Source organism: Schistocerca cancellata, chromosome 5 (genome assembly GCF_023864275.1).
Source record: "Schistocerca cancellata isolate TAMUIC-IGC-003103 chromosome 5, iqSchCanc2.1, whole genome shotgun sequence".
NCBI lineage: Eukaryota > Metazoa > Arthropoda > Insecta > Orthoptera > Acrididae > Schistocerca > Schistocerca cancellata.
In genome coordinates, this window is record NC_064630.1 from 33,505,868 (window position 1) to 33,577,956 (window position 72,089).

Genomic DNA, 72,089 nt, shown 5'->3' on the forward strand with positions numbered 1-72,089 from the left:
AGTGCATCCCTTCCGCAAATTGCTGCAGATTTCAATGCTGGGCCATAAACAAGTGTCAGCGTGCGAACCATTGAACGAAACATCATTGATGTGGGCTTTCGGAGCCGAAGGCTCGCTCGTGTAGATTTGATGTGCACGACACAAAGCTTTACGCCTCGCCTAGGCCCATCTACACCGACATTGGACTGTTGATGACTGGAAACATGTTGCCTACTCGGACGAGTCTCCTTTCAAATGTATCGAGCGGATGGACGTGTACGGGTATGGGGACAAACTCATGAATCCATGGACCCTGCATGTCAGCAGAGGACTGTCCAATCTAGTGGAGGCTCTGTAATGGTGTGGGGCGTGTGCAGCTGGAGTGATATGGGACCCCTGATACGTCCAGATACGTATCTGACAGGTGATACATACGTAAGCATCCTGTCTGATAACTTGCTTCCTTTCATGTCCATTGTGCATTCCGACGGACTTGGGCAATCCCAGCAGGACAATGCGACACCCCACACGTCCACAATTGCTACAGAGTGGCTCCAGGAACACTCTTCTGAGTTAAAACACTTCCGCTGGCCATCAAACTCCCTAGACATGGACATTATTGAGGATACCTGGGATGCCTCGCAACGTGCTGTTCAGAAGAGGTCTCTACCCCCTCGTACTCTTACGGATTTATGGACAGCCCTGCTGGATTCATGGTGTCAGTTCCCTCCAGCACTACTTCAGACGTTAGTCGAGTCCATGCCACGTCGAGCTACGGCACTTGCTCGTGGAGGCCCTACACGGTATTAGGCAGTTGTACCAGTTTGTTGGGCTCTTCGGTGTAAATTGGGAAACCTCGTATTTTCCTTATTTTGGCCGCTTTATCACCGACGGAAATTAATCTACAACTGGCAGATGTTGATAAGCAGTATGCTTCTTCATTTTCAGTTGCTTAGAAATACGTGAATGAATTCAAATGGTGCCGTACTTCTGTTGAAGATGTCCTTCGTGAATGACATCTTTAAACTGCAACCACAGATGAGAACATCTAAAAACTGGACGACACTGGACGATCCGTATTTAAAGGTAAGGAAGAGCAAGGTACATTATACCTGAAAAATGAATTATGCGAAAGCTTTGTGTACAATGGAGGCTTCATTTGCTCGTAGTGACAACCCTGCTTGGCAGTGACAGTGAAGAAAGAGTAAAGTAATTTCATAAAAGGCTGAAAAAGATGTTGATGGTGCAGTACGTAAGCTCGCATTGTTCCTGCAGCGATATTAAAAAGAATTGCGTTTTTAGTCTGAATATCAACGTATACATGATTACACTGCAATTCACAGTTAGTGCCCGGCAGAGCGACCTACGTCACATACTCAAGAAGCGATAGCGGCAATGCATCAGTGTTACATTCTTAAGGAAAGGAAGGTGCAATTTGATGTCTCTTCGTCATCAAAGTGCAACCTTGATTTGACAAGGGTGGAGAAACAAATTCTTGCGACTGTAATACTGACATACAAGGTGAACATTAATAAAACCGACAAACTGCATGGACGGGTTCCTAACTAGAAATGGAGGAAAAAGGGACGCAAGAACATGTGTCTGGAAATGCATAGTTGCCACGGTAGCTGGTGCTGACGAATGAAAGTTCCTCTTACCACGTGGCGTGTGTTCCATCCGGTATACATGTCGGGAACAAGCCGGGATGGTGTCTCTGTATGCGTAAGCAGACAGAAATGGTCCAGAGGCCGAAACCGGTCCTCCAAATCCTGGTGTATGCACAGTACGCCACCTCCCTCCACGTTCGTCTGTCTGAAAGGACCCATGACCGAACAAACACCCAAATAGAGCTTGAAATGTTGTGTAATGTGGTTGGCGTCTGTGAGGATACTTGTTTTGGTATAACCTGTTGCCTTTCGACCATTTCCATCTGCTTGGCTGTACTCAAACACCATCCCGGCTTGTTCCCCACATGAATACCCGACCATTACGCTGCTTACAGTACGCTGCGTCAATCACGCAGCCTGTAATACATAAGGGACATACGGCACGTAGTCAGAGGAATTTTAATTCGTCAGCGCCATCTACCGTGGCAACGACGCATTTCCAGACAAATGTTCATAGGATCTTTTTTCCTCCATTTACAGTCAGGAAACCGTCCCTGCAGATTGTCGGTTTTATTACAGATCACCCTACATATCAAGGCGAGAATGTCCTCCTTAAAAAGTGAAAAATTGCTAAAAACAATTCGCATAATATGTCGGAATAAATAAGAGCTTATAGAGAGATGAAAGCACAGAGGGAAACTCAGAGTATATTTGATTGAGCTTGGCTTAAAGAAAGCAGATGAACGAAGGATGGACCAACTCTTGCACCTCACCCATTTCCTATCCCATCAACTGAACTCCCATAAATCCGCTATTTTTGTCTCCCTCGACCCAGAAAAGGCCTACCACAGTGTACGGCGTTCCGATCTCCTTTTCAGACTCCAAACATACGCACTTCCAATTAACTATGTCCGCCTTATTGCATCCTTCCTATCTAACTACTCATCCTTTGTCACTATTAACAATACCGATTTCCGAACCTCCTATTCCACTGCAGGAGTGCCCCAAGGCACACTCCTTTTATCTCCTCTACACTGCTGGTATGCCCAACCCACCCCTACCAGTCCACTTTCTTCAGGACGCTGATGAAAATACTTTCCTCGCCCTCTACCCTATATTTCAGAAATCACAACGATCCCTTCAAATCCACTTCAGTCAGCTTACCTCCTGGTATAACCAAGAGCTCCTCAAGATCAACGCCTCAAAAACTCTGGCAATAATTATAGGATGGGGCCACGCCTCCTGCCTCCAAGATTTCTACCTTACCATTTACAACCGTTCTACACGGCTAACTAACACACTAAAATATCTTGGACTAATCCTTGTCTGGCAATTAAAATAGAAACTACACCTACTAACCATCACAATTGATTAAAACTACTAACAGGCCAAACTTGGGGATTACACCCCTCTACTATTCTCCATACCTACAAAACCCTGATTCGACTCATCTGCTATGCACATGTTCCATGGATTTCCGCCCCACCAAAGTTCTATAAGTCCCTCAAAATCCTCTAACGCCATGCATTTCGTCTTACTTTCCACATCCGTTTACCTTCCCCACCAGGATCCTCTATCATCTCATCAAATTCCCACCCCTCCTAACCCACACTGAACACCTCCACATCTCCTATATTGTCCGCAAACTATATTCCAATCACCCCATCGTCTCCCCTTTGATCACCAACCGTGGTATGCCGCTGCACCTTCACAAACACATCCCTCCGTCCCTACACCTCCATATCCTAACCCAAAGCAACTTCAACCAACTCCCTCTCCCAGACAATGAGGTCCCTCCCAATATTTATCCTTCCTATCAACTATAATTCTTCCCCACGTATCTCACTCTACATCAGGGCTCCTCTCTCCTTTCCCTCTCCATCCATCCCCATCCCTTTCTTCTTGCAACCACTGCCCTGCCCACATGACACCCTATTCCTCAACGTCTGTCTTTCCCACCGACTGTATTTCCCACTATCCACCTCAGCCCCTAACTCTCATCTCCACAGTTTTTCATATCTAACAAACCCCTAATTTCTACCCACATCCTTCAACCCTGGGGAACATACTCTTTCCTCCAGCAATACTGCAGGTCCTTCTGTTTTTAAGTGAAAGAACAGTGCTTCAATGTTTTTGTTAGAATTTCATCCTCATGCAATGTGTTTTAATATGCATATATACATATACATACACACACACACACACACACACACACACACACACACACACACACACACACATATATATATATATATATATATATATATATATATATATATATATATATATATCCGTTTTTTGACTCTGCGTCTTTGATTTTTAATTTAAAATGAAAAAAAACAAGTTTTCTTCATATATTCTCATTGAGAAATTTTTTAATTCGCTTGATTGAAGAGCTGAGAATTGTACTGCTGACAGCCCTTCCCCACTCAAATGGGGCAAGGGGGATGAAATAACAATAAAGGAAAAAAAAATTAGGGTGGAGTAGGTTTACAGACGATGTAGAAGTGCGCTTTTACACGAAGAGAAAATATTTTATTATTCGCTAATAATTACTGACGGTACCATGCGTTTTGGTTTATGTAACTGCGGACGCTGAAGTTTATCTTCTTTTTTGATTTTCTAGGATGCATGAGCATGTATCGCTTTCACAGCCTTGTCTTCGGCTTCCCCACAAATCTGATAAAGTTTCAGTCTGTCAGTATTAGTAGAGGGATTTTGTGGTTTAGAATGGCTGAGAACGAGAGGGAATAAATATCATGAGCTGTCTACAGAGAACACATGAGTAACAATTTACGTACAATCTTCATCTTATCATTAGAGGTTCTGGTGTAATCTGGTGTAATGTTCTGGTGGTGGAAGGATCTGCCAGTGGAATTACTCCCAGCGTTGCCCAGGGAGGAGGTGGAAGAAAAACTCATAATAAGTCTTGAGGCATTATCTAACTTCTACGATAGCAACTACCTGAAGCCAAACCCCTCCAAAACACAAGTATGTGCATTCCACTTACGGGACAGAGAGGCACGGAGGAAACTGAGAATAATCTGGAGAGGTCAACAACTGAAACACTGTGACACCCCAAAGTACCTCGGAGTGAAGTTGGACCGGTCCCTCATCTTCAAGGACCACTGTAAAGACACAAAAGTAAAAGTCATTGCGAGAAACAACATTATTAGGAAACTGACCGGCAACAACTGGAGAGCACGCCCACAGGTCCTCCGCACATCTGCCCTCGCTTTGTGCTTCTTCGCTGCTGAATATGCAGCACCTGTATGGCACAACTCCAGCCATGCCAAACAGGTAAATATTGCCCTAAATGAAACAGGACGAATTGTAACCGGCTGCTTGCGGGCAACCCCTGGTGACAAAATCTACCACCTCATGGGCGTAGCACCTCCAGACATCCGAAGGAGAACAGCAGCTGAAGTGGAAAGAAAGAAGCAGGAGACGGATCAGAGACACCACCTGTCTGGATGTGAATATCAAACACCAAGACTCAAGTCGAGAAAAAGTTTTCTCTGGACAATGCAACCAATCCAGACATCACCTGCAGACCATAGGACACAACTCTGGCGTAGCTCATCATCAGAGAAATATTGGGACAACCCCAAGGAAGAACTTGCTACAGGTCATCATCTCCCATACACGACATGGAAGGTACTCAAGAGACTGAGAACTGGACTATCTCGGTGTAAGGAGAACATGAAGAAATGGGGATACATCTCAGGGGACGAACTATGTGAGTGTGGTGAACATCAAGGCCATCAGAACCTACTCAACTGCAGAAAACTGTCAGAGCCTGTGTCCATGGACGATCTGATTGTCGTCAATGATAAGGCAGTCTGTGCAGCGGAATTCTGGGCAGCACATGGAATATAAATATGCACATGTTCTCTGTAATACTTGTAATATATATGTATGATATGCTATGTATGATAAGTTATATTTAATATGTTAAGTTCTGGACGCGTATAAATAAATAAATAAATAAATTAGAAGTTTGGAATTGTCCACGCGTCTTTTAGTTTCAAACTTCCTCCTGCTAGTTGTTTGGGCAGGAGCTTATGAAAGTCCATCACCTGTCTATTTGTCATTCGTGTCGTTGCCAGTGTATCAGCAGCGATTACCTTGAGATTCTTCTGACGGTCAGCCAGCCACGGTTTTCTACGTCCTGTTTATAATTTTGAGGGTCTAAATGATCACTTTTTCTTAACACACTAATTGTCTCTCATTGCGATGCACAAGTTTGAAATTTGGCTCAAAGATGCCCACTAGCTTTCTCTGAAATGGTGCAAAAGCACGGCACCCTGCGACGTCACACTCGAGCTCAGTGACCCTTCAGACAGCAAGGTGTCAACACATGTGAAGAAAGGCCAGAGCTCAGAAGTTCATGTGGCAAGTAAGGTGGGTTAATGATATCACACTGGCACAAAATTTCACCACAATTCTGCTTAATGCCACCATATGCGTGGGAAGATCGTCACACGCCCTGCGATGGAGGTCAGAACCGTGACGCCCAGCACTGAAGTCACGCAGGTTTCTTATGGGTGGTCGAGGCACACCGCCGCTCAGAATAGGCACAAAAAGGCCTCAGAATGAAACCACTGCTTTCCTGAGGGTGTTGATTCTCACACATTTTGCGATCGAAAACGACAGTTCACAATCCAACGAGCAGCAGGGGGGCGTTCTTGTCACCCTCTCATACCCCTGGGCGTTTCAACCATTCTCTATGGGTTTCTTGATGCAACTGGTAAATTATTGCATCAAGAAATATATGCCAGCCGTTGTCCCATGGTCTATAATGGATCAACGAAGACTTCTCTATTGACGTTGTGGGGCTGCATCACTATTGATGGTGATCATGCACCTTTGGAGTGAAGCACGACCACAATTTTTGCTCTCGAGTACGGGTTGGAGCCACTATGGGCTGTTAACAAATGTCCAACGAAATACGAACATGATCTGAATCAGCCTCCTGTTTCATGTACTCCTGTGGCGTGATTACTAGGGATGTAACAGTGACGTATGCATCAATAAAATGGCAAAGGATCCCTCCAAGACCCCCAGTTCGGCAACACCCTCGGTGGCACAAACCCATCTTTAATGAGAATTTTAAAATGTACCTCTACTGAAACAACACCTGAAGCAGCCCTAGGTGCCTGCAGGCAAGCTACTCCTTGACGCCCCTCCAATCCCAGTTGCGCCCTAGGACTACTTCACAGGCTGTGTCAGTACAGGCACAATTTTAAAATTCTTAATAAAGGTGGGCAGGTGCCATTGAGGGTACTGTCGATCTGGAAGATCTTAGAGGGACCCCTTGTTTCTTTATTTACGCCACTGGAGGATGCCAAACAGGAGAGCGAAAATGCACAAATACCGTTGGCTGCTTCGGATCACGTTCGAATGTCGTCGAATGGTAGTGAACGATCCCTAGTGGTTCCATCCTGTATGACAGAGCAAAAACTGCGGTTGCGCTACACACCAAAGTGTGTATAGAAAAGCGCTGAAACGTCCACGGGTGTCAGCAGTGTCAAAGGCTGTCACGAATGTCGATCTGCTGCTCCCACAAATTGTGTGGGAGTCAACACCCCAATGAAAGGGATGGTTCATTGACACCATTTATGTCACCCCCAGAAGCCTTTTCGTGTCGATTCTCTGCAGTGGTGCGTCTGAAATGTTTCCGACAGCCACCCAAAAGAAGACTGCGTGATTTGAACGCTGGGTGTCGTGCTTCTGACCTCCATCGCAGTGACGTCAAGAGAAGGAGCGGAATGTAGATAAGAGGGGCTGTCACGACCTTCCCATTGTGTGACACGTACGCGTTGGCTTTGAACTGAACTGTGGTGAAATTTTGTGCCAGTTTGACACCATCAACCCACTTTGTACGTCACATGAACTTTTGATGTCTGCCATTTTGTTTCGCTTGTGTTTGAAGCTTCTTGGAGATCGACGGTGACGTCGCAGGGCGCCACGATTCTGCATCGTTACAGAGGAAGGTGTAGGCACCTTTGAGCCAAATTTCAAACATCTCTATCGCAATAGGAGATAACAGTGGAGTTTCGAAGAAGTGATCCTTTAATTGTGCTGTGCAGTATAAATCGTTCCGTCAGGAAATACAATTCTTCTAAAGTTCTGAGCATTCATATACCGTCTTGGCTGTTGGGTCAGAATATATTCCGCAATATCATGCGTTCCATGTTCTCTGTAACATTGACATTCACGATTAATGATGATGTCTCACCTCTGTTGAGTGCCTGTGGGAGGAAGGACTTCCCGATAGCGTCGTAGCTTGGCTTTGGTGGATAGGGATTTCTTGTTATGAATTTTCCAGATGATTATGTAGACATTACGTAGTTCTTCTGTACTAGTTCTATTGCTCACGTTGTCAATGCCAGTGTTCCCAGTAACTTTACCCAAGATGTTAGAAGTAGAACGTAAACACGCACGAAGTGCCTTTTACGCAGCCGAAGTTTCCGTGCGCCTTAGCATCCGAAGCTCGGTGGCAGCAGGTCCACGACCAACCAGTTCGACGACACCGCTCCCGCGAACCGGGGCTAAAACGGATCCTGCGAATATGCAAATTTTCGTTTCACTGGCCGCCAGACAGCCGCACTGCGCGGAACGCAAAAGAGAACGCGGAGAAAAAAAAAAGGCGAGAAAGGAGGTGAGGGCAAAGGAAGGGCGACGAAAACCACGCACACGGCAGGGTGCATGGTACGTACCGTCCCCTGGCGGACTGGTCGTTCCCATGTGACAACGCCAGCCACCGAGATAAAACACGTGAGCTAGCTGCGCTCTCTCCCTGGCTCCTCTTCCTCCCGTCCTTACGAGTCCGTCTGTTTGCCGTTGTCAGCGTCCGTGCCGCCGCTCACGTAAAATAAAAAGCAGAGGTGGTGGAGAAAGGAAGGGAAGTTGTTTACCTGGCGGCGCAGACTCGGCGGGCCGGACAGGCCTGTACTGCGGGGATTACGTCACGGTCGCGGCGGCGGCGGCGGCACGGTGCGCCCAGAAAAACGGAGCGCGACGGCGGCGGCTGCTGGCGGGAGAGGCGAGGCGACAGAGAGGAGACTTGGCGCACGCGGAATGCGTTACGTCACGCGGCCGCCACGCATGCCGAGCCGATCCGGCCGCAAGTTTTAAAGGGACTGCCGCCGTCCTTCTTGCGCCACGGCGGACGGCAGCAGTATACGCAAAACGAAGCCTACTGAACACGATTTAAATAGTACCTCAACACAGGATGCCCGTAATGAAGTGAAAAAAGCTGCTGAGCCCTTCTTCTACCTAGTGTAGGCAAATTTGCTGGTATTCAATGGAGACTCGTCTACCTAAAAGTTACACGGAGGTTGGTTTGGACGACACGGTGCGAGGCCTTTGTAGTTTGCCTCGCCTCCAACAACCAAGATGCAACTTAGATTCTCACAGGCACGGGGTACTGCTGCAAGCGAAAGTCAACATTGAGTGCTGGAAAAAATACCTGCGCGAATCTGGGTCGAATTTCAAACCTCTGAAATTGTATTCTGTCAGTTGTCCAATCAATCACAAGGCTATTCCTGACGCATTGAAGTTAATCGATGTGAACACTGCAGTAATATGCCCACATGAAGCTGAACAAAAGCAAAAAACGTTGGTATTAAGATCCCTGCCTATAGTCACATTAGTGGTTGCTTTATCAGACTTTGATTCTCGCAAAAACCATTCGTATAAGTTTCCGAGTAGCACTTGCAAAAGTTTCCAGAAAACGTACTTCTTCGTACACATTCATACGTGATGTAGCATGAGCCGCCCAGTGCGCAACAAATGGTGTACATCTCATACAGAAAGAATAAGTCAGTCTAGTTAGGACCCTACCAGAACCACAGATCTGGAAATAATGGATTTTTGTGGACCACTGTTGACATTGTGAAATTTAAAACTTCCCGCTGCACAGATGCTTCCATGATGTTTCGGACGACATGCCAGATGTCTGTGCCTCGTTGCGACGATAATTCGACGCAGAGCCATCGGACTGTCTTCAGATGTATACTTAATATCCGTCAGCAAGTTACAGACATCCGGCAGTACACCAAAATTTCACGGAAAGCAGCCGACGTTCAGCGTTTGTAGCATCCAGCTACTCCATCAAACGAAAGTTGATAGGATTCTACATACGAGATCAACTGATCCCTTGGAGTCCAGGCATCTTTCAAGAGGTCCGGCTCTTTCTGCCACATTGTTATGCCATTTGTGTTCCTACTGGTGCCATAAGAAGCATCCATCTTACTGGTTCTTCCTCACAGGTTCCGTACACGGCACACTTACTGTCCTCCATCGGTTCCCAGTTCGTGAAACACAAGGTATCTTGTTCATATTCATTAAACAACGTTTCCTCATTCCAGACAGTAGAATGGACTTCCGAAAATTTTGTATTGACTTATCGAGCATTCTCTACGCATTGTGATTTGTAAAATATGGGACTCAGATCTCTAGTAGATAGGACCCAAACGAACGCACACATACGCTCTCTCTCTCTCTCTCTCTCTCTCTCTCTCTCTCTCTCTCTCTCTCACACACACACACACACACACACACGCGCGCGCGCGCGTGGTCCCTCACGCGCGCGCGCGCACGCACACACACACAAACACAGAGAGAGACCTCTTTCCCTCTTTCCATTCCACTGGCCAGAAATGTCTTCAATAAATATTTCCTTCATAAGTGGATAGGACGTGCAGGAACATCCGGATTGCATGCGCATTGTACAGATTTAATCAGTTACGTTTTTATTTGTATGGCCAGTCTTCACTTTTTTAATTAGCATTTATTCCCATCAGTGAAACGCTTCGTCAGAGAATACAAAATGGCTGGTAAAGAACCAGACAAAAACTTCGTACTTTTGAAACGTGTTGTAAACGACAAGCAGCTTGATAAAAAATTAATGAGTGGAGGTACGAAGCGGCCTCCGCCAAATATTTGTTTGAAAAGAAGTACGAAAGGATTGATTTTTGCAATTCAAACTGTCGTAGCAGACGTAATTACTTAAAATTCGATCCAGTGGGGAACTGTTTAAAGAATATGAAACGAGAATAGAATATGAGATATAAATCATTCTCTTTTGGTTGTCCATGTACATTCCAGCAGAATACATACGATAAATCACAGATGAAGATTAGTGGTACTCATATTAGCCTGCACTTTCTTCACTGTTTTAGTGTCTCAGTAGCAGTAGTAGTAGAAGGGTTTGGTGGGCGCACGGCAGCAAGGTCTTCAGCGCCCTTAGTGTCTCATATCAGTTGATTACGCGTATGTGACATACTGATTAATGACTATGTATGTTTCTGTACCAGATTTGCGGTCAATATAAAACACGCTCGGTGCATGACATTGAGAAGTTGTGAACTATTGTTCACAAACTGTACTGCGACAGCCTCTACAACAATAAATCTTGAAATATTATCTTGTATCGTTTCGATTTCATTTTATACTGCGCACTCTTCACATTCTTGAACAGGCTAGGTGGATCAAGATGTCGCTAAACCGTAGTTAACTAGAGCCTTGCTGTCTATTCTGTGTAATGCGAGGCTGTGACTCCCAAAGTGCAACCCTGAATGACTAGTTCCGTGCAAGCCTCATTGCGAAACTTCACAAAACAAGGAAACGAACTCTGCTGAGTAGCTACAAAAATTGTTTAGTAGTCACTGCGATTCTCATTTCCTACTTTAGAGCCTAGAATATAATTAAGATGGAAATGTGACAAATGGTCCTATATGAAAAATATTCCGATACAAATTGATAATTTTGCTCCGCACTAAATTCTGTAAACCGATGACGACAGGTGAGTTTATTTTTGGGGAATGTACCGTCCATTCAAATATTCTCATAAAATTACTCTTTCATTCCAGGTAGCACCTAATTATATATACGTAACGATTATTTCAGGACAAAATAGAGACATTTTTGAATTACGGCTTGTCACGGTAAGAGACGTTCGACATGAAAGTGTCGTACTATGTGCGCAGTACTATGTGCGCAGTACGACGTATCGCATTATGTCTTCTTAAATGGCAAATAGTTATTCAGCGGGAAGAGGAGAGGGAGGGAGGGAGGGAGGAAGGGAGGGAGGGAGGGAGGGAGGGAGGGAGAGAGAGAGAGAGAGAGAGAGAGAGAGAGAGGTAAAAAGCTCTGTTGCGTCTGTAAATCGTGCCAACTTGTGTATTGAATATAACACTTTTCAGCTGGCTTCTGTGGCCGTGGTAATCAGACTTCATGACAAAGAAGTTATTCAAAGAATATGAGCTGACTGTCTACATAAGTACTGTAAACGTTACGAAATGCGCGTGGACAAACGAAAAGACCCTATACATCTACATACTCAACAAATCAATTTACCGTCGGTGGCGGGTGGTACGTGTACCACTGATTCTTCCCCCTCTTTCCTTTGAGTTACGAATGATGCACGAGAAGAACGACTGTGCGTAGGCCTCGGTGTGAGCTCGAATCTCTCCAAATTTACTTCACGCTATTCTCGAAAAATACGCGTAGCAGGAAGTAACACATCGGTTGACTCTTCCAGGAACGTAAGTCCTCCAGATTTTAACACTAAACCACACCGCGACATACAGACCCTCTCTTGTAGCGTCTGCCGCTGGAATTGGCTGAGCATCCCCGTGACGCTTTCGCGCTTACAAAACAAACCTGTGACGGCAAGGGCTGCTCTTCTTCGTATCTTATCTATTTTCTCCATCAAACCTGTCTAGTGAGGATCCCATACTGATGAGCAACACTAAACTAGAAGTCGTGTGCGGATTTTGTAAGTTACCTCGTTCGTGGGTAGCTAGCTGCTGCAGCCTCACAGAAATTTCCGCAAGAAGTCTTAAAAAAGGTGGGTAATGCGCTGTAGGAGGCAGTGACACATTCAAGACACATCATTCTATGCATCCGAGGCAAAGCGATCTACACCAGTACCCTGCAATTAACAGTTCTTGTAGCGGAAGTTCGACATGTGGCAAACACGAAGAAACACTAAGGACGAGTCTCATACGGCCCCTGACAAGATGGGTGTAAGTTTGTGCCGCCCCCTGTCCTCCAACTTCACCATTTCCACTAGAGTAGCTTACACGACGCAAGCAGTCTGACTTTTACAATTTTTGTGGTTAGAGTCATGAACTACATACAGTATAGTACCCTGAAGGAATAGTAAAACCTTTTCTGCTCGCTCGCGGCTATTCGGTAACATGTGAGATAAGCAGGCAAAGCACTTACGGATGCAATGCTACGGAATAGTAACACAAGTAATCACCAAACGAAAGAAAAAAACGATGCTAATATCCTTCTTTTCTAACTTTTGTATATACATTTCTGGAAAAATGCTGCCTCAATGGCGTCTACATTTGGGAAAAACTTTAAATGAAGAATTAATGTAACTAATACAGGAATAGTACGCATGACGGAAATTTCAGTTTATTTTCATATAAAGGATATAAAACTTCATCTTAATGGTCGTTAATTTCGTACTGCCAGAATTAATCCAAAAGAGACTTCAACGTTTATTAGGGCAACGAAAAATTTGTATACAAGTTGGTAAGGTTCGCGACTCATCTTTGATTCATCCGACATCTGCTTTCCGATTCGAGACACTGTTCTCTCACTAGGAAGCCAAAGCAAGGAAATTACAAAATGTCGTTTTGTGTGCTCTTCTGGGTCTGTGTTCTAAATCAGTACAAGAGACTATAATCATTTCCTTTCCCCTTGAAAGGGGCTCAACTTGAATTCTAATTCTGTTGAGCATGTTGTGGAAAAGATGCTGAATTCTAACAATAGTTTTGCTGTTTATCTACTACTCGTTCTCGGTCTTTTAGGCACTGAAATGTGGAAAGTGGCTTATCACAAGATAGTAAGATGCAAAAGCCATTTACACGAAAATCTGACACAGCAGGAGGAGCAGTCGATTCCTCGTCAGCTCATCCCGGTTATAGTTTCATTTCTTTGAATAAGGTAGTGACATCGATATCGAAGTGACGCTAACTCCAAATTTACTTCTAGTTGACTGAGATATTACACCACTAGTATTACTGCTCCTAAAACGGTGTGCTGAGCCGTAGCATGAGTACTTCATTTTGTCTTTAATAACTACAAATGACAACCCGTTCACTGATTGGGAGGAAACTGAGCTCTTGGAAAAAGGGGATTCCGTAAAATAAAGACCATACATGCACTTCACAGCATCATTCAAATCGCTCTAACGTCAAAAAATAATTGTAAGACAGTGGTGAGCTGAAGAAGGAGGAGGAGGAGATTACTGTTTAACGTCCCGCCGACAACGAGGTTATTAGAGACGGAGCACAAGCTCGGATTAGGGAAGGATGGGGAAGGAAATCAGCCGTGCCCTTTCAAAGGAACCATCCCGGCATTTGCCTGGAGTGATCTAGGGAAATCACGGAAAACCTAAAGAAGAATGGTCGGACGCGGGATTGAACCGTCGTCCTCCCGAATGCGAGTCCAGTGTGCTAACCACTGCGCCACCTCGCTCGGTGTGAGCTGAAGAAGTCTGGCGGAAGAGGAGCAGAGGAGTAAATCAAGCTACAGAACTTAGCTGCGCGAAGTGAATACGTTCGAGATAGTGAAAGACATCAAGTGTTCAAATGTGTGTGAATTCCTAAGGGACCAAACTGCTTAGGTCATCGGTCCCTAGACTTACACACTACTTAAACTAACTTATGCTAACAACAACACACACACCCATTCCCGAGGGAGGACTCGAACCTCCGGCGGGAGCGGCCGCGCTATCCGTGACATGGCGCCTCAAACCGCGCGGATTACTTGCGCGGCCACTCCACGCGGCGTGAAAGACATCGGCTGGGATAATAGTGACTATTCGGCGGAAGCGTAAGTCATGGCGTATTTTATGAAAACTGTTGTTGGATACTTGCGAAACAGAAAGGTATCTGTCCAACTGATACAGATCAAGCAAGAAACTTTACTACTGGATGAACCCTGCCCTCAACGCCCGAAAATTTCTTTTCCGCCAGCCACGCTTTTCAAGGTTGTGTGTCTACAGGGCATTTAAGATGGGTATGTTCTGTGTGACAGAGCGAAGGATTAAATTGCTGAAACAAATGTGCGGAAGGTCGAGGTCATGAGAGACGGGATGATAGCCGTACGACTAGACAAAGCCTTTTTCTTTTTTTCTTCCCCCCCCCCCCCCCTTTTTTTTTTTTTTTTTTTTGGAATCTGCCCAATAGTCACTTTGAGTGATATAGGAAACAAACTCATGATGGCTGTGTTGAGGTTTGAAAACCACTATTTCTGAATACTACTTCGGTGTGTCTTACTGTTAGTCATTACAGCACCTTACTTGGCATGTGTGACTTGGATACTTAGTTTACCACACGCGAGTATTGTTATTAGTTTGGCAAAAAGAAGTGCATCATAGACGGCACAAATAACAGCATACGCTTTACATGGTGATTTGCCCCTCACTGGACATTTGGCCTATCTCTTGATGCCCAATTTCAACGTCTACATTTACACTGGTATTTTCTACAAAATGCAATTATAACGACATACATAATTTTAGCGTCCTTTTAACAGATTGCGAAACGCCCGAAATGGAATCTACTTCTGGTATTTGATTTTGTCGCATTATGAATTATCGGTTCTCTTCAAAACGGCAATGCAGTGTTAGCAGACGCTTTCCGAACAGTTCATAGCACCGCCCGTGCGTTCCTGGCAAACTAGCCGTCACGCGACTTTGAGCACGGCTGCCGCCTGACCGAGCGGCTAGGTAAAGGCCAGCGGGAGGAAGGCGGCGCCGCCTGCCAGCCGGGAGGATAAATCGCGGGACGTGCTAAATTTGAAGCGGCCCTCGCCCCTGCGCGGCCCAAGACCGCAAGGGACGGCGTCCGAACTGCGCGCGGCTCGCGCGCCCCCGCCGTCGCTGCCTGCGAGGCGGAAAGCGCGGGCGTACGGAAAGGGAGGAGAAGGAAAGGCCGGGAGAAAGCGGGACGGAGGAGGGAAGGAAAACTGAGGGAAGAAAAACAGGTTGCCGCGACGCTCGGCCCGTGGCCGCCGGCCGCGTGGGCAGCCGTGCTGCCATCTTGCGCCGGCGGGTCCGCGGCGCGGCGCCCTGCCCCCTCCCTTCGCGAGGCACGGCGCGTTCAGTCCGCGGGCCGCGTTGCCTGGTAACGCTACCAGCCTACCCGCTCGCCTGCCAGCCGGCTAGCTCGCCAGCCGTGCTCCCTCTCGCCGAGCGTCCAGTCGCGGCACAACACTCGGGGGGTATTGATCGGACAAAGGACCTTCCGGCCGTCTTTCCGTCTGCCTGACCGGCCAGTCCCCAACTGACCGTGGCAGCGATCACAGCTGAACAGCAAACCGAGAAGACGGTGACAGCGTGTACACGATCGTCGTCGTTCGCAAATCCTCTGCGCAGCTGCTAGAGACGTACTGTCCGGTGGCGAAAAGTGTCACGTACTTCCGCTGACACCGGTAGCAGGTGAGGAGCTGCCAGCATCACCACAGCCGCGGAAGTAACGACGCCGGCGTGGACGAACAACAGGACTCGCGCACGCCGTCTCCAGCAGCAGTCAGCAGTGTAACGCGTACTCATGTAAAGTTTCGTGTGTCGACCGACGCGTGTTGCCACTGCAAGAAGTAAACATTGTTGCCTGCGGAGATATATATCTTTGTTATTAACTCGACAAGAGTAGATCAGCAGCAGGCAGATTTGAAATTATTCTCGTGTTTTAGCGAGTGGCTCACTCTTCGTGTGACTGTGTTGTTGTTGTTATTCTCGTTTGTCGTCCTAGGCACAAGTAACACTGTGTGCCGGCAGTGATATCGTGGCGGCGTGGCGCATCGCCATGGCGAGCGCGAAGACTGCGCCGTCGCTAGTGCCTGTTAAAAGGCCCATTCGTCAGCTGTCTGTGCTGGAGAAGCTAGAGGCGATCGAGCGTGTGCACAATGGGGAGTCGAAGGCTTCTGTGGCACGCGACATCGGTGTGCCCGAGTCGACACTGCGAGGCTGGTGCAAAAGCGAAGACAAGCTGCGTAACGTAGCGCAGTCCTGTGGAGGTGGTGGTGGAACGCCGGACTCGCAACATTCGGGCGGTGCCGCAGAATTAGCAGAACTTGACGCACTTGTGGAACAAGGAACCTCCGGTGATCATCCAGCCATTAAACGAATGAGGACGGCGTCCGATGACGAGAAGGCTTCTGTCGCTGCCGTCGCCGCCGCTTCCGATATAGAGGATTCTTTGTGGTACTGGCTGAAACAGGACCACCAGCATGTGAGTAATCAGCTGTTCGCAGTGGCAGCGGCGGACAAGCTGGCAGCAGCAGCGGCCGCTGGGGCGGCAGTAGCGGCCGTCGCCAACGGCGGAAGCGGAGGCGGCGTCGCCGGGGGAGCAGCGTCTGCGGCGGCACCGGCGAACGCCGGATGGTTCTGGCGTTGGTATAAGCGATACGGCTATACGCAATATCCCGGTGATCCGTTGGCGGCTCTTACAGCCGCTCCCGCACCGGACCTCAGGGCTGCGGGGGCGGCTCTAAACGGTGGTGGGGGCGGCACGGCCTCCAGGTCAGCGGCGCTTCTCGACAGCGTGCTTCTCAATAACAACAATAATCTCGCTGCAGTCGCTCCTGCATTCAACAACCACGGAAATACCAATACGTCAGCGACGACGCACCACGACCAGCACAATAGCGGCGCCAGTAACGGTACGAACGCGAATGGCAGCGCCGGCAACAACAACGGATCGTCGGACGAGGACGACGAGCTGGACGAGTCGGACGAACCACCTGCAACGGCGGCGGAGGCCGTGACGCACGGAGAGAAGTTTCTCCGGTGGCTGGAATGCTGCTCTGATCCTAGCATCACAGCTATGCAGATTCTTCAGTTTCGCTACTTGCTCAACAATGTGCGGGCGTGCGCCGATCGACGTGCGAGACAGACAAAAACGAAAAAAGCGCGCTCCAGGAGAAAGTAAGTGGTACGCAGCTCGTTTTTACCGCGGTGTTGTGACGTTAATTCGAGGGAGCAACAAATGGATATGCTCCCTTACGTGGGAAGGAACTGTAGTGAAGCTTTACCTGTTTTGTTGTTGATATTCGGTGCAGCAGTTGTGCTGTATGTAATCAACGTCGGTCGTGTTTTTCAGGATGTAGACTTTTCACTCCTCGACAGTTTGAATGTTTCTTGACATTGTGTAATATTAATTTAAGGAACGCTATCGCTTTGGACATGATTTTATTAATGCTTTCTAGTAGAAGGCTGTTACATTTGTTTTGTATCGTTGGGTACAACGTGCATATAAAAACCGGCAGTTCAGTAGTCAGTTTTTGACTAACGATATCGCTGTTTTGTAGCGCTTTCACAGATATGTTCCTGTACAATTTCTGACAGTTCCTGCGCACTGAGGCGCCGGCCACTTGCGCCACAACTCTTCACGTAAACACAAGTGTGACGAAGTTGAAACGTTTTTTACTGTTTTTATTCTTGTCGTTGAAACGTTTCGTATATAGCCTTAATGATTTACTAAACTATCCACAGTTTAAAATCCTCCAGAAAATGAGTTACTAATAGCGATGCTGTCATACGAAGGCCCAGGCACCACTAAAGGTACTGTTACTGCGCGGGTTTAAATTTGCTGCAATTTTGTGTTGATATTGACATTTAGCAATAAGTGTTCAACTTACAATTCTGTTATAAATCTGTGTTAATCGCTTTAGTTGTCACAGAAAACCAGGCAGTTGAAATATTATTGCCCCTTAACTGTTTCCATACAGTAACTGACATGCCAAAGTATATTTTGTTTAGTGGGACGTTAAAACTGATTCGCGGGATGTTACTAGAATGTCTTTAGGCTGTGTAACCAGTTCTGTATTTTGGTTTATGAATTTATATAAAATTTTATGTTGAATATACAGTGAGCAAAACCTTATTACTGTATTTCTGGGTGCAGCCACACACACAAAACCACTTTGACAGTAACGAAAGTAGTCCAACTTTTTGTATCATTGTGCACAGCTTAACAGAGGGAAAGGTGAAGACAGGTCTGCAAGGTGTAGGATTATCTTGCTATCACATATTTCTAAGAATTATTTCAAGAAATGAAGTATATATTGCAAGAGTTATTCCACTTATGTCTATTCCTTAAATTGTCACATTTAATTTGTTTGATAAATAGTTTTGTACTCAGATTTTCCTTTGAATATTTGGAGGTGAAACTTACCAGCTGTGTGGGTTTGTCCAATGGTTCATACTGCAAGTGGTCAGAGATGAAATCTGCACACCCTTTCCATGTTGAGAGTTCAGGATATGGCACTTTGCTCACTTTGATGGATGTACAGACCATTTTCTGTAGCAGTTAAGAAATAACTATTGATGATTTTGTTGACAGAAAAAAATATCTGCATATAGTTTCCTCTGTGCAAATATTGCTGGATTTATTTTGTGATAGAATGACTGAAACTTGCATTATTCATGTATTTAAGTATTGTTACTTAAACTATGATCTCAGGGTTACAATAATTATATTTTTCAGTTAGTGTGCAATTAATTTATATATAACATTGAATGACAACTATTTTGTCATGACAAAATACATAGAGCATTTTCTTATGTCATAATATTGAAAATGTAAGTCTTCTGACTGTATACAAATTTGATTGTTGATGTGAAATATCTGAAGAATATAAGAATATTTTTTTTAAAAACTTGAACTGCATCATTTTTAGTTATCTATTTACTTTCTTTTCTTTAGTCATATGTTTTAATGAGTAAAACCTGCATTTGTGGCACTTGTCATTTATTAACTGAAGTATAACATTCAGAGTACATAAAAATTGTGACTGACAGTTCCAATCCATATTTCTAATATGTATGTTTATAAATCCTACCCCAGAATGAAAATATGCAGATTATATTTTCTACACAGTTGTAACACATTAAAAAATAGCAATCTTCAAAACTTTGTATATTAAAATCAATTTTAATATGTATGCCAAACCTGTTAGGCTTAAATTAATTTTATAAATAAAAGTAGCACAACAGTGCTGAGAAGCAACACACCTGTAGTCCACATTCATTTTCCGCTGCCAGAAACAGTGGTTTCCGATCTTTATAATAAAAATTAAACTGTCTTCGAAAGTTTTCAGCGTACCATAATATCAACTTTTCCTTGTCAGTATTCTGGCGATATGACTGAGGATAGTGTATGCGTCTGGAACAAGATGTTTAATAACTGTCAGTTTCATGAAAATTGTTCATTATTTTGTTAACTTCCATACAACAAGCATATAAACAAAATTATGATCTTTTTTTTTTTTGCACCATTTCTTACTGGTGTGTGAACAAAAAAAATGTGCGCTTTCTCACTGTCTGTCTCTCTCTGCACTTCTGATTAGATTGGAACTCCACAGTAACTATGTCATAGATCTTATATAGATTTTGCTACCATGATGAAATCTTCAAAATTTGAGGTGCAACAAGTACAGTACCAGGAATGCAGTTCCTGTAGTTGAGTGGAACCTTTGAATTTCTCATATCACAACATATTGTAATTACGAATTAATACTCTTAATGTTCTCGGGAAGTTAAATATGTCACTTTCCTATTATTGCATTTGTTTATCATTTGTCATATGCTTTGTTATTAAATCTTGGAAGACTTATATAAGAAAAATAGCTGGTAACAGATCAAGAGTTAATGTGATGTACCAGTTAATCAACTTTACAGATACTTCTACAGAACCATGAGAAAATGCATTCGTGAATTATTTTTAAATAGCTTGTACCTATATAAAGCAAAATTATCTAGTTATTGACTCCTTTAGGTTTCACATCCACCTTGTGTAGTGTTCCATTTCAAAAGCTTCATTTTTTAATCATAAGTAAACATTTAACACTAGCATAACTCTTCGCTAAAATAACCTCCACCGTGGGGATCTGATTCAGTGTTTATGCACTCAGTATATTAACACACTGACTGCCGCACACACAGTGATGAATGTTTCAATGCCAGGTCATGGTGACAGACGCAAAGCTCTGCTGTGGCTGCCGGTGGGCACACAGCATCATGTGTAAGGCAATGGTGGCCTCAGGGCAGTCAACATGTTAAAGAACTAGGTTTAATGTTGTGAAACAATATGAAGTGGAATGAATAGTTAAACATAAATGGTGTAAGATAGATAGACAGGCAAGTACATAAAATTGCATGCAAAAGACTACTGAGGCCTTTTCTAGAGTATTGCAAGACTGAGATGGGTCCTCAGCCACAGCTGGAACACACAGTTGAGAAGAAAGTTGCTAAAGGTGGTAGTTGCAGAGAGTATGATATTGTTATAACCATGTTCAAGGGACTTTTAACAGAATCGTTGGAACATGCTGCTGGGCAAGTTTGGTAAATCAGTATTCCAGACTTCATTCCATATTTCATATAAGGATCATAAGAACACAACAGAGAAATCAGGATGCATTTGGTAGCATGTAATAATAATATTTTCTACTCAAGTCACAAATTAAACACGAAAGAAAGTGACTAACAGCATCAGAGATGCTCAGAAATTCATTTAGCACTGACCTGTACCACTTGTTTATATTTTTATGCTTTTAGGGCATGCATCCAGACATACAAACAAGTCCTTTGGATATTTTAAGTGGAAACCTTCCAGCCCTTAAGACAAGTCAATAATTGACTTCTGAATGTGAGTGTGCCTGTGTTTATTTCTAGAACAGCCAAATCACTTTACTCAAGATATAGAGTGAAGTTCAATGCACATATTTTACAACAGTTCATATAAGAAATAAAAATTTACATACTATAAATGATAAAATGTTTTACATTCAAAGTGTAAAACAACACACAGCCCTGTGGTTGAAGCAGCATATCAAAAGTTGATGATAGATGATTATCTATTTAACCATAAAAGAGAAACTTTTTTTTTTTCCTGGGCTTCAAGTTGTCATTTTGACATTTGCCAATGTTAAAATGTCAAAATGACATTGGCAAATGTCAAAATGACAACGTAAGGCTCAGAAAAAGTTGTTTCTCTTATAGGATTAAATGTGATATAAGCGGATTACATGAATTGTTTACATGGAGACACCATCCTGACTGACCGAGTTGTCTGTGTCAAAGTTCCCCATCTTTCTTGACCACTTACTGATTATCAATTCACAAATCAGATAATACAAAATTTAAATGACAAAATACGTCACCTGTTGCATTATTTATTCCACAGTACTCTCCTAGTGCCGATAAAATATCATGGTACAGTATCAAATACCTAATTGGTAATGGGATTTCATCCTATCTTATTAAATGGATGTAGTGTGTTACATTAAGAAACCCAAGGAAATGAAACAGCATCTTCAAAAAGGGGAATAACCACTACAGATGAACCATAGTGTTGTAAGGATCTCTTGTCCTTGTTATACATAAATGATCTCCCATCATATACCCAAAAAGCACAAATAGTTCTCAATATTGGCAATACAGATATGATGATCATGCCTAGGGAGGAAACTTCAACGATTAAATTTAAATAATCTTTATTAATAAATCAATGACTGGTTCACTGCAATTGGACTGTTACTGTACTTAGGTAAACACAATACATGTAGAATAAAATGTTCTTGGGTTTCCAATCGCGTCAATCGCTTAAAACTACACGAGCTTTCGGCCAAGCACTCCTTGGCCATTGTAAAGTGTTGAGACTGCCAGTGGGCTGATGGTGCGCCCTTATATATGCTAGCTGCCAGCTGTGACGTCACTGGTGCCCGTGACATTGCCATATATGAGCATGTTTTGAGTTGGCGTTCGATGTGCCCTCTTGAACCGTGCTATCACTGGATTCCACGCAGTGCTGAGCTGCAAGGTGTTCTGAGACCTACTGGAGTCTACGACCTACCAGGAGTCTACGAAATACCTTGTGAGTGTGGCCAGAAGTACATCGGACAAACAGTGCACACTGTGGAACAATGCAGGAAAGAACATGAGAGGTATTATCGCCTACACTACCCAGAGAAATCTGCCTTAGCTGAGCATGCGTTAGAAAATGGTCACCACATAAAATTTGACAATACGTCTGTCGTGGCTCACACTAACGGCTTCGGGGACAGTTTAATAAAGGAAGCTGTTGAAATAAAAATTACCGCAAACACCCTGAATAGAGATGGTGGCTTGCAGCTCAGTGCTGCGTGGGATCCAGCAATAGCGCGGTTGAAGAGGGCACATCGAACGCCGACTCAAAACATGCCCGTATATGGCAATGTCACGGGCACCAGTGACATCACAGCTGGCAGCTAGCGTATATAAGGGTGCACCAACAGCCCACTGGCAGTCGTAACACTTGAATATGGCCAAGGAGTGCTTGGCCGAAAGCTCATGTAGTTTTAAGCAATTGACGCGGTTAGAAACCCGAGAAAATTTTATTCAATGTTATCGCTGCGAGACTCTGCATTCATACACAATACGTGTAGTTCTGTACTGCACAAAGCCTGACCATACCATTAGAAATAATGCAGGAGACTAAATGAATACATGAAAGAGAATATTAAACATTCATAGGCACTTATATCGATAAGGACCTGAACTGGTAACCCCACAGAAATATTCATCATTCTTAAACATTTACATCAATAAGAACCTGAATGGGAAATTGCATGTTACAGATCTCCTTAAAAATCTAAGCTGTGTAAATTTGTGTTACAAATAGTACCAGATTTTGGAGATGAAAATACAAAAAAGTTGATTTACTTTTCTTATTTTCATTCACTAATATCTTATGGCATCATATTCTGGGCTAACTCATCACTGAGGGGAAAAAACATGTAGTATGGATATGTTGTTTTCACTGTAGAACCTCTTGTAAACAAAACTTTTCGCAGCTGAGTATTCTGACAGCAGCATCATAGTACATTTACTACATTATGAAATTTGTTGTCAACTTATCGTTCACAAACAACAGTAGCATTCATAACTATAATAGGAAAAGGAGAAATGATGTACACTACCTATCATTCAGCCTTTAGATGGCCCTAGCTTATCCATTGCCAGGGTGCATGCACTATCCTGTCACTCATAACTGATGTTGAAATTAAGTTTGACTAACCAACTTAGTCCCAGGAAACAATATGGGATATTACTTTTGTATTAGAATTTAAGCAAAAACACATTTTAGTAGAAAGAAATCTGGCATTTTACTGATCGTAGCGCGGAATATCAGATCCCTTAATCTGGCAGGTAGGTTAGAAAATTTAAAAAGGGAAATGGATAGGTTAAAGTTAGATATAGTGGGAATTAGTGAAGTTCGGTGGCAGGAGGAACAAGACTTCTGGTCAGGCGACTACAGGGTTATAAACACAAAGTCAAATAGGGGTAATGCAGGAGTAGGTTTAATAATGAATAGGAAAATAGGAATGCGGGTAAGCTACTACAAACAGCATAGTGAACGCATTATTGTGGCCAAGATAGATATGAAGCCCACACCTACAACAGTAGTACAAGTTTATATGCCAACTAGCTCTGCAGATGACGAAGAAATTGAAGAAATGTATGATGAAATAAAAGAAATTATTCAGATAGTGAAGGGAGACGAAAATTTAATAGTCATGGGTGACTGGAATTCGATGGTAGGAAAAGGAAAGGAAGAAAACGTAGTAGGTGAATATGAATTGGAGCTAAGAAATGAAAGAGGAAGCCGCCTGGTAGATTCTGCACAGAACATAACTTAATCATAGCAAACACTTGGTTCAAGAATCATGAAAGAAGGTTGTATACATAGAAGAACTCTGGGGATACTAGAAGGTTTCAGATAGATTAGATAATGGTAAGACAGAGATTTAGGAACCAGATTTTAAATTGTAAGACATTTCCAGGGGCAGATGTGGACTCTGACCACAATCTGTTGGTTATGAACTGTAGATTAAAACTGAAGAAACTGCAAAAAGGTGGGAATTTAAGGAGATGGGACCTGGATAAACTGAAAGAACAAAAGGTTGTACAAAGTTTCAGGGAGAGCATAAGGGAACAATTGACAGGAATGGGGGAAAGAAATACAGTAGAAGAAGAATGAGTAGCTTTGAGGAATGAAATAGTGAAGGCAGCAGAGGATCAAGTAGGTAAAAAGACGAGGGCTAGTAGAAATCCTTGGTTAACAGAAGAGATACTGAATTTAATTGACGAAAGGAAAAAAAATACAAAAATGCAGTAAGTGAAGCAGGCAAAAAGGAATACAAACGTCTCAAAAATGAGATCGACAGGAAGTGCAAAATGGCTAAGCAGGGATGGCTAGAGGACAAACGTAAGGATGTAGAGGCTTATCTCACATGGGGTAAGATAGATACTGCCTACAGGAAAATTAAAGAGACCTTTGGAGAAAAGAGAACCACTTGCATGAATATCAAGAGCTCAAATGGAAACCCAGTACTAAGCAAAGAAGGGAAAGCAGGAAGGTGGGAATATATAGACGGTCTATACAGGGGCGATCTTCTTGAGGACAATATTATGGAAATAGAAGAGAAGGTAGATGAAGATGAAATGGGAGATATGATACTGCGTGAAGAGTTTGACGGAGCACTGAAAGACCTAAGTTGAAACAAGGCCCCAGGAGTAGACAACATTCCATTAGAACTACTGACAGCCTTCGGAGAGCCAGTCCTGACAAAACTGTACCATCTGGTGAGCAAGATGTATGGGACAGGCGAAATTTCCTAAGACTTCAATAAGAATATAATAATTCCAATCCCAAAGAAAGCAGGTGTTGACAGATGTGAAAATTACCAAACTATCAGTTTAAGAAGTCACAGCTGCAAGATACTAATGTGAATTCTTTACTGACGAATGGAAAAACTGGTAGAAGCCGACCTAGGGAAAGATCAGTTTGGATTCCGTAGAAATGTTGGAACACGTGAGGCAATACTGACCCTGCGACTTATCTTAGAAGAAAGATTACGGAAAGGCAAACCTACGCTTCTAACATTTGTCGGCTTAGAGAAAGCTTTTGACAATGTTGACTGGAATACTCTCTTTCAAATTCTGAAGGTGGTAGGGGTAAAATACAGGGAGCGAAATGCTATTTTCAATTTGTACAGAAACCAGATGGCAGTTATAAGAGTCGAGGGACATGAAAGGGAAGCAGTGGTTGGGAAGGGAGTGAGACAGGGTTGTAGCCTCTCCCCGATGCTATTCAATCTGTATATTGAGCAAGCAGTAAAGGAAACAAAAGAAATGTTTGGAGTAGGTATTAAAATCCATGGAGAAGAAATAAAAACTTTGAGGTTCGCTGATGACATTGTAATTCTGTCAGAGACAGCAAAGGACTTGGAAGAGCAGTTGAACGGAATGGTCATTGTCTTGAAAGGAGGGTATAAGATGAACATCAACTAAAGCAAAACGAGGATAATGGAATGTAGTCGAATTAAGTCAGGTGATGCTGAGGGAATTAGATTAGGAAATGAGACACTTAATGTAGTAAAGGAGTTTTGCTATTTGGGGAGCAAAATAACTGATGATGGTTGAAGTAGAGAGGATATAAACTGTAGACTGGCAACGGCAAGGAAAGTGTTTCTGAAGAAGAGAAATTTGTTAACATTGAGTATAGATTTAAGTGTCAGGAAGTCATTTCTGAAAGTATTTGTATGGAGTGTAGCCATGTATGGAAGTGAAACATGGACGATAAATAGTTTAGACAAGAAGAGAATAGAAGCTTTTTGAAATGTGGTGCTACAGAAGAATGCTGAAGATTAGATGGGTAGATCACATAACTAATGAGGAGGTATTGAATAGAATTGGGGAGAAGAGAAATTTGTGGCACAACTTGACAAGAAGAAGGGACCAGTTGGCAGGACATGTTCTGAGGCATCAAGGGATCACAAATTTAGCATTGGAGGGTAAAAATCATAGAGGGAGACCAAGAGATGAATACACTAAGCAGATTCAGAAGGATGTAGGCTGCAGTAGGTACTGGGAGATGAAGAAGCTTGCACAGGATAGAGTAGCATGGAGAGCTGCATCAAACCAGTCTCAGGACTGAAGACCACAACAACAACAACAACAACAACAGTAGAAAATTAATGTAACATCATACATACAACACTAAATTCAATTACTCATTCGATGTTAAAAATAACAATATTTACAGAAAATATGCTTCCTGAGCATTAATAATCAACAAATTCTGGATAATGACCTTCATTTCCATTCAGTGTAATGGAAATGCCCGTTACACACATGAGTCACGAGTGTTTAGAAGCGTATGTTATTTATGAAATAGACCTTTTCCCCATGTTTGTCTGTTTGTAAAATACAGTTATTAAAATGTAGTAGCTTTGAGTATGAATTAATGGTTATTCAAATCATGAACTGTGCACTCAGTCCTCAGGAGCTCCTTAATGTGTGACCTGAAGGAGTGAGGTATTACATAAAAAATGAAGGGATGCAGGTGGTCTACAATATTGTTCACTTTACTTCCATCTGTCATGGTGCCTTCAGTCACCGCCGCACGTTCCATGGAAGCCCAGGTGAGTGTTCTCCATAGCACAATAGTACCTCTGCAGGCCTGGTGATGTGCATATTTTGGGCAGCCTTTTGCAAGGATGATGGCATGTCCAAACATGACTGACTACCTGAAGTAACAAGAAAGTTCATTTATCTGACAAGGCAATACATTTCCATTGATCCACAGTCCAATTATGATGATCCCACTGCAGTCCTAACTGGCAATGTTATTGGGTCAATACGGGAACACGTAGGGTCACCTGCTGCGGAACCTCACATTCAACACTGTGCGCTGAGAGGTGTGCTCTGAAACTGTTGTGTCTGCACCAGCACAGTCCTCTGTCATCAGTTCTGCCTTTTTCCACATTCTGTGGCAAGATATGGATACACAACACCTTGTCACCTACTCATGGTTTTACCGTTGTTCAACAACTTTCTATAAATTCTAACAGCAGTAGCATAAAGACAGCTGAGCAGATCTGCTGTGTTGCTGAATTCAATGGATTTCCCTATTTGCAACCCACATCATCACTAAATGTTTCCCCCTTCATCTATAGTCTGCTTGTATACTTTCCTTACCATGTCAAGTGCCTGCACACCATCAGGGGGAATTTAATCTCAGGGTGAGCCATGGTCATAATGTTTTGGCTTCTCTCTCTCTCTCTGAAAATTTGTGCTAGATCATAACTGAAACCCAGATTTCCCACTTTATGCGAGTAGTCATCTTGACAACTTTGGCTATCTGAGCACACTTTCTGCTGACCCAAATTCCCAACATGTCACACATTACTGCCACAGTGCCGCCCCCCCCCCCCCCCCCTTCCTGCCCCCCTATCATTGCTCGCAGCATCTTGCATGATTCCCACAAGAGGTTGGACCTTGGGTGCATCCACACTGAAGATACTCTCAACTGCAATCAAAGCTTAGATATTACTGTTATTTGTGTGGTGTCTGTTCTTTAGAACACAAGTTTTATCTGAGACTAATGGTGATATTCCAGTTATATCCCTTGTGTCACATGTGCGTTAAACTTCAACATTTATCTTTGATCCAGGTTTTTTTTGCAGCTCAAAAGTAAATAGGTGTGTTCCCAGAAAGAGTAGTTAGTCATCGATGCAGCATGACACTGAGTGGAAGGTCTCCAGCTGAAATATGGAGAGAGGAAATACTAACACCTGCGATGATTCACACTGGGAAAGTGATACATTATTGTAACCACGAGACAAACTTCAAGAATCATTTCATATACATTTCTTCTGTAAACAGGCAAAGTCAATAACTTTGCTATTGAAGAGCAATAAGATAAATCCTCACAATAATCTGGATTCAGCTGCTTATTAGATGACCATTTCATTCTCTTTCTATGGATATAGTAGATAAATGTGTGACTCTTCATATTCTTTTGAAATCAGGCAGAGAAAGGAGGTAGTATACTACAGCCTTTCCATAATTGTTAATATTGGTACTAAGCACTGAAGTGAATCACGGTTTACTGTGTGTTAGGTGTAATACCTCTCACATATTACTAGACGCTTTTCTTGTATGAAAGAAAAACAGTAGACAGAATACCTGTAGTGTACGAAACTGGGATTTCTATTTACCTGTTACCTAATTTTTTGCATGCTAAACCTTTGGCATCGTAACGTGCCATGAGTTACAGTCAACCCTACGTGTACAAACTAAGTCATAAATGGGTGGAAATATTAATACATAGTACTGTTTTGAACAGTGAATTAATAAACTACATATTTTACTTTTGAGGACATGGTGCTTTATTTTTAATTTTGAAAAAAATATTTTTCAAAGACATTGAAGAATTTAAAAAGAAAATATTAAGTATACTACATACCTAGTGATGTTGGTACATGACACAGCAATTTTATTGTTTATGTCAGTCAATTTTTTTACGTGTTTTCAAATGCAACATACATCAGGAGTACATAATCATTTGGCACACTTATTGCTCTATATATTTTTATATGAGTGTCCCTGCCACTAAGACTTGATTGAGCTACTCGCCCATCAGATAGCATGTCAAGTTCACAAAGTGATATTGAATCCAAGCCAATTAAAATGTTTTGTGTGTAAGGAAGGTCTTGTCCATGTACATTTTTCAACTTAATGCCCTTCCCCTTAAAGCCAATTATTTTAACTTTATTTTTAAAATTTCAAAATTTTTTTGATATTTAAAAAAGAAATCCACATGTTTTGTATGTTATCTTCAGAAGTAGCAATAACATTTTTCCCTCACAGAGTAGTAGGGTATTGTATCTTAAAAAGTTTGGTAGCCTATGTTGGCAATGGGAACTGGCCTTTAATACTGTCCCTCCCATTATTTAAGCACAAGTGAATACAAAATATCTTTATGTTCTCATCATTAGAATTCCCTATAATAAAAGTTGTGCATTTGCTGCTCAGAACACTAAGGGACAAATGCGTGTCTGCCTTTCCTTCAAGTTTTACAAGCATCGTACCTAATTCATCGACATCCACAGGTTCTCACTGTGGAGAAGAGCCATTGCACTTAGTTGTTCAGGGAAGTCATAGAAATTCATAAGCATGACAACAGTTTTAACAAGGAAGAAGAAAACTTCAACGTAACTGGATCCTCGATTCCTCTGCTGCAGCAAATGACAGTTGTGTGTAGCAAGGGGAGAACCACAGTGGTAATGACCTCGGAAAAATCCTTAAACGTTGGTGCAACAGGTACATATAATCTCTGGCTGCAGGCTCATCTCAAACCCACCACTAGCAATGAAGGGTGAACCTTTGACAGTGCAAACAACTTGAGCTCACAAAATGTCATAAAAATTGTTCAACAAATGTCAACTGAAGATTCTGAGACAAAAGCCAACAGTCAATAAGTCAACAAGTGGCCCTGAAAGCCTCAGCAACTTCTTTACTTTATTTCATGTTGTAAAAACGCAGTACACATTTAAAATAAGTGCATAACTTGCACATTTGCAAGAGACGTTGTGAGTTAATGAGCATTACGCTCTCATTTAAGTATATGGCTGAAAGAGTCAGCCTTCAGGGATTGTGAAATGAACCCTGTCGTCCAGGACCAGATGCCATGAGATGGGGAAACTCACAGGTGTCTATTGTCTACTGAGGCCTAAGCTCTGTAGTGTGCGAGTGAGACAGACAAGAACGTATGTCATGGGGAAACCCAGTAGAAGGCTTTTGTGGATGAGAAGAAGTAGCAGTGTTAAATACGGCAGACCTAAAATCGGCCATAAAGAGAAACATTTATGAAAACTATTTAATTCTGCAGTAATGCAGGGAATCAAGCCACAGTAATTTTAATCTGCCATCCTCCATACATTTTCATGGTGATCTCAACAAAACTTGAATATTGATCATATCTATAATAGTTTAGGATTTACTGTTAAAGTGAAATCAACAAGTTTTGTAACAAAGACCTGAATGCTAAAATCTGAACGCTTTGGTCAGTCTTAATGATCAACATTTCATATGGAAGCACATCATTAAAATGACAAGCATTGTAAATGTCAACTCTGTAACTTTATTTGTTTAAAACATACAGTAAATTTAAATTATCAGTATTTTCAGTTAAGCATTAGATCATCATTTTCTCCACACAAAACACATAGAATGATGACAGCATAACACATTATTGAATCATTAGGTAATAGAATATTTGTTGTAAAGTTTAGTGCATAATAGTTACTTTTGTTCTTTATTTATTTTTCAGAAAGCACATAGGTGCAAGGCTACCGGCCGTGACTTCAAAGTTGAGAAGGAAATTGTATTGGTTTTACATAAAAGAATTTAACATTTATTATGTAATGGATATTATTGTTACTTTATTTATAACATGAAAGTGGGTAAAACTTTGATTATTAAAATATGTTAAAATGTAAAGTAATGTAAAATAAGTTGTAGCCAGTCTGATGGACGGCTTCAGGAAAGGGAACTGCACTAGTCAGTTGAGCGACGATGCTCGTCATGCTGGAAACATGGCTGGAGGCGGGCAGAGGACAGTTCTGGTCTAGACACCAAAGGGTACAGTTCAGATAGACACACTAAAACAGACAGTTCGGCTGGAGACACCAAAGAGAGACAGTGCTGGTGGAGACGTAAAAGCAGACAGTCGGTCTTTAGGTAGTTAAGCAGTGAAACAACTTAGAAAATTTCGCATTGTGTGGTATTGCGGGACTTAGTCTCTGAGTGGTGAGCAGCTGCGTGCCTGGTGTGAACTCTAACTTTTTGTGTGGAGTATGGGACTTGTGTTTCACAATGAGTTGTGAATGATAGAACTGTGTCAAATGGATATACACTTGAGTGTAACAGTAACTCTAAATATGACCACTTCCGCTATTAGTTTACTTTATGAATAAACATTACTCTAACCAAATCGCAACTGTATGGCCTACATCATTTATGGGTCGTTAATTTAGTTCCCAATATTATTATTACTGTTATCATATGTTATGTTAACTTTTTATTTCACAAACTTGCCATCAGCCAGACAATTTAATCACAGGATCACGAATGTCTAATTTAGGATGAGTAATGCGACACATGCTTTTGACCCCCAGACAAGGTTGCGCCAAGGCATTTTGACGAAGAGGAACTGCATGTGAGCCCAAACATCTATGGGATGTTAGCTCGCAACGTGTAAAAGGAATCCACTTTGTTCTTACAAAAGAATGTTTACTGTGCTCTGAACACTTCTAGTAATGGTGCTAGGAGACAATAAGTAATCGAGTCAGTAATGAGATTCTTCTTTCACTAAAGATATAACTGGCTACCATTTCATACACGTTTTTATTAACTCCAAAAATCCTGGTTTTGAGGTAGCACAGCCATGTCAACCACATTTATATATTCCACATGCATGCATGTTAAAAATAATTTTATTTTTATAAAAAAATTGAGAACAGGATGTATTCTTAAAGCTGAACTGGTCTTTGAGCAATTTATGTAGTTACAGCTATAATTTGAGAATAGTATAATATGCAGAATTCACAGTTATGGTGAATAGAGACATTAATTACAGTCCAAGCAGAAAATGTTGTCCTTTCTAAAATACTGTAGGACCATTGAAGCAAGTAAACAGAAAACAATGACACATTTGCTTCTAGAGTTTGACTTAGTAAAGCAACCAGGAATGGGAGGGAGTGACGATGTATTGCATAAAGAAACAAATGTGCCAGTGAACAATGACAGTAAGAGGAGACAATGAATAACAGTTTACATCAATTGGATGAATAAAAAAGTCTACTCACCAAGTGGCGGCAGGAGAACAAACACACAACTATGCGACCTATCAAAGGCGTTCGACTGTGTAGATCACCAGATACTCCTCAAGAAGGCCTGTCATTATGGAATTACAGGACCTGTAGGAAACTGGTTAAAATCGTACCTCGAAAATAGGAAGCAGAAGATTATTCTAGATGTTTCAGATAGTGTATCACAATATATAGTGGACTCTGAGTGGGGAATTGTGCAGCAGGGAGTGCCACAGGGATCAGTGCTTGGGCCCTTGCTGTTCCTCATATATGTTAATGATCTGCCTTTATCCATCAATAAGCAGTGTAAATTTACAATGTTCGCTGATGATACGAGCATTGTGGTGGATAATGTGTCAACTACTGACTTAGAATCTGAGGTCAATGATATCCTTAAAGAAGTTCTGGGTTGGTTTAGTATTAACTCCCTTTCAATAAACCTGAAAAAAACCAATTTTATCCAGTTCCAGACAACCCACAAAAACCCAAAAGAAATAGTTATCACACAGAATGATCAGATGATAAAGCAAGTGTACTTATCAAAATTCCTAGGCGTATACGTGGACAGTAGGCTGAACTGGGAACATCACGTTCTACAAACACTAAAACGGCTGACGTCGGCAACATTTGCTTTATGAATTTTGTCACGCTTCAATGACATTACCATCTCAAAGTCAGCTTACTTTGGCTATTTTCATTCAGTCATGTGTTATGGCATCATCTTCTGGGGCAATACACCTGCCGCAAAGAAAATCCTCACAGCACAAAAAAGAGCAATAAGAATCATTTGTGGTGTACCCCCACGAACCTCATGTCGAAATCTTTTTAAACGACTTGAAATACTGACAGCAACATCTCAGTACATATATTCACTGATGTGCTTCGTAATAAATAACCCCACTCTGTATGAAACGAATTGCCTACATCATGAACATAACACCAGAAGAAAAGAGGATTTCCACTGTGAGTTAAAGAACTTGACACTTATTCAGAAAGGGGTAAAGTACGCTGGAACGAAAATTTTCAATTCCCTACCCAACAGCATCAAAAGTATAAGGAGTAGTACATCAGTATTTAAACGTAGCTTGAAAAATTATTTACTTGAGACCTCACTTTATTCACTAGAGGAATTCTTTCAGAGAAATAAGTAAAACCCAGATTGGAAAGATGATTTTAAATTTTTTGACACTGTTTACTGTTAAACTAATGTAATAATGCCCTAATGTAAAAATTCCTGTTTTTCTCATTTCCATTTTTGGGTCACTTTTAAACCCAAAGTGGGAAGTTTTGATTACTGTTCAAGGTTAAAATAGATGAAATAATGCCCTATATATGAAACTGCTATCTTCACATTTATGTTGACTAGTTTTTAAGCTAATAAGTATGACTTTTGTGCACTGTTATTAATACTATAACAATGTCTTTATTCTATGTATTTTATTATGTACATTGACACGTTCCACATCTGAGTGACTTGCTCACATGTACAGATCTATGGAACAAGTATATAAATAAATAAATAAATAAATAAATAAATAAATAAATAAATAAACAAAAAGGTTTAACTTATGCAAGCTTTCGGAGTCAGTCTTTCTTCTGGCAGAAAAGTTGAAGGGGAAGGAAGAGGGGTGAAGGAAAAAGACTGGAGAGTTTTAGGAGAAGGGGTACAGTTCAGAGAATTCACCCAGAACCCTGGGTTGGGGGAAACTTACCGGACAGGATGAGAAGGAAAGACTGAATCAGTTTACAGCAATTGACAGAGAGCTGGATAAAAAGTAATTCACAGAAGAAGGAGCAAAAAAACAGTTTGTTTGATGCCTGCTATAGGAGGAATTATAACCTACAAAACACTCAATACATGACAGAAAGCACATAGTCTGCTCTACTTACAGATCATGAGAGGGATATTAAAACTAGTAGCAGCATCCTTGGGTAGTGAATACCAAGTAGGCCCTAATTAGCATTTTTGAACCAAGTGGAGGGCACAGCAAAGTCACTGATGATTTAGGTTCTTTGGAAAAAGATCATGGTAAAGATGATGTGTAGATTATTGGGGGAAGTAGTAACAGTTGGGCTAATAGCCTTACTTACGTAACAGAGAATGATGTTCTGACAGTGCTCCTCACACTAATGTGAAAATTATGCCACGCTTTGAGAGATGCAATCTTGGGTGAAGTGCTCTTTTGAACATTTATAAACGGCGCTGCAGGGGTCAGTCAAAGGGATGGAGTGATCACAGATGAGTGTAACTGATGTGCTGCTATGATCTACTTATGAACATTCTCAGTAAGACATTTCCTGCATGTCTCATTTCTGGAAGCATTTATTATAACCACAGTACTATATTTCCAATCACTGTCATGTGTTTTCACAAGATATTTCCAAAACACTGATCTGCTGAATGTCTATGTATTCCGTAGAAGCAGTTAGCAGGAAAACATAAAAAACAACAATCCTGAAAAGTATGAAAGATAAGCTTCTCATATAATTATAGGAAACAGAAAAGTAAAAAGTTACACATGCAGACGTAGTATCACATTCCAGCACAGGTACAACCAACAGCTTAGATGAAGGTGTGATCTGCATGGCACAATCAGAATGTTGATGACAATGTGGGCTGAGGTCTACTAAATTACCTTTAATGAAGTGAGAGGGAGAAAGTCTCGTTGTTGTTGTTGTGGTCTTCAGTCCTGAGACTGGTTTGATGCAGCTCTCCATGCTACTATATCCTGTGCAAGCTTCTTCATCTCCCAGTACCTACTGCAGCCTACGTCCTTCTGAATCTGCTTAGTGTATTCATCTCTTGGTCTCCCTCTATGACTTTTACCCTCCACGCTGCTCTCCAATACTAAATTGGTGATCCCTCGATGTCTCAGAACATGTTCTACCAACCGATCCGTTCTTCTAGTCAAGTTGTGCCACAAGCTCCTCTTCTCCCCAATTCTATTCAATACCTCCTCATTAGTTATGTGATCTACCCATCTAATCTTCAGCATTCTTCTGTAGCACCACATTTCGGAAGCTTCTATTCTCTTCTTGTCTAAACTATTTATCGTCCATGTTTCACTCCCATACATGGCTACACTCCATACAAATACTATCAGAAACGACTTCCTGACATTTAAATCTATACTCGATGTTAACAAATTTTTCTTCTTCAGAAATGCTTTCCTTGCTATTGCCAGTCTACATTTTTTATCCTCTCTACTTCGACCATCATCAGTTATTTTGCTCCCCAAACAGCAAAACTCCTTTACTACTTTAAGTGTCTCATTTCCTAATCTAATTCCCTCAGCATCACCCGACTTAATTCGACTACATTCCATTATCCTCGTTTTGCTTTAGTTGCTGTTCATCTTATACCCTCCTTTCAAGACACTGTCCATTCCGTTCAACTGCTCTTCCAAGTCCTTTGCTGTCTCTGACAGAATTACAATGTCATCGGTGAACCGTAAAGTTTTTATTTCTTCTCCATGGATTTTAATACCTACTCCGAAATTTTCTTTTGTTTCCTTTATTGCTTGCTCAATATACAGATTGAATAACATCAGGGAGAGGCTACAACCCTGTCTCACTCCCTTCCCAACCACTGCTTCCCTTTCATACCCCTCGACTCTTATAACTGCCATCTGCTTTCTGTACAAATTGTAAATAGCCTTTCGCTCCCTGTATTTTACCTCTGCCACCTTCAGAATTTGAAAGAGAGTATTCCAGTCAACATTGTCAGAAGCTTTCTCTAAGTCTACAAATGCTAGAAATGTAGGTTTGCCTTTCCTTAATCTTTCTTCTAAGATAAGTCGTAGGGTCAGTATTGCCTCACATGTTCCAACATTTCTACGGAATCCAAACTGATCTTTCCCGAGGTCGGCTTCTATCAGTTTTTCCATTCGTCTATAAAGAATTTGAATTAGTATTTTGCAGCTATGACTTATTAAACCGATAGTTCGGTAATTTTCACATCTTTCGACACCTGCTTTCTTTGGAATTGGAATTATTATATTCTTCTTGAAGTCTGAGGGAATTTCGCCTGTCTCATACATAGTGCTCACCAGATGGTAGAGTTTTGTCAGGACTGGCTCTCCCAAGGCTGTCACTAGTTCTAATTGAATGTTGTCTACTCCGGGGGTGTTGTTTCGACTCAGGTCTTTCAGTGCTTTGTCAAACTCTTCACGCAGTATCGTATCTCCCATTTCATCTTCATCTACATCCTCTTCCATTTCCATAACATTGTCCTCAAGTACATCACCCTTGTATAGACCCTCTATATACTCCTTCCACCTTTCTGCTTTCCGTTCTTTGCTTAGAACTGGGTTTCCATCAAAGCTCTTGATATTCATGCAAGTGGTTCTTCTTTCTCCAAAGGTCTCTTTAATTTTCCTGTACTTTCTATCTTACCCCTAGTGAGATAAGCCTCTACATCCTTACCTTTGTCCTCTAGCCATCCCTGCTTAACCATTTTGCACTTCCTGTCGATCTCATTTTTGAGACGTTTGTATTCCTTTTTGCCTGCTTCACTTACTGCATTTTTGTATTTTTTTTCCTTTCGTCAATTAAATTCAGTATCTCTTCTGTTAACCAAGGATTTCTACTAGCCCTCGTCTTTTTACCTACTTGATCCTCTGCTGCCTTCACTATTTCATTCCTCAAAGCTACTCATTCTTCTTCTACTGTATTTCTTTCCCCCATTCCTGTCAATTGTTCCCTTATGCTCTCCCTGAAACTCTGTACAACCTCTGGATCTTTCAGTTTATCCAGGTCCCATCTCCTTAAATTCCCACCTTTTTGCAGTTTCTTCAGTTTTAATCTACAGGTCATAACCAATAGATTGTGGTCAGAGTCCACATCTGCCCCTGGAAATGTCTTACAATTTAAAACCTGGTTCCTAAATCTCTGTCTTACCATTATATAATCTACCTGATACCTTTTAGTATCTCCGGGATTCTTCCATGTATACAACCTTCTTTTATGATTCTTGAACCAAGTGTTAGCTATGATTAAGTTATGCTCTGCGCAAAATTCTACCAGGCGGCTTCCTCTTTCATTTCTTAGCCCCAATCCATATTCACCTACTATGTTTCCTTCTCTCCCTTTTCCTATTCTTGAATTCCAGTCACCCATGACTATTAAATTTTTGTCTCCCTTCACTACCTGAATAATTTCTTTTATCTCATCATACATTTCATCAATTTCTTCATCATCTGCAGAGCTAAATGGCATATAAACTTGTACTACTGTAGTAGACATGGGCTTCGTGTCTATCTTGGCCACAATAATGTGTTGACTATGCTGTTTGTATTAGTTTACCCGTACTCATAGGATGCTTAAAACAGATGATTTTGGAATGGAGAAATTGCTTTGTAGGAAGTGAATGAAGGTGCATACACTTAAGGATTCCATTTAAGAACCATTTATTTGCCACAAGTCCCACCTTATTTGGAGAGTTGTCTTACAGAGACTTTATATCTTTGCAAGTCAATGAGTACGCCCTAACACACTTTGTGTCAGTCCTTTCAGCAACTCCTGGTTCCTGAGTTCTATATTTCGCTATCTGAGACAAAACACTCTTCACTATCTGCGACAAAACACTCAGCTCGTAACTCATTCTGACAGTAAACAATGAAATATTTTAACCAAAATGAGATACAACAGTGAGACAGCACTTATTCTGCTAGAAACAAACTCTACAAAGCTTGTTCTTTTCTAACAGGCAGAAAACACACCCCACTTTCTGATGCCTGCCTGACACAATACCTTGTGTGTTGTTTTAATATTACTCTTAAATTAAACGTTTCTCTCCTTTCCTCAGAGCCACGCCACTTCTCACATTAATAAAATTCGATGGACATGACAGTATTGAGCATAACAGATCATCATTTACAAGTGCCAGAAATTTTGTCTATACACCTATGAAAATACAAGTTAGTATTACATTAATGTATGAAAAATAGATTGAAAGGCTGTATACATACAAAGTGGACTAAACTACCAGCCAATAGACCTAAAAAATAAGGCATTCGACAGTTTTTTGAGTGCTGTGCTTCAGTAACTGACGTACAAAGTGTAAAAGGCTCCAAACACAAATATTTTAAACTTAATCAGATAATTACGTAGAGTCAAAACAAGACAATTGAAATAACTGGGAAGCCATTTTAAGCAGTGATTCTGAAACTGACAATGCTGACTGAGGGCACATGGAATTACTGATGTCCAGTTAAAGTTGTTCCCCATAGTAACATTTCTAACAAGAATAGAAAAGATGTCATAAACACTGCATCAACAGATTATTCAGAGAATAATGGGTAACAATGGGCAGTAGTTTACCAAGGGTACACAGAAGATGAGGAATTTAGTTCTTACCTAAAAATATTTATATAACATTAGGAATTCAGCTTTCCTTTACAGTAAACAAGTGACAACTGGAGTGAAAGCTGATCTTGTGATAGAAAGAGAGAACTTTATTTAATACAGAGGACTAGCTCTAATCATGTCTTAAGGTGGATTACGTGTAATACTACAAGATTCTTTACTAAATCATCAAACACGCAAAAGCCACACACTCTGAACAGAAACAAAAAATTCCAGGAACACAGCAAAAACAAAATTAGCTTTTATAAGGCATGAAACATGTACAGCAAACAATATTAAACTTAATTTTAATTTTAATAATTAACAGCCTCAGTTGCACTGTTTACCTAGAATTTACCTAGGTTTCAGTCGGGATAACCCAACCTTCTTCAGAATAACAGTGACTACCGTCTTTCCATAGAGGAGATCGTCAAGCTAAAACTACAGATCCATAAATTACCGTCAGACTATAAAACTTATCTGGAACTTCCTCGGCCCCACTTCGTGACCGCGATGCGGCAACCATGAGTGCTGTGTTCCAGTACAGCACTCGTGGCTGCCGCATCGCGGTCGCAAAGTGGGGCTGAGGCAGATCCAGATAAGTTCTGTAGTCTGACGGTAATTTATGGATTTGTAGTTTTAGCTTGACGGTGTCCACTATGGAAAGACAGTAGTTACTGTTATTCTGAAGAAGGTTGGATTATCCCGACTGAAACCTAGGTAAATTCTAGGCAAACAGTGCAACTGCAGCTGTTAATTATTAAAATTAAAATTAATATTTACACAATTGCTGACAGGGCTGTGAAATGTTGAAGATATTTAAATATTAAACTTCCTAACAGCAGTAGCTGTGAAACAGATAGTGTTGGGAAGAATTAATTGAATTGAGGTGAATCTAACAGTAGCAGCAAAAATAGTGACAGCAAATGGACCACTGAAAGCAAATACAGATTTTTATTATACAGGAATCGCCTGCTCCACCAGTAAAGACTAGTTTTGCCAGCTTACCTCGTCATGAAGTCACAAAATCACTAGGTTACTTAAAACCAGTAGCTGTTCTGGCCAAGATGGCATTTCAGTCAATGAATGGAAACCTTTTGTTAACTTAATGCCAGATGTACTCCATGGCCTGAAACAGGGCGAAGAGTTCTGCTGTGAATACTGAGCAGTGTGCTGGAAACCAATAATGAAAAACGTTGGCGCCAATGACGAAGGCACACCCGACACCATGGTCAGTCCGAGGGCCATCAGTGTACACCAAGGTACAGTCGTGAAGTTCCATGTGAAGGTCATGAAACTAAAGATAACAGAGCGAGGCTGGAGTAGTGTCCTTAGGAAGCGAATGAAGGCCAAGGTGAACATGGGCCACTGCATGAGGCCAAGGTGGGGAAGGGTTCACAGCCACTGGGAAAGTTGCAGGTAGTGTGAAGTTAGGCTGTTGGAGAGAGAGAGCTGAAAGCAAACTCCATGAAGTAACAGAGAAGAGGGAGGTACCCCATACTGTCAATCAAAGGTGTCATCAAAGAAGGAGGCATACGATGGATAGCTAATGCATGGCAGACAAATGGCATGCATACCTGCTGAGGAGAAAGTCATGGCGGTAGGACAGTGGTAGTTCAGCAGCTTCTGCATACAGACTCTCAACTGGGTAAGTGTAAAGGGCACCAGTGGCCAAACGGATACCACGATGGTGGATAGTATTGAGATGGTGTAAGAGGAATGGATGTGCAGATGCATAAACAAAGCACACATAGCTTAGTTTTGTGCAGACAAAGGACCGATACAAAGGGAGGAGGATGGTTCAATCTGCACCCCAGAAAGTACCATTGAGGACACACAGGATATTGAGGGATCGTGTACAGCGGGCTACCAGGTAAGACATGTGGGAGGACCAAGAGTGTTTCCTATTGAGCATGAGCCCCAGGAATTTCATAGCTTCAATGAATGGAAGAGTAACAGGCCCAAGATGTAAAGATGGTGAGAGAAACCAACTGCACTGGCAGAAATTCATACAAACAGTTTTGTCAGTGGAAAAACGAAAGCCATTGTTGATGCTCCATGAGTAAAGATGACCAAGACAACACTGAAGTTGCTGCTTAATGAGACAGGTCTGTGGAGAACTGTAATACATGGCAAAATCGTCAACAAAAGGGAGCCGGAGATGCCCGGTGGGAGACAAGCCATTATAGGGTTAATGGCGATAGCAAATAGGATAACACTCAGAACAGAACCCTGAGGCACACCGTTTTCCTTGATAAAGGTGTCCGACAAGGCAGAACCCACACAGACTTTGAAAAATTGGTCTATTAAAAATTCCTCAAGTAAATGGGGCAGGCGGCCACCTAAGCCCCAAGTGAGGAGAGTATGTAGGATACTAGTCCTCTAGCAGGTGTCAAAGGCTTTCTCCAAATCGAAAAACGTGGCAATGGTCTGGGATTTCCACAGAAAACTGTTCATGACATGAGTGGACAGTGATGAGGTGGTCAACTGCAGAATGGCGCAATTGAAATCAACACTGTGAAGTGGTTAGTAAACTGCAAGACTTGAGCCACCATACTAGCTGGGAATGAATCATATATTCCATCATTTTTCAAACACAGCTGGTGAGAGAGGTGGGGCAGTAGCCAGAAGGAAGGTGTTTGTCCTTACCAGGCTTAGGTATGGTATGACAGTGGCTTCACAACAGTGTCTGGGAAACATGCCCTCTGTCCAGATGCAGTTTTATGTATTACGCAGAAAGTGCTTGCCCACTTGAGAAAGGTGCTGCAACATCTGAATGTAAACGGCATCTGGTCCTGGGGCGGAGGGTCAGGATGAAGTGAGAGCATGATCTAGCTCCCTCATAATAAAGGCGGCATTGTATTACTAACAATTCTAAGAAGAGAAGGATATCGCCCGAGCCTTGTCTGTTCATTTCTGATGGAGCGAGGTAAAGTGATAATGGGAAGAGCTTGAAATTTCCACAAAATGACGGCCCAAGGTGTTGAAGATAGCAATAGGGTCCACTATGACATTGTCTGCTACCGTCAGGCCGGAAATTGGGGAATGTATCTTGGTCCCAGGGAGCCATCAGAGGTTGGCCCACATGACAGAGGGGGGGTTGGAACTGTTAAAAGAACTAGTGAATGAAATCCAGCTAGCTTTTTTGCTATCTTGAAGAACGCGATGACACTGTGCACACATCTGTTTGTAATGAATTCAGTTTGCCATCGTTGGGTGATGTTTCAAAATGTGGAGAGCATGTCTCTGCAAGCAAATTGCTTTGTGGCAAGCCTCAGTTCACCAAGGGGCTGGGTCATGGTGTGGTAAAGAGGAAGTGCGAGGAATGGAATGTTCAGCAGCGGTAAGGACAATGTTTGTAAGATATTGCATCTTGCCATCACAACTGGGGAAATCTTTGTCATTGAAGGTCACCAGATAGGAGTAAAGTCTCCATCGGCCTTAGTCAGCTGCCATTTGGCTGTGCACAAAGGTGAGGTAGGACTCAGCAAACATATAGCACACAGGAAATGGTTGCACGAGTAGGTGTCAGAAAGAACGGGCCACTCGAGATGATGGGCAAGCTGGGCAGGGCAGAAGGATGGGTCCAAATGGGAATAGGTGTGTGAGAAGTCAGAAAGGAATAGGTTAAGGTGATTAAGAAGGTCAGCTAAGAGGTCACCTCCCTGTCAGATTCTAGGAGAACTAAAAAGGAGATGGTGCACATTAAAGTCACCGAACAGCAGAAATGGGTAAGGCAGCTGCCCAATAAGCTGGAGGAAGTCTGTCTTAGAGACATCAAATGATGGAGGGGTATAAATGGTACAAAGGGAAAAGGTCAAGTGAGGAAGGAAAAGGCGAGGTGCAACATTTGAAGACGGGTAGTCACGGAGATGGGTTGACTATGAATGTCATCCCATATGAGCGGCATGACTCCACCATGAGATGGAATGCCGACCTCAGGGGGAAGGTCAAAATGGGCAGGGAAGAAATGTGAAAGATCAAGGTGGTCGTGAGGATGCAATTTCATTTCCTGAAGGCAGAGTACAAGTGGATGCTGCATTTATAAATCCTCTTTCTTGGATTGATGGCTGCGAATGTTCCATTAGAGGATAGTCATATGAGGAAAGCACCTGCCAAGGGCCAGCCTGAGAAGACTCGCTGCTAGACATCCATGAGGTCCACAGAAGCATCGGCTTCTTTGTGCTGTCGGCCTGTGGAGTCCAACACAGAAAAACGGTTGGTGGGGTGCACCAGTGACATGGAAGCCAACCGGATGAAGGTATCTCATGGCGACACTGTCAAAGAAGATCTTCGAGTTGACAAAGGAGAAGACCATTTGCCTTTGTTGGACTTCTTTGAGCTTATCTGGGTAGCAGAGGAAGACTCAGGTGTTGGTTGTCTGTAGGGACATAAAAATTCTTCATGGGAGTATTCCTTCTGTCCTTTCGGGCCTGCTGGTTGTGTAGCTGGTGACTTCACCCTGTGAGGCGAGAGTTTGATGGTGTGTTGCACAACTGGACAAGGGGATGGCAATGCTGCCATGACACTGAGTGATTTCACTACCTCAGAGCTGAATTTGAGGTCACATGTCTGTGTGGCCATGTCCTTCACGGAGTGAGATGTAGCAAGAACAGTACTGTAAGTGCCAGAGAGTAGAATGCAGGGTTTGCGACTAGGTAATAAATTGCGAGGACTGGGTAAGGAACTTTTTCCTTTACCCAGATCTCCTGGACAGCCCGCTCATAGAGATACATGGGACAATCTTAAGAGGAGGTGGCATGGTTGCCATTGCAGATGATACAGTGGGGAGAAGGAGGTGGACAATAACCCTCGTGTGCATCCCTACCACAGGTTACACATTTGGCCGGGTGTCAACAAGACATTCAAGTCTGGTTGAAATGACGACACTGGTAGCAGCGCATCGGGTTCAGAATGTATGGTTGGACAGTGATAACTTCATAGCCTCCAGATTTTTGCTTAGTACTGCCTCCAACAAATTTGTGCATAACCTGGGTAATACAGAAAATAAGTCAGTTAAACTTTTAGAATTTCATATTGACTCCGTGTTGAGATCTGGGGAGAACACATCAGATACATAAGCAAAAGAATGTCAAGGGTAACATATGTAATGTGGAAAAAGAATGCAGTTACTTCTGAATATCTAAGACTGACATATTTTGGACTGTTCAAATATCAAATTTCTTATGGACTGTTTGTGTGTGGGGGGGCATTCTTCACATAAGTGATATATCAAGAGGAGAAGAAGAAGAAGAAGAAGAAGAAGAAGAAGTAGAAGAAGAAAGGTTACATGAGAAATACACAGGGCTGGTCCAAGATATCAGTGTCGACCTCTGTTTAGGAAACTTATGCTACTCACAACTGTAAACTGTCTCATTGCTGTATGTTAAACTGGATGTAAAAGAATTTCATGTAAAATGAGATAATCACCAGCACAACACTCAACAGAATATGAAAACTGATATTCCAAGAGACAGATCGGTAATACCAACCCACTCACTGAGAGTTTCCCAACAATCTTTGATAAATTACCACCTTTAGCATGGACAATGTGTTGGAAATTACTTAAAAGAAAATTGTATAGCTGGTTGGATGAAAACCAAATTTATAAAACAACAGAAATTATTGATGTACAGATAGTGAACATGATATGCTAAAATTCAAAAGGCATAACTAAATGTGTGTAATTCTGAATGTTTGTAAGAAGGTATATCAGTAACTTTGTATTTATGTAATTATGTATATGACGAATAAAGATCGAGTGAACTGTTAATACTCATGTACATCCTTCATTTTTTTCTCCATATGTCTGTTTAATTTTCCTGCAGGTAATATCTACAAGGGGCATTTGAGAAGTTCGTGCAAAAATAAAAACTACCTTCATGTTTGGGGTAAACCTTTTTTATTTTTCGACATAGTCTCCTTTTAGACTTATACACATCGTCCAATGCTGTTCTAATTTATTGATCCCTTCCAAATAATAGGAATTGTCCAAGTCTGCAAAATAGCTATTAGTTGCTGCAATCACCTCCTCATTTGAATAAAATCTTTGTCCTGCCAGCCATTTCTTCAAATTGGGGAACAAATAGTAGTCTGAGGGAGCCAGGTCTGGAGAACAGGGGAGATGTGAAACGAGTTGGAATCCTATTTCCATTAATTTTGCGACCACAACTGCTGAGGTGTGTGCTGGTGCATTGTCATGATTGAAAAGGACTTTTTTGCGGTCCAATCGCCGGTGTTTTTCTTGCAGCTTGGTTTTCAAGTGGTCCATTAACAATGAATAATATGCACCTGTAATAGTTTTACCCTTTTCTAGATAGTCGATGAGGATTATCCCCTGCAAATCCCAAAAGGCAGTCGCCATAACCTTTCTGGTCGAAGGAATGGTCTTCGCCTTTTTCGGTGCAGATTCTCCCCTGGTAACCCATTGTTTAGATTGTTGTTTGGTCTCAGGAGTATAGTAATGTATCCATGTTTCATTTACAGTGACGAAATGATGCTTAAAGTCCTGTGGATTCTTCAGGTATAGCTGCAAACCATCCTTACAACACTTCACGTGATTCTGTTTTTGGTCAGGCGTAAGCAATCGCAGAACCCATCTTGCGGATAGCTTTCTCATGCCCAAATGTTTATGCAAAATGTTATGTACCTGTTCATTCAAGATGCCCACAGCACTAGCAATCTCAAGCACCTTAACTCTTCTGTCATCCATCACCATATCATGGATTTTATCAATGATTTCTGGAGTCGTAACTGCCACAGGGCGTCCAGAATGTTCAGCATCACTTGTGCCCATATGGCAATCCAAAAATTTTCAAATCACTTATAAACTGTTCTAATCGAAGGTGCAGAGTCACCGTAATGTTTATCAAGATTCTCTTTAGTCTCCTGAGGGGTTTAGCCTTTCATAAAGTAATGTTTAATCACCACATGAAATTCTTTTTCGGACAATTTTTTGACGATCACTCGACTTCCCTGATTCACATGAATTCCAAACACAAAGAAATAGACCAATATGGCTGAAACTTGGTGTGCATTCTTTCCAAAGATGCTACTAACTAAATATGACCTCGATATGCACCGGTGGTGCCATCTCTCGGACTTTGCATGGACTTTTCAAATGTCCCTCGTATCTCTACCTCAGCCATGAATGCTTCTAAAACTTTGCATTTCTCCTGTAGCCATCCCTGTTCAGCCACTGTGCACTTTCAGTCAGTCTCATATTTATTAGAGAGTGTTTTCCCTTCCATTTGTTTCATTTTTATATTTTCTCCTTGTGGCAGTTAAATTCCATCTCTCTTGTGTTACCCAATAATTTCTGCTGGATGCTGGCTATTTGATTGTGTGCTCCTTTCACTATTTTATCTCTCAAAGCTAACTATTCATCTTCTATTCTGTTCCTTTCTGCTGTTTTAGTTGATTGTTGCCTAACAATCCCTTTCAAACTGTCAATAACATCTTGTTCTTCCACTGTATCTAGGACTCCATCTCCTTAATTTCTAACATTTCTGCACTTACTTCAGATTTAACCTTCAGTAAATGTTTTGCAGTTTAAAATCTAATTCCAAAATTTCTGTTGTTCCACTGGATAACCAATCTGAAACTGTCCAGTGTCTTCAGGTCTCTTCCAAATATACAATATTCTTACATGATTCTTAAACCAAATGTTAGGCATGATTAAACTGTCCTCTGTGTAAGATTCCATTAGTGCAGTCATTATGCTGTGCATAATAGCTTACTTGCATTTCTGTTTTGTTAGTCATTATGAGACTTACTCTCGCATTACCCCTAGATTCTATAATCCTGTACTCACCCGACCTTTCCAACATCCAGCTAGGTATATAACGGGCTGCTATGCATATTCTGCCTCAGATACATGCTACACAAACATTTACGAAAAGTTTTCATATTTAAATATGAGACTCACTCTAGACAAAGACAGATGGGGTACACATATTCAGTCAATGGAAAAGTGGCGGAGTCATGAAGGGCACCTGTGTACTAGCTGTCATTAACACTGACTCAACCCTTATCACAAGGCTGTCTCCACAGAGAATAGGAAAAGGCAAAGATGAAGAAGAAGAAGACTCATTTGATGAAATTTCCTATTCTTCTTATCACTGCACTCCAAAAATTCCCACTAGATCTCACTTCAACCTATTGATTTCCTTTTTTAAATTCTTTAACCTACTACCCGATTACTTGATATGACATTCCATACTATGGCTTACAGAACATCAGTTTTGTGTTTCCTGATGACATTTCCTGAACAGTCATTGCATGGAGAGCAAAATGGAGAACTATTTTATTTCTGGATTATTTTATTCAAGAAGAAGACATCATCATTAAGCCACATAGTAAAGCTGCATGTCCTAGGAAAAGATAATCATGAAATTAGCCCTTGAATATGTTTTACAGTACAAATTGTAAATTTGGGTTTTGGCAGAACAGACCACCTTACCAAGAAGTTCCAAATTTGGCCCCTTCAAAGAACCTTTTGAGGAAAGACATGAAATGAACTTGTTAAACACTTGAAAGATCTGAATGTGCACCTACAACTACTATCATAAAAGTAATTTCTTAAGCCTGGTTATGGGAGTAGAGAAAGACTGAAAACACCACATACATTTTATGAAATATGACATATTGATGACTTGGAGAATGCTGTGATTGATATCACTATAGTTCCTTCATTTTTTTATTTAAGTGGGCAACAATCACAAGTTTTTTCTCGTATAGTCACTAGTTTCAACTATTATAAAAATAATAATAATAATGCTTCAGTCAACATCGAATGATTCATTGCATTCGTTCAATATAAAAACAGATTACAATTCTTGATACATAGCACAATTAATACATTCTTCTGACTACACCATTGATTAACAAAACAGCCATCTTCAGATACAGTGTAAGAAACCTTGTAATATATAGGCAGGGAGGGGGGGGGGAGTGGTTCTTATGTGAACCATATCATCTTCATCTTTGCCTAGGTGTGGTGTGTTGTGTTGTCTTCCGGAGCCTTGGCTTTGCTCTGCCGTGATTGGTCCGTTTGCTTTTAAATTTCAGAGGGCACTGCGTTTTGTGGAGAGACCTGCTGACGACGAGAGCTGTCGCCACCCACATCCCCACCAAAGCCATCCACCCTCACCGCCCTGCCCTGCCTCCACAGGCCGTCCTTCTCCTTCGAGAGTCCCGCCACCTCAACCGCTCTTTTCTCTGCATTCGTGACCGGGATACTTACCCGCCACCGGCAATTACAACGACACATCCGCAACCTGCTTGTTGCGAAGAAACGCCGTGCCTGGCGCCAGACATGTACACAACTCAACACCACGCTCCCCATAAACTCTTCCAAGTATTGGTCTGCTTTCCACCGCCTTACTGGGAACCGCCCCATCCTCCAGTACCCTCTCCTCCTTAATGACCGTCCCTTTCCTGACAACCTCAGTAAGGCCAACCACTTTGCCTCCCACCTCTCTGATGTTTTTTCCATCCCAGATGATCCCCACTTTGATTATTCCCTCTTCCCTGATGTCATGGACCGTACGAATACCTCTGTTCCTCCCCTTGCTCCTAGCTTCCAGTACTTGGGCCACACCCCACCATCTGCACTTAACACTCCCATCACTACACAGGACATCAGCCTCACACTCCGCACTAAACGCAACACTGCTCCCGGCCACGACTGCGTTACCTACCGCCACCTCAAACACTGCCCTCCCTCCTTCCTTTCCATCCTTGCCACCCTCTACAATGTCATCCTTGCCACTGGCTTCTATCCCGACCTGTGGAAAACCTCCCGTATCCTGATGTTCTCCAAACCCAATAAGCCTCCATCTGATGCCTCTTCCTATCATCCTATCTGTCTCACATCGGTGTTCAGCAAGCTCTTGGAATCCATCCTTTCCCGGCGCATCCATCTCCACCTCCACCAAAACCACCTCCTCCCAAACACCCAATGTGGCTTTCGACCTTCCTTTTCTGCTGATGACCAACTCCTCCGCCTCACTCATCTCCTCTCCCTCCAACTTAACTCCCGTCGCTCTGCCATTTTTGTCTCACTTGACCTCGAAAAGGTCTACAACCGTGTCTGGCATCCCGGTCTCCTGTTTAAACTCCAAACCTACGCCCTTCCTATCAACTACATCCGTCTGGTGGCCTCCTTCCTCTCCCACCGCCCCTCCTATGTTACCATCCATAATGCCAATTCCCACAACTTCTACCCCTCTGCCGGTGTGCCCCAGGGCTCTGTTCTCTCCCCTCTCCTCTACCTCCTGTACACGGCGGATATGCCCCAACCCCCCCCCCCCCCCTCCAGTACACCTCTTGCAATATGCTGATGACACCGCATTCCTCGCCCTCGCTCCTACCCTCCAACAGTTCCAACGCCTTCTCCAGAATCACCTTGACCTTTTTGCTGCATGGTGTAACCAGTGGCTCCTGAAACTCAATCCTTCCAAGACCCAGGCAATCATCGTAGGTCGTACCACTCGCTCCTTCCAGCTCCTGGATTTCTCCCTTTCTGTCTGCGCACGTCCTGTCTGCCTCACCCCCACCCTCGCCTACCTTGGCCTCACCATTGACCGTCACCTCACCTGGATGCCTCATCTCCGCTCCATCCAATCCAAAGCCCACAACCGCCTCCGACTCCTCAAACTCCTCTCTGGCCGGACGTGGGGGTTGCACCCCTCTACCATCCTCCACACCTACAAATCCTTAATCCATCCCATCCTCTGTTATGCCAGTCCTGATTGGATATCTGCCCCCCCCCCCCCCCCAATTCTATAAGTCCCTCCAGATCCTTGAGCGTCATGCACTCCGCCTCGCCTTCCGTATCCGCCTCCCGTCCCCCACGCGGATCCTCTATGATCTCATTCCTTTCCCCCATCTGCTCCTATTCCTCGAACATATCCGCATCCTCTACACCTCCCGCCGTCTTGAACCCCCTCACCCCCTGGTTGCTCCTCTCCTCTCCCATCCCCGCCCCCTGCCACGTCTTCACCGTTGTGTCCCCCCTACCCTCCATCCCTACACCGTACATCTCCTTTCCCAAGGTGGCTTCCATCAACTCCCCCTCCCGGATGATGCCCTCTCTCCCTCCATTTATCCTTCCTATCAACTCTGATCCTCACTCCCCCTCCTTTCCTCTGTCCTTTCCCTGGGCTCCCTCTTCCCCCCCCCCCCTACCGTCCTGTTTTCTCCCCACTAAACCTCTCCCTACCTCCCTTCTCCCCCCCCCCCCCAAAGTCCTTTTGTATTCCCCTCCTCTGCCTACCCCACTCCCTGTCGCGTCTGCCCCCCACCCCTCTTATGGGTCCTCATCCTCCATCAGCTCCTTTCCCGGTTCCCCCCTTCGCTTTTACTCTCCTTTCCCCCCTTTTTTTGTTTTCCCATCTTCTGTCCAGTTTCCCCCCACCTGCTCTCGACTGCGGTATGTCACATTTGCCAACTTTTTAGTGCAGTGTTTCAGTGACTATTCAGTGTTGTTCGTCTTCCTCGTGTTGCGAACAGAAACCATGCTGTCGCTAGGTGTGAATTTTATGTCTTTTGCGAACAGAATCCAGACTGTCGCCGTGTTTTTTAATTGTCTGTCTATTGTTTTACCTGTCTGCTTCGTTTGTATTTTATTAGCATCATCATCCCTCTGTTCTTTGTTTTAAGTTCCACGATTTCTTTTCGCCATGTTACTCTTTAAGTCTCCGATTTTATCGCCTGTTTTTTATTATTTATTCTCTTGATCTTTCTCAAAAAGTCTGTAGGCTGAAGAGCGGCATACTAAGCTGCTGCCAGCCCGCCCCCTTCGGGGGGAATTGAAATTCAATAAAGGAAAAAAAAAAAAAAGACGACGAGAGTATCGAGTGCTGCTGCCGGAGTGAGACAGGGAGTTTAGTTTCCGGTTGTGTGGCAGCGCAATGTAGTGGGAAAAATGGTATAACTTCCTGTGAAAGCACGTGATTGCTACAAGCGTGTGTACTCGGGATGGCGGTAGTCATTCTGGATGGGCTGTGTGATAAGGAAGCTCGGCGTGGCAACTGTTGACGCGGCATGTCCACGTTGCTATGGCGGAACTGGCGCGGTTGACATAACTCGAGTTGGTGCTGGTTGCAACCTGTCGTCGAATGCTTGTCTGCCTTCTGGACTAATGGTGAGAATCTCTTGACTTGATGTCTCTCACCCAATTTCTGTCCATGTTGTTGGGTGTGTTTTGCTCTAAGGTCGTGTGCCATGGTGTTTTGCAATTTTAGTAGGCTCGGGCGTGCCCAAAATCCTGATTCAATGATCTGCTGTTATATTGTCAAGTGTAACTATCACTAGAAAAGTGTGTTAACTCTCTGTGGCTTAATAACTGAACCTAAAATATTATCTGTGGTTGAAATTTTATTCTGGCCCAAGTGCAATAACGATCTCATATTTTACAATTTGTTGAGTGATATTATTATTATTTAGTACTGGCCGTCACATTTACTAAGTCGAAGATTTACGATGGCCAGTGGGCGTCATTAACAGTTCCTGCCTAGATAGGCGTTATATTTTGAACCATGTGTTTCAATGTTAAATAATTTTTATTTTGTGTGTTGTAGAGAGTTGCTGTCATGCCCTATGTGGACGATTCACCACGTTGGTGAAGTTTCTAGTTGTTCTGCTGGTTTGTGCCATATTGCTAAAGTAGGCAGTCCTAGAACAGCTGATTGTAAATTTTTCCTAGTGGTGAGGAGCATGGGCTGGTTTTAAGTGCTAACTCACTAACTTCAACCATTCTCAAATATTTATTACTACTGATATTCAGGCCCTTCAGGCTGAGTGGCGACATCACTACCCTTGTTTGGTTATTAATTTTATTTTGTTAGCTTGTTTCATTAAAAAAAAAAAATAAAAAACCTTTGGTATATGAATTTGTCTTTTGGTCTTTACTGCTCATTTGGACAAAGTAAATTAACTGTTGGTTTTGCATTCTTGTAGCATTATCAAAACAGCATTTGTGGTTATATTTGATTGGCCCTTCTGGCCGAATGATTAAAGTCATTCCTTTCAGTAACATATTGTATTGGTCAATAATTAATCGAAAGTGTTGGGTCCTTCAGACCGTGATTATCTCCTTACGTTGAATCTTAAGGTTGCCATTCTGACATTACAGTTGTGAATGTTCAGCGGCCCTTGAGGCCTGGTGTTTAAAAAATTTTGTTGTGTTTTGTGATATATATTTGTACCAGTGAACAAGTGTTTTTTAATGTTTGATAAACTTAAATTGTGTTTGAAACTGTAACCTCATCTGGGTCTACACTTTCACTCCCTGCAGCCTTTGAGCTCTGCTTACCTTATGTTTTGGTTAAGTTTTTCCATACCATGACGTATCACTGGTAGAAGAGCGTGGTTGCGTTTTTTTTTTTTTTTTTTTTTTCGCAGAGGGAGAGGTTACAGCTTGCACTGGTACTAATATAGTCATACTGTTATTTTGCTGTTGTATTTAAAATTTTAGTGTGGGTACTGTTGGCGGTGTATCTTGTTTCAGTATGGATGCTCCAGCAGTTAGAAAGGTCATTGGTGTGGCAAGTCTCAGCAAACCATGCCTGCAGTATGAGCTGGCTATAAGAGGACAAGAGATAGAAGGGACTGTGGTGGAACTTTGCCAGTGTCTACGTGCTGCCTTGACTGCACCGGTAATTATTACTAGTGAGACCGTGAGTGAGGTAAGTCAAGCTGTTGCATTTTGTACTCAGTTACATAGCTAGTTTCAGGACAATGTATCAGCCTTTGAAGTTGCCTACCCATCTTGTAGTCAAATCTGTCATGTGCAGGCGGTGTTGTATCATTTGGCAAACAGAGTCCGTGATATTAGAAATGTTTGTTGTGACGCTAAAGTCTTGTCCGATACACAAAGGTTGCAAGACGAGGTTGGGGGGTTACAGCAACAAATGTTGTGTTTGAGTTGGCATGACGATGAGCAAGATGGGAGACGTAACACTAATGAAGAAAGATAGGGTAAAAAATTTAGTAGTCCTTTTAGTAAATTACTGAATCCCCTTATAGCTATCCTTAAAGGTGTAACTAGTTTGTCAGTAGACAAGCTCCATGAGCAAGCTAATGTATTACAGGTTGATTGTGAGGTAATTTTGCAGTTGATTTATCCGCTGGCAGTAGGGCGTCTGGGTAGAATAATTGCGGAAGCTCTGGAAGGCGGTTATTCACTGTGGGATTTTAGGAAGTTGTTACTGGCTAGGTGTTTGGGCAGTCGCGGGTTGAAAAATTTAGTGGATCAACATGTGTACCGTGTGCAGGCTGAACACGAAACGTTTGCCAATTACGTCAGTGAGGTCTGGCTTAGTAGACTCGCATTGTGTGTTGAAATATCTGAAGAGAAGGCAGTGGCACACATTTTGGAGGGTTTGAAGCCTGCGGATAGATCTAGAATCTTGTTTGCAAAAAAACCAACATCGTTTTCTGATTTAGATAAATTGCAGGTTGTTATTGAAAGTGTGCATTACGCTGATTGTGAGAGGGGAGACTTAAGATTGAGCGACAATACGTCCGTCGGTAATGACACGTGTAAGGTGCAGTCTAGTCAAGTAACTTCCGCGGGCAAGGCCTTGTGTTACTGTTGCGGGAAGTCCGGTCATTTTGTTAAGCAATGTACTGCACCGAAGCACTGCCATATGAACAACTGACGCTAGCAGAAATGGGAGCATGCTGCCTTGGTCAGGAAATTCCCTCATGGATGCCGCAGAGTATGTGTGGTGAAAGGCGGGTGGCTTCCATATGCTTGCGCTAGCCTATGAGGTGAACCTATCTGCGCCTTGTTAGATTCTGGCAGTAATGTTTCATTGATTGATCATGATTGGTACGAATGTTACAAAGGCTTGGCTAAGTTGCCGAAATTAAGCACTGTTAATCATGTGTGTTATTCCGCTGGTGGGCAAACCCTTGACTTGGTCGGCAAGGCACATTTTAAGCTTGGCTTTCAAAGGTTCTCTTGGCCACTTGTCTGTTTGATGGTTAAAAATTTATCTGTGAGGTTTATTTTGGGGTGTGATTTCTTGCAATTAACTCAGTGTGTAATAGACTATGTGAACATAAGTTTTTACTTCAAGTTTAGACCAGAGCTTAGTTTTCATTTCTGTGCTCATGGGTGTGTAGAGTCGCGGCACAGCTGGCCAAGGTTAATGTTGACCATATTACTCAAGAACAGGCTAGGTTATTATTAGAGGCGTTGGATGAATTTCCAGAGGTGTTGAGCGACCGACTTGGGGTCATTAATAAGATCGAATATCGCATTCAGCTTACTGATCAGATTCCGGTGCGGCAAACTCCGTATCGTTTATCTCCGCCCAAAATGCAGGAACTCCGTAAAATCATTAACCAGCTAGTGGAGGATGGTGTCATTTGCCCTTCCATATCACCTTATGCAGCACTTTATTTCTTGTGCCCAAGCCCCACGGGGAAGGGTTTAGACCCGTGGTTGACTACCGTACTATAAATCAGAAGGTTGTCCTGGAGTCTATTCGTCTCCCGGATTTGCACAGTTGTTTTGCTTGGTTCGCGGGAGCCAATGTTTTCACTGTCCTGGACTTGAACCAAGCGTACTATCAGGTACTGTTGGCTGAGGAATCATAGCCGATAACGGCATTTAGTACTGATTACAACCTTTTTGATTTAATAGAGTGCCCTTCGGACTAGCAACAGGAGCGGCGGTCTTATTACATCTGTTAGACTCGGTGTTAGGCGACTTTAAATTCAAGTTTGTGTTCAATTATTTGGACGATGTTGTCATATATAGCGTGAACTTCAATGAACATCTGGAACATCTATGTCAGGTTTTTGGACGATTGAAAGAGGCAGGTCTAACCGTTAAACCGTCCAAGGTAACTGTCGCCTGGAACAAAATATACTTTTTGGGAGATGATGTGTTGTGCAAGGAAGTAACTATTGATCATAGCAGGACACATGCTATTCATGCCTTTCCAATTCCTAAAGATAAAAGGGCTGTTGCGTGTTTCGTCGGCATGGTGAATTTTGTTAGGAAGTTCGTACCGAATTTCGCTCAACTGGCCGCACCTATTAATCAATTGCGCAGGAAAGGCGAAAGGTTTGCGTGGGGCGACTCCCAACAGGCAGCCTTTGTCACCTTGAAAGCTGCAATAAGCACCGCCCCAGTATTAGGGATCCCTGATTTCAATCGTACATTCATTGTTCAAATTCATGCGTTGAACATAGGGGTGGCAGCTGTTTTGCTGCAGGAGCAGGACAGGGAAAGGTGCAGACTTGCTTATGCATCACGAGCTTTGTCACCAACCGAGACTCAGTACTCTGTGTACGAATTAGAGGCTTTGGCGGTCATATTCGCCTTGGAAAAATATAAATTCTACTTGTAACATCGTCGGTTTCGTTTAGAAACTGATAATCAGTCCCTGAGTTGGGTGCTTGCTTGGCCACGCAAGACAGGAAGAATAGCGTGTTGGGCTGTGAGAATCTCAGTATTCCAGTACGATGTTTGTCATATTAGAGGTGGACAGAATCAAGTGGCGGACGTTTTGAGTCGCATGTTTCAAGTCGAGGAAGGGGACGATCATTTGGAGCTATCCATCTGTAATATGGCGGTGTTAACTGAAATTCCATCTCTATTCAGTAACCTTAAGGAGGAACAACGACAGGACCCCAAATTGGGAACCGTGATAGATAGACTTAGTGCCGGGGAAACTGTTCTCAGTTACTCCTTGGAACAGGGGTTTCTCTGCTTTCGCGCTAACCGCAATAGGTTCCTAAATTATGTGTACCCCAGAATTTAGTGCCTGGAGTTTTCAAATATTTGCACCAGCCCTTGTGCAGGGGACATTTAGGTTTTCATAAAACCCGACTCAAGCTGAGTGAAAGGTTAACTTGGAAGTGATTGGTCCGCGATGTAAGAAGGCTCATTAAAGGGTGTGAGTCTTGTAAGATGGCGAAGCCGGATGCTGGGCCCAAGAAAGGGTTCTCACAATCTACACAAGAACTCGACCCTTAGATAAAATCTTTATTGACTATTTGGATCCCTTACCGTGTACCCAGACAGACAATCACTTCGTGTTCATCATGGTGGACACCTTCACCATGTTTGTGTGGTTAATTGCTAGCAGTGGTACTACTGCTAGTGTAAGTATTCAACATCTCGAAAGGGTTTTTGCTAGCTTTGGCCCGCCAAAGACGCTAGTGAGCGATAACACCCCCGCTTTTGTTTCTAAAGAGTTTAAACAATTCTGTTTTGCCGGGGGATTTCTCATATTACCACTACACCTTATTATCCCCGACTGGCCTTCGTTGAAAGAATCAATAGGAATTTGAAGTCCGTGCTGATCGCGTACCATTCTGGGTCATGACAACGGTGGGATTTGTCTCTCCACTGGTTATCTTTTGCTTTTAATACCGCTCACCACGAAGCGCATAAATTTTCTCCTGCTAAATTAATGTTTTCCTTCCTGTTGAATTCTCCCTTGTCCAGTTTGTGGTCGCTTAATGATCTGCTCCCAGAGCAGGTCAACCCAGAGGAAATTAAAGTCAACTGAGAGGCAGCAAGCAGAAACATTAGGCTGGTACATCGCCGGGAGCAGCTGCGTTACAATAAGAGTAGGCAACCCGCGCAAGTCCAGGTGGGGCAGGAGGTGTATCTTAAGAATTTTTGGGGTCAGAGTCAGGCCAGTCAAGGTGTCACCAGCAAGTTGCTGCCTAGATTTGTGGGTCCATATAAGGTTATTAAGAGACTCTCACCGGTGAACCTTCTACTGCAGGACCTTAAAACTAAAAGAAGGGTGAGGGCACACCTGAGTCAGCTCAAATTGAGTACGGTTGATCACCGTTCAGAATGTCAGGGGGCAAACGCCGGTTTTCCTAACTCAGTTCCGCCTTTTAGGGGGGGAGATTGAACCGTATCATCTTCATCTTTGCCTAGGTGTGGTGTGTCGTCTTTCGGAGCCTTGGCTTTGCTCTGCCGCGATTGGTCGGTTTGCTTTTATATTTCGGAGGGCGCTGTGTTTCTGGAGAGACCTGCTGACGACGAGAGTATCGAGGGCTGCTGCCGGAGTGAGACAGGGAGTTTAGTTTCCGATTGTGTGGCAGCGCAGTGTTGCGGTAAAGGTGGTATAACTTCATCTACATCTACATTTATACTCCGCAAGCCACCCAACGGTGTGTGGCGGAGGGCACTTTACGTGCCACTGTCATTATCTCCCTTTCCTGTTCCAGTCGCGTATGGTTCGCGGGAAGAACGACTGTCTGAAAGCCTCTGTGCGCGCTCTAATCTCTCTAATTTTACATTCGTGATCTCCTCAGGAGGTATAAGTAGGGGGAAGCAATATATTCGATACCTCATCCAGAAACGCACCCTCTCGAAACCTGGCGAGCAAGCTACACCGCGATGCAGAGCGCCTCTCTTGCAGAGTCTGCCACTTGAGTTTGTTAAACATCTCCGTAACGCTATCACGGTTACCAAATAACCCTGTGACGAAACGCGCCGCTCTTCTTTGGATCTTCTCTATCTCCTCCGTCAACCCGATCTGGTACGGATCCCACACTGATGAGCAGTACTCAAGTATAGGTCGAACGAGTGTTTTGTAAGCCACCTCCTTTGTTGATGGACTACATTTTCTAAGGACTCTCCCAATGAATCTCAACCTGGTACCCGCCTTACCAACAATTAATTTTATATGATCATTCCACTTCAAATCGTTCCGCACGCATACTCCCAGATATTTTACAGAAGTAACTGCTACCAGTGTTTGTTCCGCTATCATATAATCATACAATAAAGGATCCTTCTTTCTATGTATTCGCAATACATTACATTTGTCTATGTTAAGGGTCAGTTGCCACTCCCTGCACCAAGTGCCTATCCGCTGCAGATCTTCCTGCATTTCGCTACAATTTTCTAATGCTGCAACTTCTCTGTATACTACAGCATCATCCGCGAAAAGCCGCATGGAACTTCCGACACTATCTACTAGGTCATTTATATATATTGTGAAAAGCAATGGTCCCATAACACTCCCCTGTGGCACGCCAGAGGTTACTTTAACGTCTGTAGATGTCTCTCCATTGAGAACAACATGCTGTGTTCTGTTTGCTAAAAACTCTTCAATCCAGCCACACAGCTGGTCTGATATTCCGTAGGCTCTTACTTTGTTTATCAGGCGACAGTGCGGAACTGTATCGAACGCCTTCCGGAAGTCAAGAAAAATAGCATCTACCTGGGAGCCTGTATCTAATATTTTCTGGGTCTCATGAACAAATAAAGTGAGTTGGGTTTCACACGATCGCTGTTTCCGGAATCCATGTTGATTCCTACATAGTAGATTCTGAGTTTCCAAAAACGACATGATACTCGAGCAAAAGACATGTTCTAAAATTCTACAACAGATCGACGTCAGAGAGATAGGTCTATAGTTTTGCGCATCTGCTCGACGACCCTTCTTGAAGACTGGGACTACCTGTGCTCTTTTCCAATCATTTGGAACCTTCCGTTCCTCTAGAGACTTGCGGTACACGGCTGTTAGAAGGGGGGCAAGTTCTTTCGCGTACTCTGTGTAGAATCGAATTGGTATCCCGTCAGGTCCAGTGGACTTTCCTCTGTTGAGTGATTCCAGTTGCTTTTCTATTCCTTGGACACTTATTTCAATGTCAGCCATTTTTTCGTTGGTGCGAGGATTTAGAGAAGGAACTGCAGTGCGGTCTTCCTCTGTAAAACAGCTTTGGAAAAAGGTGTTTAGTATTTCAGCTTTACGCTTGTCATCCTCTGTTTCAATGCCATCATCATCCCGGAGTGTCTGGACATGATGTTTCGAGCCACTTACTGATTTAACGTAAGACCAGAACTTCCTAGGATTTTCTGTCAAGTCGGTACCTAGTATTTTACTTTCGAATTTACTGAACGCTTCACGCATAGCCCTCCTTACGCTAACTTTGACATCGTTTAGCTTCTGTTTGTCTGAGAGGTTTTGGCTGCGTTTAAACTTGGAGTGAAGCTCTCTTTGCTTTCGCAGTAGTTTCCTAACTTTCACTTCCTGTGAATGCACGTGATTGCTATGAGCGTGTGTACTCGGGACGGCGGTAGTCGTTCTGGATGGGCTGTGTGATAAGGAAGCTCAGCATGGCAGCTGTTGATGCAGCGTGTCTGCATTGCTATGGTGGAACTGGCGTGATTGACATAACTCGAGTTGGTGCTGGTTGCAACCTGTCGCCGAATGCTTGTCTGCCTTCTGGACTAATGGTGAGAATTTCTTGACTTGATGTGTCTCACCCAATTTATGCCCATGTTGTCGGGTGTGTTTTGCTCTAAGGTCGTGTGCCATGGTGTTTTGCAATTTTAGTAGGCTCAGGTATGCCCGAAATCCTGATTCAATAATCTGCTGTTATATTGTCAAGTGTAACTATCACTAGAAAAGAGTGTTAACTCTCTGTGCCTTAATAACTGAACCTAAAATATTATCTGTGGTTGAAATTTTATTCTGACCCAAGTGCAATAACGATCTTGTATTTTACAATTTGTTGAGTGGTATTATTATTGTTTAGTACTGGCCGTCACATTTACTAAGTCGAAGATTTACGATGGCCAGTGGGCGTCATTAACAGTTCCTGCCTAGATAGGCGTTATATTTTGAACCATGTGTTTCAATGTTTAATAATTTTTATTTTATGTGTTGTAGAGAGTTGCTGTCATGCCCTATGTGGATGATTTGCCACGTTGGTGAAGTTTCTAGTTATTCTGCTGGTTTGTGCCATACTGCTAAAGCAGGCAGTCCTAGCACAGCTGATTGTAAATTTTTCCTAGTGGTGAGGAGCATGGGCTGGTTTTAAGTGCTAACTCACTAACTTCAACCATTCTCAAATATTTATTACTACTGATATTCAGGCCCTTCAGGCCGAGTGGCGACGTCACTACCCCTTTTTGGTGATTAATTTTATCTTGTTAGCTTGTTTCATTAAAAAAAGACCTTTGGTATATCAATTTGTATTTTGGTCTTTACTGCTCCTTTGGACGAAGTAAATTAAATGTGATTGGCCCTTCTGGCCGAATGATTAAAGTCATTCCTTTCAGTAACTTATTGTATTGGTCAATAATTATGTTCTGTCAGCTTTATTAAGTCTCATTTGTTCTGATCTGTATCAGCACAAAAAAAAAAAAAAAAAAAGACTTTATATCAGCAGCCACAGAACAACACTCTCTATGAAAAGGGTCCACAATATGCAGGTTTAAAGTTAGTCAATGCACTGCCCATAAAGTTATGACCCTACTCACAATGAAACTTAAATTTCAGCTAAATAAATTCCTGTTATAAAATCCCTTTTACACATTAGAAGAATAACATACTTGCATGCAGAATAGGAAGTGCTTTGAAAAAATATGTAAACTGTGTTAAGCAAACCATTTCATTTTGTAATTTAATCATTTTGTTAATCAAACACGTATTCAGAAGAATGTATTATTGTGCTATGCATATATAACTTAACCTGTTCTTATACATATGCAATGATCATTTGATGTTGAATAAAGTATTATTATTATTAGATTTTTCATCCAGTTAGTGAGACTTCATAAGATCAAGTCTTTCAGTATTTTTAATGCTGACAAAACAGGGGGTCTCTCTTTAAAAAAGAATGAATCGTTATACCATGCCCCACATTGTGTTTCATTCACAAAACCATCTAACAGAAGATCTAGCTTTTCTGATCAGGTATGAGAATGGAAACCACAAGGACCTGCACATGATCACCCATATAACTGATAACAATGTTCAGGTTTTGTGCAGTAGCCACCAGAAAGATCGCGGGAGGCGCACATCGGCACGGCGCGTCACGGACAGTAGTTGCTGCAAGTAAAGTCCCGTCCACCAGAGGGCACGTGAAAATTTGGCCGCACCCTCTGCCGGCGGAACAACAACAACTCAGGCAGCATGGGCCGTGCCCAGTCAGTTTTACATCGGGCATACCTAGCAGACAGTTCCCGGTCTACACTATGTGAAGTGCGACGGACAACGTGAATCGTGTTAATACAATTGGCGACGAGGATGGGATCGTTCTTTCGCATGTTGCGTCATTGTTCCAGTTTCGCGGCTTATCCTCAGCATGGAGGATTTAGTGCGGGTTTTGGTTGAGCAGCAGGAGGAGCTCATGGCAGCCATGACACAAGCGCTTCCGGCATTGCTTCTGGCGTTGCTCTCCATGCAGTCTGCTCCTCCCTTTCCCCCATATGACGAGATGGCAGAGGATTGGGACGCATATGAACATCACCTTCAGCAGCATTTCCAGGCATTTCATGTTGCCGATGCGGAGGTATGTCGTGCTCTTTTCTTGTCTTGGATATCAGGTTTTGCGGCAGCTAGGGCCATTGCAGGAACTCTTGTCCTTGTCTTTTGATGCATTCTGTTCATTGCTGTCTTCATATTATTGCCGCTGCACGCATGTTGTGGTGGCTAGGGTCGAGTTCTATGAATGCAAGAAACAGCCCCATCAGTCTTACTGGGCGTGGGCCGCTACCCTGTACGGTTTTAGTCGCAAATGTAATTTTGTCACGGAGCAGTCGCAAGAGTCGTATGCCCACGTTATGGTGCGCGACGTCATTGTTCGTTCGGCCCCTGATAGAAAGATCCGGCAACAGGCCCTGCAGTTGGAAGACCCTTCCCTTGAGGAAGTCCTGTCCATTGCTCAATCGTATGAAGTATCTCACGCTGCAGGTCAACAGTTGGAAGCATGGTACGATGTTGCGGCGGTTCAGGGTGGCGCGGCCGCGTCCACTGTGTCCGGGGTGGATGACGCGCGAGCGGTACAATCCAGCCGTTACGGCCGCTCCTGCACGGCGCATAAACAGAATTCCGGCCGACGGCCCCTGTTACCGTCCTGTGCGTCATGCTATATACATCATGATTGGCCAGAGTGCCCCCAGCATTGGGCCGTTTGTCGCAAATGTAATAAAAAAGGACACATTGCTAAAGTTTGCCGCTCAGCCTCAAAAGAATCGAAGGAAGCAGGTACAGAGGACATGGACGTTGACATTCATAAAGTTTCATCAGTCCAGGTTCCCGACGCATCGGCACACAAACTCTTTATCGAGGTGTCAGTTCAGTCGCGCCGACTCCAACTGCAAGTAGATATGGGCGCAGCAGTTTCCTTGTTGAATGCACAAACTTACTCCGACCTTGGGTCGCCCCCATTGGCGCCAGTTTACTGGCATCTCCGCGGTTATGGTAAACAGTTCATTCCCCTACTGGGTCAATTCACTACCAACGTTACTTCCAAATCAGTCACTCGGCCTCTTACTTTTATTGTTGTCAGTGATGCGAGCTCCGCTAACCTTTCTGGATTGGATGCCTTTCAAGCTTACGGTTTTTCTACCGCAGACGCCATACAGTTGGTCTCTGAAAACGTTCCCTATCAATCATTGGAATCTTTGACCCCTTGGCTTTAAGGATATCTTTGAGGAGGGCCTGGGGCGTGTTTCAGACTTTGAAGCTCACTTAACGTTGAAGGCGTCGGCTCGCCCGCGTTTTCTACGCGTGAGGCATATCCCCTTGGCTCTCCGCATCTCAAGTAAAAGCAGAGCTAGACCGGTTGACAGCTCTCGGAGCCGTTCTTCCCATTTCTTCTATAGAGTGGGCTTTGCCCCTCGTTATTGTCAGGAAACCCTCAGGAAAATTACGTCTTTGTGGCGATTTCGAGGCCACCATTAATTCCCAATTGGTGGTGGATACCTATCCCTTGCCTCGTTCTGATGAATTGTTCTCCGACGTGGCGGGAGGCCAATATTTTTTGAAAATCGATCGTTCGGAGGCTTATCATCAGATTCCATTTGATGAGGACTCCAAACGGCTGGCGGTCGTCAACACCCCGTTTGGCCTTTACCAATACCAGCGGTTGGCCTTAGGAATATCCAGTGCCCCGGCGATATTTCAGTGTTATCTTGACCACAGCACGTCGAATATCCCTCATTGTATTAATTACCTGGACGACATAATTGTCATAGGCCGTAACGTGAAGGAACACTTACACAACCTTCGAACCCTCTTTCTCAAATTCAGGTTTGTGGGCCTGCGTTGCAACCTGTGTAAGTTGAACTTCTTCCAACTGTCTATTGAGTATGTGGGCTACACCATCTCGACGCGGTGTCCAGCCGTTAGGAAGTTTGGTCCGAGGTATCGTCGACCTTCCATGGCCCGCTTCGCTGAAGGAGTTACAAGCTTTTTTAGGCAAGGTAGCCTATTACCACTGGTTCATTCCCAGGGCATCCACCATAGCCTGCCCTCTGTACTGCCTTCTGTGCAAGGGTGTTCCTTTTGATTGGTCACCTGCATGCGAGCGAGCGTTCACCTCGTTGAAGGGCCTCCTCACGTCAGCACCTTGTTTGGCTACTTTTGACCCCAATAAGCTGTTGGTCCTGGCTACAGATGCTTTGCAGTATAGGGTGGGGGCGGTCCTGGCCCATCGCAACGCGGATTGCTCCGAGCAGCCCGTCTAAAACTCTTAGTCCCATGCAGGCCTATTACTCCCAGGTGGAAAAAGAGGCTTTGGCCATTATCTACGCTGTTACTAAGTTTCACCCTTTCTTGTATGGCACGGAGTTTTAGTTAATCACTGACCATACGCCATTAATATCGTTATTTGGCCCCGCCTCTCAGATTCCGGGTAGGGTGGCCCACAGACTGCAGCACTGGGCCTTGTTCCTCTCTAAGTACCATTATGACATTCATTTTTGCCCTACCGGACAGCATGCCAACGTCGACGCTCTTTCCCGTCTTCTGGTGGGCCCGGATCCTAAGTTCGATTGGGAGGAGATTATGTGTTTTCATTTGGATGTGGCATCCCGCCAAGCGGTTGATGGCTTCCCGAGCACTAGTTCTAGAGTTGCCAGGGAAACTGCAGCTGACCTGGTTCTCCGGCAAGTAGTTCGCCTCGTTCAGCAGGGGTGATTGTCCTGGCCTCCAGGCCGGGCCTCGGACCCTCTTCCTAATTATTTTGTTCTACGAGACTGCCTCTCAGTCTTGGAAGGAGTTCTCCTTCTGGCTACCAATGATACAGCTCCTCACGTGGTCGTTCCTGCAAGTTTGCGAAGGGAGGTCCTCACGATACTACATGAGGGGCACTGGGGTGTTTCCCGTACTAAAACCTTGGCTCGCAGACATGTGTACTGGCCCGGTATTGACAGAGAAATTGAGCACTTGGTGGCCGCCTGTTCCCAGTGTGTGAGCCAACAGGCGTCTCCCAGGTCAGTGTTCTCTTCATGGCCGCCTGCAACCCAGGCATCGGAACGTGTTCACATAGATTTTGCGGGCCCGTTTCTCAATGGCTTTTGGGTCATTGTCATTGATGCTTATTCCCGATTCCCATATGTGGTTCGCTGCTCCTCAACCACTTCAGAAGTTGCAATCCAGGCACTCGCAAAAATCTTTTCTGTGGAAGGTCTGCCAGTCACCCTGGTATTGGAGAATGGACCTCAGTTTCTTTTGCAGACCTTCCAGGATTTTTGTAGGCGCTTCGGTATTTGGCACGTTTGCTCTCCCCCCTTTCATCCACAATCGAATGGGGAAGCTGAGCGTATGGTGCGCACATTTAAGACACAGATGAAAAAGTATGTGCACAAATTTCCTGCGGAGGAGGCATTGACGTTTTTCCTGACGGCATACCGGACCACACTGATGGGAGAACGCAGCCCTGCAGAGCTCCTCCACTGGCACCAACCTAGGACTCTGCTGCACCTCCTCCGGCCTGGTCCTCACCAGTCTTCGCAAAACGGTGTACGCAGCTTTCCACTGGGTATGTCGGTCTGGGCACATGGGTTTGGTCGCAATCCATGTTGGGTACCGGCGGTGGTCCTGCGCTGCAATGATAGCCGGCTCTATACCTTGCAGGCAGGGGACCGGGAGGTGCGTCATCACCAAAATCAGCTATGTCCACAGGAGGCTGGTTCACCTGTGGTCGTGCCTTCCCTGTCGTCCCCGCCACTGGGTCTTGCCCCTCCTGCGGTGGAACGGGATCCGGAGTTCGACAGCTTGTCGCCCGTTCTGTCCGGAGCCCTGGTGGTGGGACGACATGGGCCTCTTCGTGTGGGTCACTTCCAACCGTATTCGAAGGTTCCAGCTCGAAGGTTGGCAGATCCCCCCCGACTCCAGCATTCCAATGGATGTGGAGGTCATCGCTACTGCACAACGCTCCACCTTCCGACGCAGTGGATCACAGTGGCTTCCCCCCCCCGAAAGAGGAGGAGTGCAGTAGCCACCAGAAAGATCGTGGGAGGTGCACATCGGCATAGTGCATCACGGACAGTAGTTGCTGCAAGTAAAGTCCTGTCCACCAGAGGGCACGCGAGAATTCGGCCGCGCCCTCTGCCGGCGGAATAACAACAACAACAACAACAACTCAGGCAGCATGGGCCGTGCGCAGTCAGTTTTACATTGGGCCTACCTAGCAGACAGTTCCCGGTCTACACTATGTGAAGTGCGATGGACAACGTGAATCGTGTTAATACATTTTGAGTCCATCCCACTCATACAACTCACAAATTACAACCTTGTGATAAAACCATTTAAAGACAGTTACTGAGCTACATTCAGTTTGAGGATAGAAGCTAATAATTATTTCGAGCAGTTAGTCCACAAACCCACGCGAATTGTAAATGGTTGCGAAAACACACTTGACCTCTTAGCCACAAACAATCCAAAGCTGATAGAGACCATCATGACTGATACAGGTATTAGTGATCACAAGGTCGTTGTAGCTAGGCTCAATACCGTTTCTTCCAAATCCACCAGAAACAAACGCAAAATAATTTTATTTAAAAAAGTGGATAAAGTGTCACTAGAAGCCTTCCTAAGAGACAATCTCTATTCCTTCCGAACTGACTATGCAAATGTAGACGAGATGTGGCTCAAATTCAAAGATATAGTAGCAACAGTAATTGAGAGATTCATACCTCAGAAATTGGTAAGAGATAGAACTGATCCCCCGTGGTACACAAAACAGGTCCGAACGCTGTTGCAGAGGCAATGGAAAAAGCATGCGAAGTTCAGAAGAACGCGAAATCCCGAAGATTGGCTAAAATTTACAGACGCGCGAAATTTGGCACGGACTTCAATGCGAAATGCCTTTAATAGGTCCCACAACAAAACATTGTCTCGACATTTGGTAGAAAATCCGAAGAAATTCTGGCCGTATGTAAAGTACACAAGCGGCAAGACGCAGTCAATACCTTTGCTGCGCAGTGCCGATGGTACTGTTACCGACGACTGTGCCGCTAAAGCGGAGTTATTGAACGCAGTTTTCCGAAATTCCTTCACCAGGGAAGACGAATGGAATATTCCAGAATTTGAAACACGAACAGCTGCTAGCATGAGTTTCTTAGAAGTAGATACCTTAGGGGTTGCGAAGCAACTCAAATCGCTTGATACGGGCAAGTCTTCAGGTCCAGATTGTATACCGATTAGGTTCCTTTCAGATTACGCTGATACAATAGCTCCCTACTTAGCAATAATATACAACCGCTCGCTCACCGATAGATCTGTACCTACAAATTGCGCAGGTCGCACCAGTGTTTAAGAAGGGTAGTAGGAGTAATCCAAGGAACTACAGACCTGTATCATTGACGTCAGTGTGCAGTAGGATTTTGGAGCATATACTGTATTCAAACATTATGAATCACCTTGAAGGGAACGATCTATTGATACGTAATCAGCATGGTTTCAGAAAACATCGTTCTTGTGCAACGCAGCTAGCTCTTTATTCGCACGAAGTAATGGCCGCTATCGACAGGGGATCTCAAGTTGATTCCGTATTTCTAGATTTCCGGAAAGCTTTTGACACCGTTCCTCACAAGCGACTTCTAATCAAGCTGAGGGGCCTATGGGGTATCGTCTCAGTTGTGCGACTGGATTCGTGATTTCCTGTCAGGAAGGTCGCAGTTCATAGTAATAGACGGCAAATCATCGAGTAAAACTGAAGTGATATCAGGTGTTCCCCCAGGGAAGCGTCCTGGGACCTCTGCTGTTCCTGATCTATATAAATGACCTGGGTGACAATCTGAGCAGTTCTCTTAGGTTGTTCGCAGATGATGCTGTAATTTACTGTCTAGTAAGGTCATCCGAAGACCAGTATCAGTTGCAAATCAATTTAGAAAAGATTGCTGTATGGTGTGGCAGGTGGCAGTTGAGGCTAAATAACGAAAAGTGTGAGGTGATCCACATGAGTTCCAAAAGAAATCTGTCGGAATTCGATTACTCGATAAATAGTAAAATTCTCAAGGCTGTCAATTCAACTAAATACCTGGATGTTAAAATTACGAACAACTTCAGTTGGAAAGACCACATAGATAATATTGTGGGGAAGGCGAGCCAAAGGTTGCATTTCATTGGCAGGACACTTAGAAGATGCAACAAGTCCACTAAAGAGACAGCTTACACTACACTCGTTTGTCCTCTGTTAGAATATTGCTGCACGGTGTGGGATCCTTACCAGGTGGGATTGACGGAGGACATCGAAAGGGTGCAGAAAAGGGCAGCTTGTTTTGTATTATCATGTAATAGGGGAGAGAGTGTGGCAGATATGATACGGGAATTGGGATGGAAGTCATTAAAGCAAAGACGTTTTTCGTCGCAGCGATATCTATTTACGAAATTTCAGTCACCAACTTTCTCTTCCGAATGCAAAAATATTTTGTTGAGCCCAACCTACATAGGTAGGAATGATCATCAAAATAAAATAAGAGAAATCAGAGCTCGAACAGAAAGGTTTAGGTGTTCGTTTTTCCCGTGCGCTGTTCGGGAGTGGAATGGTAGAGAGATAGTATGATTGTGGTTCGATGAACCCTCTGCCAAGCACTTAAATGTGAATTGCAGAGTAGTCATGTAGATGTAGATGTAGATGTAGAATCAATGTTTTATTTTGCAAAGCTAGTGGCAGATGCCTATAAACACATCTTACAAGGAAACAACACCAACTCGACCTCATATTTTAAGGAGAAAAAAGCACACCAGTTATCAGCCCCAGCAATCAGATCCGTGTGAAAATTTGGGCTGTAATTCTGATAGCCCACTGTTATGACCTTCTGAAACTACAGCTTTTAAATTTTCATACGGCTGCCTAATGCCTGAGCATGAAGTACTGTACATCGGAGTGACAACCAGAGCCCTCCTATTCGTGAGGTGTTGAAGGTGAGGGAAGAGGAACTGAGAGGTGATCGCTTCTGCCCAGTGTGTTTTGAAGTCTTGTTCAAGAACAGCCATGTTATCTGATGTGAAAACTTGAAATATGAGTACATAATATGTCAACCCCACATACATATACGTTCAATATTATTTTAACAATTTTCTTGTGGTGATAATATAAATACCTCAAAATCAAATTTAACAAACCCAAGAATAATCATGAAATGAACTTAATAATTTTCCATTTACAATTTAATCTGTCAGTCACATTGAAGAATAGCACATCTCCTGCAAATGTACTTTACTTTAAAAGTGAAAATAATGCACAACAGTGATTTTAATAATTAAATAACAGTACGCTACTTCTTTAATGTCATGCAAATTCATTTCATTAAAGTACACTGCACTTGTGCATCACAACATAAAAATGTTCAAAGCAAGGATATCTCTGGCACCAGTTACAGGTTCTAAGCTGTGCAAATTGATGTAATGAATAAACCGTGTTACCAATGTCAAAACAATATTTCACGAACCTCTTCTCACCCACTGTACAGTCCTTCACATTCAGGCATTAAGCGGCTGCAGTGGGGCAGAGCAGTGACTAACAACTGGCATGCAAAAGTTTAAAAGCTGTAATTTCAGAAGGTCATAACTGCATACTCTCAGAACTATGGCCCAAATTTTTGTGCGGGTCAATTACTGGGCCTGATACCTTGTAAATGTGCTATTTTATACTTAAAATATAAGGATGAGTTGGGTCTTGTTTCAACAAGAGGTACACTCTAGGGGAAACAAAGCGACACTATGAAGGAATCACCTGAATGGTATGGACACTGGTATATGTGATGTACATACACAGGTAAACAAACTGCAACTTCTGTAAAATTGGATGATTTATTCAAGAGAAACAGCTTCACAAACTAAGGAAGTCAATTATGTGTTGGTTCACCCGATGACTTGCAAAGACATGTCTGGAGATGCTCCATATAGTGAGGGATACAAACATGACTGTTGTCAGACATATGGCCTGAGAACCAAGAGTGGTGGCTGGGGTGACATTTCTTTTCATAGCAGCATGCATTTGGTTGTCATCCACGGCATCCTTACAGCATAGCTGTATGTTGGCGATATTCTACACCCCGTTTTGATGTCTGTCATGGCAAGCCACCCTGGGCTTACATTTCAGTGAGACAATGCCTACCCACACATGGCAACTGTTTCTACTGTTTGTCTTTGTGCTTGCTAAACCCTACATTGGCCAGCAAGGTTACTGGATCTCTCACCAACTGACAATGTTAGGAGCAGCTCAGGATTCTGACAATCTAATATGCCAGATGGGCAGAATTTGACATGATATCCCTCAGGACATCTAACAACAAATCTATTAATCAGTGCTAAGTCCAATAGCTGCTTGCTTATATGGCTAGAGGTGGACCAATGCTTTATTGACTTCCTCAATTTGTGAAGCTATTTCTCTTGAATAAATCATGTAATTTTTCTGAAATTTGTTTGTCTGTACATGTGCATCACATATACCGATGTCCATCCCATTTGGATAATTCCTTCATGGTGCATTTTTTTGTGTGCCAGAGTTTATATCCAAAAATGGCTTTAGGTACACAAATGTATCCACAAATTCAGATTTTATGGACAGCAAACTATTATAATAACAGTTAATAAAAGACTATCCGTCTACATCATTCAGGGTGGGAGCCCAAGGTACTACTGTTGTTATTCCACTTTCTTCTCGAACTTCGGCTATGCCACTAGATGACACTTCAGCTATTTTACATTCTTCTGCTAGTCCCTCTTGGTTTGGCAGTGTCTTCCACAATTGTCTCCTTTTTCATCTAGCAAAGAAAACAGACTAAAATGTTACAAGAGGAAAGCAGTCGCTCATAGCCCTTTAACAATGTGTTATCTGAGAATAATGTAATAATACCTGTTCCAAAGAAGGCAAGTGCTGACAGGTGTGAGTACTACTGAACCATCAATTTAATAAGTCATGGTTGCAAAACACTAACACGAATTATTTTCAGAAGAAAGGAGAAACCAATAGAAGCCAATCTCAGGGAAGATCAGTTTGGGTTCCAGAGAAATGTATGAATGTGCAAGGCAATATTGACCATACAACCTATCTTAAAAGATAGGTTAAAGCAAGGCTAACTTTGAATATAGCATCTGTAGATTTAGACAAAGCATTTGACAATGTTTGAAACTGCGTAGGTAACAGGAATAAAATACTGGAACTGAACAGTTATTTAAAACTTAAAAACAAATGAGGCTGCACTTAGAACAGCCAAAGGACATGAAAGTGATGTAGCTGTTAAGAAGGCAGTGAATCAATCTGTATTTCAGTCTGTAGATATTTTCATACGAATCACGTTTAATGTTCCATTGGACAGATGGCTGTCGGTAGGTGTGGTGTGAAATGGGTGAAACTGAACTATGAGGGAGCATTATGGTCTGGAGAATGATTTTGTGACATTCCCTTGGTGATCTTGTCATTCTGGAAAGCACAGTGGATCAACAAAAGTATGCATCTATCCTTTGGGGTCATGTCCACCCCTAAATCTACATCTACACATTATGTGCATGGCAGAGGGTAAGTCCCATTGGGCCAGTTCCCTATTCCATTCACATATGGAGCATGGGAAGAATGATTGTTTGAATGCCTCTGTGCATGCAGTAATTATAATCATCCTATCCTCACAATCCCTATGTGAATGATATGTAGGGGGTTGTAGCATATTCCTAGAGTAATCAGTTAAAGCTGGTTCTTGAAACTTTGTTAATAGACTTTATTGGGGTAGTTTACCTTCAAGAGTCTTCCAGTTCAGTTCCTTCACTACCTCTGTGATAGTCTCCCACGGATTAAACAAACCTGTGGCAATTTGTGTTGCCCTTCTCTGTATACGTTCAATATCCCCTGTTAGTCCTTTCTGGTATGGGTCCCACACACTTGAGCAATATTCTAGATGCAGTTTGTTTTTACTCAGCACGATGGCATCCCAGCAGGGCAATGCAACATGTCACACAACTTGCAGTGTATGTGCATGGCCACCAAACTTGCAGTGTATGTCTGTGGCCACCAAACTCCCTGCATTAAAACCGAATCATGAACCTGTGTGACCATCTTGATTGGGCTGTTCATGCCATGGTTCCTCATCCAACAAACCTACCACAGATGGCCATGGCACTGGACCCCTCTCAGTGGCTTCCAGAACCTCACTGACACACTGGCAAATTCTTCACAGTGGTATAGTTGTAGAGAGGATGTAAAATGCAGAATGGCAATAGCAAGATTAGCATTTCTGAAAAGGATAAATTAATTAACATCTAATATTAATTTAAGTGTCAGTATATCTTGTCTTTCTGAATGTCTTGCATGTAAAAGATGATTATTCAGGCTTTTGATAGATGGTCAGATAAATAATATGACTAGACAGTGGATGTATGTGCGGTAAACTAGATAAAAAAGCAGTAGTGTCGTATCTCAATGAGGAACTTGACACTTTCAGCACAGAACAGTAGTATATATACAAACTAAGGCTGAAGTCCTAGTTGGCCACGCACTGTATAGATATGTACCCAGCAAAGCAGTTCATAATACGAGGTGCATTCAAATTCTAAGGCCTCTGATTTTTTTTCTCCGGACTGGAAAGAGATATAAACATGCACATTGTTTTAAAATGAGGCCGCGTTCATTGTCAATACGTCCCAGAGATGGAATTTTACCGCCAGCGGTGAGAATGAGAACTGTTTTAAATACTTAAAATGGTGACGTTTTCCTTACTTGAACAGTGTGCAATCATTCGTTTTCTGAATTTGCGTGGTGTGAAACCAATTGAAATTCATCGACAGTTGAAGGAGACATGTGGTGATGGAGTTATGGATGTGTTGAAAGTGCATTCGTGGGTGCGACAGTTTAATGAAGGCAGAACATCGTGTGACAACAAACCGAAACAACCTCGGGCTCGCACAAGCCGGTCCGACGACATGATCGAGAAAGTGGAGAGAATTGTTTTGGGGTGGGGGATCGCCGAATGACTGTTGAACAGATCGCCTCCAGAGTTGGCATTTCTGTGGGTTCTGTGCACACAATTCTGCATGACGACCTGAAAATGCGAAAAGTGTCATCCAGGTGGGTGCCACGAATGCTGACGCACGACCACATGGCTGCCCGTGTGGCATGTTCCCAAGCAATGTTGACGCGCAACGACAGCATGAATGAGACTTTCTTTTCGTCGGTTGTGACAATGGATGAGACGTGGAT

The 72,089-nt window shown here is 43.1% G+C and overlaps 1 protein-coding gene across 2 annotated transcripts; it reads left to right on the top strand.

Annotated features, from left to right (window-relative positions):
* Positions 1-15,712: 15,712 nt before the first annotated feature.
* On the top strand, positions 15,713-33,784 carry LOC126187937 (protein distal antenna-like). 2 transcript variants are annotated; one of them, XM_049929305.1, is made up of 3 exons: positions 15,713-18,180; positions 26,938-27,083; positions 30,776-33,784. In XM_049929305.1, exon 1 carries the CDS (start codon positions 16,424-16,426, stop codon positions 17,546-17,548), a length of 1,125 nt encoding a protein of 374 aa, XP_049785262.1. In that variant the 5' UTR covers positions 15,713-16,423; the 3' UTR covers positions 17,549-18,180; positions 26,938-27,083; positions 30,776-33,784. The 2 variants fall into 2 exon arrangements, with proteins under 2 accessions (XP_049785262.1, XP_049785261.1); XM_049929304.1 differs by lacking the exon at positions 26,938-27,083.
* Positions 33,785-72,089: the final 38,305 nt, after the last annotated feature.

Excerpts from the sequence above, each read along its gene's own strand:
- LOC126187937 (XM_049929305.1), top strand. The coding sequence starts at position 16,424 with ATGGCGAGCGCGAAGACTGCGCCGTCGCTAGTGCCTGTTAAAAGGCCC.